The 72,089-nt window shown below is 38.0% G+C and overlaps 1 long non-coding RNA gene across 1 annotated transcript; it reads right to left on the reverse strand.

The window, feature by feature from the left end:
* Positions 1-5,653: 5,653 nt before the first annotated feature.
* Positions 5,654-26,104, reverse strand: LOC123575507 (uncharacterized). The gene is made up of 3 exons (XR_010577666.2): positions 25,997-26,104; positions 7,058-7,112; positions 5,654-5,999 (listed from the first exon to the last, which is right to left on the reverse strand). It is a non-coding gene; the product is annotated as an uncharacterized lncRNA (long non-coding RNA).
* Between the last annotated feature and the right edge of the window lie 45,985 nt (positions 26,105-72,089).

Raw genomic sequence — 72,089 nt, forward strand, 5'->3', positions numbered from 1 at the left:
CACCTTGCCACTGGGGTTCAAACTCAGTTCATTGAGAAAACTATCTGACCCCAAGAGTTGAAAGTTTAGGTCAATACTGAAACAGTCAGTCACGTACTTGTTGGTGCAATGTGCAGAAATGGTAACTCAAGAGAGAAATCAACCCAGCAGCTCTCCATTCATGGTGAGGGGTGGGGTATACGGTGTAGAAAATCAAGGTGTTTGAGATGAGTGAGGCTTTGGGCTGACGGATGCTCACTCAGCTAAGCATCTGGACTGTCTGGGTTGCCCTTCATCTCCACACCCCCTCGCACTGTGCATTTCAGCTGTCTCTGAACTTTCATATGCTGACTTTCCTGCAGCACATTGTCAACCTTTCCTACTTGCTACACTCAGGGTCTATTCTCCTAACGTCCTCCACTTTTCCTTCTGTTTCTACACTGATGTAGCTTAGGAAACAAAATAATCAACTGGACTTGAGAGGCTGATGTTCTCCTGAAATAAGGCGGGAAGCTTGGAGCTGGGTGTTTGTGGTGTAACAGAGGCTGGCTACCACCCAGATGAATGAGCTTCATGGAGAAATTAAAGTACTGCTCTCAGTAGCTTTTATTTACTAATTCCTGTTATGAACTATGTATAAATGTGGACCTAAAATACGAGCTAAAGGGCTCCTCACTAATAGAGTCAATAGGGAAAATGAAAGGGAAAATCCCAGCCAGCTAGTAGAGAAATACGCTGTAGCACCTTGCTTAATGCATGTATATAGGTTTTCAAACAGGTTTAATCGATTTCAGTTTCGAAACTTGAAAAGCGTTAGGGCAGCATCTCATGTAGTATTATTTTACAGGTGATTGGACTGAAAAGATGTATAATTTTTCTATTATTTGTTTATACTATTTATTATAATGTAATTGTTATTGTATTCTATATTACTATTTATTTAATATAATGATAACATTTGTTTACAAAGTCTACAACTTTTAAGAATGAGACACAACCTATCTCTTAATGGCACCAAATAATCATTTCCACATAGTCAATGTTATTTGAACAAATGAATAACTAAACTCTGGAAAAGAATCACAAAAACAGTCTCCACCATCCCATCAGCACCGGGAAGCTCCGTGAAGCTGCCGGGGGCACTAGCAGGCAGACACAATGCCGTCATAAAAGATTCCCTGTTTTTCCAAGGGATAGGTTTTACAACCAATAATTAAAAGATTAGGGCATTCCATCTGTTGTCACCGTGAGGTGGAACTGTGCTGTTCTAGGTTTTCAGTAACACTGAGTCATCAACAAAATTCAAGATTCAGAATCTTCTCTATGAATCTTGATGTATTAAAGCATTTACTTGTAAACTAATGGCAAATACTTATATTAAATTTAAATAAAATATTAGGGCAGTTAATCGGGTCTTTTTTTCCAGTCTACTCACCTGAGACATGGGGCAGCTTGAGAGGTTTCTGGAGATGAGGTTAGGTTAGGGACAGATTCTCAGAAATGATCTATGCAAAAGACTTTGGAATTACAGTGTCATTTTTTTCAATCCTATCAAATTTGCTACTGAATATATTAAAGTATGGAAAGTTGAGAGATATCAAATGTCACTAAATAAAAATGAGATCAGATTTATAATTTGGAAGATTGTGTCATCATTTGGTGGCTGAATTTTTTTGTTGTTGTTGTAATTTCTGCCCTCTCCAATCTAGACTACTTAACCTTCTTTTGCCCATTGTAAGTTATAATAGCCCATAAATCTGACAACTTCATTAAAATCCTAAACGAGGACACTAATATTTGGCCCGTTTCTTCTGGCTCATATTTTTTGTTCTAGAAATCATCTCTCTTTACCTGTGAATACCCAGTGTACTCTCCACTATTCCCTAAGGTTAGCTTTCACTCAAATACACATTTACAATTATAAAGTTACTTTATTTCCATTTAGATTGCCCCTGGTCTCCACAGAGATAGCAAAGACTTCAAATGCAACAGGCTGTTTAGCAGAAACAGCTATTTTCTTTTATATAAATTTAGTTCACTTAGTTCAGTTATTTTGTCTTTAAAAATATACTGCTTTGAAAAAACTCAAACAGAACTATTCTTAATTCAATTATTTCCATTGGCACGTAAAATTTAATGTACAGATATAGCACCAGGTCCTTTTAGTGTCTTTGTTTAAATTGTTAGAAAAAGAGACAACGACTTTTTTAATAAACAATTTCAGAAATACAAAAATCTAGGGCACAATACATAACATTTTATTACCACACAACTATATATATATATATATATACACACACACACACACACACCTATCCTGCTAATGGGCATTCTGTTTATTTCCATTGTTTATTATTATTTAAAAATTACTACATCTCTTTACTGACCATTACAAATTCTTCTTCTGTCAATTGCTTATTCTTATCCTTCATTTTTTTTTCTTTTTTGGTATTTTCTTTTTTATTTATTAGACAATTTTAAATAGTTTGATCACTACTTTTTTCTATGTTATATGCACTGTCAATCTGTTCTTCCCTTCAATGGCTGGTTTGTTGTTGTTACCACAGAACATTTGGTCAAGTGTTTCAGAGGTTAAACTCTATTTATATATTTATTGCCCTTATGACTTGTGCTTTTTCTTTATGGTCTGATTTCGATAACTCTTTTCTCCCTCACAGACCTAAAGAGCTTTTTCTATATTTTCTTCTACAATGATGAAGTTTTATCTTTTACATTTAATTAGGTAAAATTTATTTTTTATTTGTTGTGAGCTATAGATCTACCTTTTCCACATGGATATCCAATTTCCCAGGAATATTGAAAGAGAAGCAAGTCTTTTTTTCTCTCTCTCTCTCTCTCTTTTAATATATAAAAAGATCTAACAAGATGCCTAGGAAAAATCTGATGTTAACTGAATTAAGTGGATTAGTATTAAATCAACTGGCGCAATAATTACAGGAAGGCATTATAAGTCACTAGGGAGCCCAAGGAGGGTGAAACCTCATGCCTCTTTGGGGAGTAGTACAGGGACTGACTATACTCCTTGCTCCCAAGGGACAGAACATTCTCTAGGTTTTTCATTCCTGACTCAGTAGCACTCAAAGCTTTTCTTAAGGTAAATTAAAGTTATGGAGAAAGACATCACTCTGTAGCCACTGTTTTCCAAGAGTAGCATTCCAGGCAGCATCTAGGGAGCCAGCAAAGATTCTGTCCTGTCTACCATTTTCCCATGAATGACATCATAATTGAACCTCCCTGTCTTCTTGCCTTTTTCTGTTGTGGTAACAAAAGATCACAAACTGGGTAATATGTATAAAAAATGTTTCTTTAGTTCATAGTTCTAGAGGCTGGAAGTCAACAGTGCGGGCATCTGTGAGGGCCTTTTTGCTGCCTCACTCATGGCAGAGAGCATCACATGGTGAGAGTGGGAGCAAGGGAGCCAGGCAGAGCTCACATGCATAACAATAATGCTCCTGTGATAATAAACCCACTCCTGTGATAGCAACATTCATCCCATCATGAGAACAGAGCCCTCATTCATCCCTTCATCTCATCATGGGGGCAGAAGGATTAAGTTTTAACACATGAACTTTTGGGGGACTCATTCAGTACATAGCACTCCCAAAATATTCACTAAGAGCGAGAGTAAACTGATTTAATTTCAGACTGTTCTTGGCAGTCCAAAACTAGAGCTTTCCAAGTTTTACAATAGAGAATTAAAATGATAGAAAAATATTCTTAAAAAAAAAAAACTGCAGAAGAAAGCTAGAAAATCTGAAGATGAAGTTTTTTTAAGGCATAAAATACATGCAGTTAATAGACAATGGAGACATGCTAAGACTTGAAAATGTGCTTTGACATTCTCAAATTGTCTAAGGATTTTGCAACAAAATAACTTGCCAGGGTCAGGGCATGATAGAATATGAGTTTGTAATGAATTTAGACCTGGGTTTCTGTGACCCAAGTTATGCTGAAGAAAATGAGAGACACTCCCTTTTAAAAAACTGTGCATAGCCTGAGGCCACTGCAATTACTTAATCCTTTTGGAAAATTGCTTAAGCCTGGCACGTTTTGTAATGAATTTTATCTCTTCACTACCAAAAGTCATAAAACGTAACTTAAGCAAGGAAAGAAACACAATTGATAATTGGATATTTCAAAGGGATCAGCATTTTTAAAAAGTGGATAAGTATTAGTATGCTATATCTGACATATGACATGAAAATGACATATACAACATAATTTTGTTTATACTGTTGTATATATCTTACACATTTTATATTATAACACATTTTGGATATATGTTTATATATACACACAAATATATAGGAAAATAAAACTAAATATTATCAGAATGTTTATTTCTTGATGGGAATTTGAGTAGTGCATTTTTTACTTTATTTCTATTGTTATACATTTGGTATTTTCCACATGTTGTTCAGTGATTTTGTATTACTTTTGCAATGATAGACATAATGTTTGGAGGCAGAAAAAAATAAGAGAACAGGCAAGAAGCGTTCATTTGAAAATTCTAAATGCAGTAGGCACCTGAAGTCAAAGGGTTCCCCGTCACTGAAAAACCAAAGCTACCCATATCAAAGAAGCGTGGGCGCTTCTGCCCCCTACTGTCCATCTTCAGTAACTGTCCAGTGAGTCCCCGCCTTTTGTTAGCAAGTCTTAGAATCTCCTGGGACGCTTGCTGTTTGCAAAATTAGGAAATCTTGAGCTACATCCTCAGATAATCTGAGGCTGGATACCCTCAGACTGTACTCTAAGAAACATCATCAAAATTAAGTTACATGACCTGATCACAGCTACAGTAATAAAATCAGAAAAAATATGGACATCATATTTAGAAACACAAATAGAAAAGCAACGCGATTTCTTTCAGTTTTAAAAAAGTATATTAGTATATAACATAATCTAGTATGTATTAAAATAATATATATTTAAGAATATATAAATATATGCTTAGTACACATTGTCACTATTAATAATATCAATACATTACCTTTTATACATACATATGTATGTGTGTTTGTGTATTTATGCACATGTAGTTTTATATTTGCCTATGTAGTTGTATATATGTATAGTGCATAGTATAGTGTGGATGTGTGCATATGTGGTATGCATATATAGTATATATAGTACACACACACAGAGTCCTGCCTGTACACACACACAGCCATTCATCATTTAACAATGGGGATACATTCTGAGAAATGCATCCGTAGGTGATTTTGTTGTTATGCAAATATCATAGTGTGAACTCTCACAAAACTAGACGGAAGAGCCAACTATACACCTGCTGCTGCTAGACAACAAATTTGTACAGCATGTTATTGTTCTGAATACTGTAGGCAATCGTAACACCATGGTATTTGCATATCTAAACGTAGAAAAGATACAGTAAAAATACGGTATAAAAGATAAACATGGTGCACCTGTGTAGGACATTTACCACGAATGCAGCTTTCAGGACCGGAAGTTGCTCTGGGTGGGTCAGTGAGTGACTGGTGAGTGGATGTGAAAGACTTAGATGTCACTGTAAACACCGCTGTAGACCTTCCAGACACTGTACACTTAGGCTGCACAACACGTACACAAAAAATTTCTCTCCTCAATAATGAATGAACCTTAGCCCACTATAACTTTTTGTTACAGTGTAAACTTTTCACTTTGTTTTAATTTTTTGACTCTTGTCATTACACTCCACTGAAAACACAAATCCACTGTACAGCTGAACAAAAATATTGTCTCTTTTTGGCCGGGCATGGTGGCTAACGCCTGTAATCCCAACACTTTGGGAGGTCAAGGTGGGTGGATCACGAGGTCAGGGGTTCGAGACCAGCCTGACCAACATGGTGAAACCCCATCTCTACTAAAATACAAAAATTAGCTTGGCATGGTGGCGGGCGCCTGTAATCCCAGCTACTCAGGAGGCTGAGGCAGGAGAATTGCTTGAACCCGGGAGGCGGAGGTTGCAGTGAGCCAAGATGGTGCCACTGCACTCCAACCTGTGCAAAAGAGAGAAACTCCGTCTTAACAAAAAAATAACAATAATAATAATAATATTGTCTCTTTTTATATCTGTATCCTATACGTGCTCTTATATTTTTTAATTTTTTAATTTTTAAACTTTTTTGTTAAAAACTAAAACACAAACCACTATAGCCTACACTGACACAGGGTCAGGATCATTATCACTGTCTTCCACCTCCATTTCTTGTCAAATTGGAAGATCTTCAGGGGCAATGACACACATTAAGCTGGCATCTCCTATGATGACAATACCTTTTTCTGGATAGCTCCTGAAGGAAATGCCTGAAGCTGTTTCACAACCAACTTTTTAATAATATATTGGCATAAAGAGTACAATCAAAAATAACAATAAAGAGTACAGTATGATAAATAAACTGGTAACCTAATCATTCATTATCATTGTCAAGTATTATGTGCTATACCTAACTGTATGTGCTATATTCTCGTATGACTGACAGTCATGTGTACGATAAGTCTTGTACACAAGCATCACCACGAACACAGGAGTAATGCATTTTGCTACAGTCTTACAATGGCGACTGCCTGACTAGTTGGCAGGAGTTTGCCAGCTCCATGATAATCTTGAGGGATCACCATGGTATATGCGTTCCTTTGTTAAGCGAAATGTTGTTACGCTATACACAACTGTATGTACTTCCACAAATAATGCTGCATTTGTCTTTTCAGAAATTATTAAGACCCTAACCTGTGATTAACATCCGCATTTTAACTCTATAGCTGATAAAAGCTTTTCCTCATTTTGAAGTTATTTGAAGTCCCAGGTTTTTTAAAAGGTGACATTATCTAAGTTCTTAAAAATGATTATTTACTAAATTCAGCATTTCTTCTGAGCTAGGTTTAATATTGTAAAATCTTCTGCTCTACAGTCTCACAAGCAATTTATTTAAAGTCAGTTAAAGACATTGAAGCCAAATTCCTTTTTAAAATATGCTCTCAGCTGCAACTGGACACAGTTACATGTGCCTCTTTGAAGGAAAACATGGGCACAGTGATAAATACAGTGTTGACTTACCCATAACCAAATAGAAATAGCTGCATCAACAGTCCGAGCCCAGGAACCAATAGGGCTGAAAAGAAAACAAGAAAATAATCATCAGTTTGGCAGCAAATCCACTGTCACTATATTCCCTGGCAGTGGCCTTTGGCCTGCAAAGCGCTTGTCAATAACGGCTTCTTTGCTTTCTGAGACATCATCTGTAAATACTGAAATATTGAAACCTAGACTAGGATTTTGATACCATATTCTTAAATCTGTTTTGAAAACCTGAGATCATTGCTTTAAAAGTGAGTTCACCAATCTGTTATTTGATTTAGAAATACATTGGCTGAGGTCTTGTAAGTCAAGCAGAAACTTGTTTTTTGTTTTTTTGTTTTTTGTTTGTTTGTTTGTTTGTTTGTTTCCTGAGACGGAGTCTCGCTCCATCAACAGGCTGGAGTGCAGCGGGCAATCTTGGCTCACTGCACCCTCCGTCTCCTGGGTTCAAGCAATTCTCCTGCCTCAGCCTCCCAAGTAGCTGGGACTACAGGCATGTACCACCATGCCCAGCTAGTTTTTGTATTTTTAGTAGAGACGAGGTTTCACCATGTTGGCCAGGATGGTCTTGACCTTCTGACTTCGTGATCCACCTACCTCGGCCTCCCAAAGTGCTGGGATTATAGGCGTGAACCATCATGCCAGGCCGAAACTGGCCATTTTTAAACATACACATTTGTCCTTTATGTGATGTTCTCCTGGTGCTGAATCTGTCTGCCATTCCCAGACTATGGAGCTACAGCATGAAGTTCCTGAAGTCATTTCTAGGATGGACTTGGTATCCTATATTCTTCACAATTGGTGCTCTAACCACAGCATGAGATGCTGTGAAGAACAGATGAGATAAATAATGTGACAAGGCTATGAAATGAGTGAAGCCCCATCTAAACAACTGATACCAAAAGCTTCTCACTGCTTCTGAATTGGAAGAATTAAGAAAGAGGTGGATGTCAGCTTTCTTTCCTCCCCTAGTCAATTCACTTTTGCTCAAACCCCTGGTGAAATGTGACTCTCGTATGTGTATTAACTGCAAAATTTCACAAACACTGCCTTCCACTATTCCTCTGCGGAGCAAACTTAACAGTAAAATTTTTATCTAAAAATTGGTCGTGTCTTTTTTGTGCAGCTTTTTGGATTGGCTCACAGTTTCCCTACATTTTGGTCTTGTCAGTTGAGAATAACACATTTCAAGGGACACTGTTGGAAAACACCTTTGATGGAGAGGTTGATTTTTGTAACTTGTATACCATAGTCAGGTACTCTTGGCTCTTGGTATAAATTAGACATATAACAGAAAATTCTATTCTATTACTAGAACTCTCTGGAGCCCCCAAATCAGGGTCCCTGACAGAAACTGCATCACTAGGGGACCTAACCACTGTTAGAACTTGGTGCCACGGGGGTGACGAAGGCGTAAATACCGCGCCCTGTGCTAATATCTCCCTCCTCCCACCTACCACATGGCAGCCCAGGCAGTACAATCTATAGAAATCAGCTTCCCTGACTGAAAAATTACATAGGAAAAGGTGAAGAATTAATGCAGGCAAACAAAAGGCAGTAATAAGAAACCCAGCACACCCATCATGTCTATTATACAGCTGTTTATAGGCTTCCATAAATCATCCAAGACGGTGTGCCTGACACCTTGTAGATTTCCTGAAAGACTTCCGTTCTCTGCACCCCTCTGTCTGCCTCTCTCCCTCTCTCTGAGTCTCATCCTCCTCTTCATTCCTTTCTCTTCTGCCCCTTCCCTCTCCATGCTATCTCTTGCTCTTCTCCCTTCCTTCCCATCTCTGTCTCTCCCCATCTGCTGTCCCTCCTTCCCTCTAGCTCCCTCCAATTGCATCACTGGACTGGACCCATCAATAGACACCAAGGGGGCAGTCGCAGTGGCTCATGCCAATAACCTCAGCACTTTGCGAGGCTGAGGCAGGCAGATGACCTGAGGTCAGGAGTTAGAGACCACCCTGGCCAACATGGTGAAACATTTTCTCTACTAAAAATACAAAAATTAGCCAGGTGTGGTGGTGCACACCTGTAATCCCAGCTACTTGGGAGGCTGAGCAGAGATCACACCTCTGCATTCCAGCCTGGGAGAGAGAGTGAGACTCCGTCTCAAAAAATATATAGACAGCAAGAGTCCACTGTGGGTCAGGCTCTGTGTCTGCTGCCAGGGGGTCTCAGGGTCAAATGTTAGTATTCAGTGGCAGGGAGAATAAGTGACCTGATGAACAAAAGTCATATTATGGCAACTAAACTACTTTACATGCTGGAAAACAGCCAGATTTTGCTTGTATTACTCTTAAGAGATCCAAGTGTTTTTGTGAACAACATAGCCAAGAATACAGTGATGCAACATTTCCTTTTTAGCTAATTTACCAAAGATGTATGCCAGATAGGAATATGTATATAAGGTCACTTTATAATCTATATTTGGCAATGACTATGCAAGTAATTGTAGTTTTGATATGCATTGATCACCCTAGCAGTGACCTCTCCTACTCTGTGGCCATGCGTGGATGTGTGAACTCTGTAAAGAAGGAGTGAACTAAAAGCATCAGGGCTGGCTGCTGGACTGGCTTCCTCCACTCCTTTTGTGCTTCCTTTTCTTTCCTGCAGAAGAGCCATCCTCTGGCAGGTATGTGAAAGAATTGCCCATGAGGAGTCAGAGGCTACCTTGCACACCTCGCAGCTCTGCTCACCGGAGATGGCTTTGCAGGCACACAAGCCCCTCTCCCAAGCCACCTGCCAGGAGTCCCATGAGGAACACGGCACAGCATCTGCATCAGAACCCCATGGGTTTGCCTGTCACATGTTTTTCTCCTGATCTGTGGCTCACAGACTCGGCATGACCCAACCTCCTAGATTTCCCCCTCAGTGCTATTTGCAGTGCCCCCAAGCACTTTCCTCCACTCCAGTCCCCGAGTGCATGCCAACAGCCCTATTTTCAGCCACCCCTCTCCATGCCTCTTGTCTGTCTCTAGCTGACAAGCAGATTATCTCTTGTGTCCACTTTGTTTACCAATGTACTTTGGCACCATTGAATTCCAACGCATGAAGTAAACTGAACTGTGTACAACGCTGAGCACACACGTGGTTTGGAGAACAGCCCTTGTCAGGATCCAAAATGTTCCCAAGTCTTGTTGATATTTGGGTCACTGCAGAGCTCTGAGTCCCCCTTCCTTTTTATCTTCCTCCCTTCAACTCATTCTCAATTTCTCTCTCTGAAATCAAGTGTGAACACATTTATGTATTCAAATAGAGGCATACTGTTCATGCTTATGTTTTTCTGTAACCACCACATCTAATAAATACCATCCAGGAAAAAATGTTGTTGTGCAATAATAATATGCTAAATGATGGCAAGTCTGTTGTCATATTTTTGTAACAATATTTCTTTTACTTGTCACACACACACTTGATGGAAAACTTCAAAAAGTTAGTTTGAAGCAGTCTTTTCAGAAAACAAAACTGAATAAAATCATTCAGCATCGTTCAAAACAGCAGTCCCCCATATTCATAGTAGCAGGAACCTATTTTTTTCCACGGATGTGGTAGGTGGGGGGTGGTTTGTGGGTGAAACCGTTTTATCAGGCATTAGATCCTCATAAAGAGCACCGTTAGATTACTTGCATGCGCGGTTCGCAGTAGGGTTTGCGCTACTGTGGGAATCTAATGCCGCAGCTGATCTGACAGGAGGCAGAGCTCAGGCCGTTGTGTCCACTTGCCCACCACTCACCTCCTGCTGTGAGTCCCTAAAAGGCCACGGACCAGTACTAGTCTGCATCCTGGGGGTTGGGGAATCCTGATTTAAAACATCCTTTTTTAAAGATTGGCACAAGTATGCCTGTTTTTGCTATAATTATATTAACTGCATATCTGTACACTATCCCGACCAGCCGGGCTTTTATTTCTGCTTCTTCACTTTGATGTCTTCTGTCTCTGTTTCCCAGATTTCTATGTTCCCTGTAAACATGAGTCTCATATTGTCCTAGGGAAGCTACACACAAATCACCAAAGATCCTAATGTTCAGGAGAAAGGGCAAATTCTTTGTTCCATTTTGTTGGCTCTCGTTTTTTCTTTTCTAGTCCAAGTCAAAATAACTCAAGAGTAGTCAGGCAAAGTAGCCATAATGAGTAAACATTTAACAGGGCGTTTCACCCAGCAACTGTCTGCAGATAGCAGTTGCATGAATCATGCAGAACACGTGGATGTCTGTTAGTCTCCAGGGATTACCAGGCTCTGACTCAAGGGTGGAGTTTGGTTACAGAGGCACTTCACATGCCTTAGCACCCTGGGTAATGTCAGTGGATCCTATTACAGGCAGAGGAGCGGTATTCAGACCAACACTGTGTTCATTCAGTTCGAGTCCAAAATTCTAGTGGCACAGCCAAGTAAATCTAGGTGGCACAGAAAAAGCTACTTATAATAGAAGCTACTGGAAGTCCTGCTTAGCTATGGCTCCAGGCTTAAACAGATTCCCCTGTCAATATCCTATTTGTCACTCCAGGATGGTGTGTCAGAGCAACGGGATAGGTTTCACCCTGCCCCTGCCTCCAGTTTCCTTGATGTTTAAATGCCTCTGTTCAGGAATCTGTTTGAGAAACAGATCTATTTTTATTCATAATTACTTCTCCATCTGTCTCGGTATTTTCTATAAACAGAGATTAACGTCCTGCGTGTTAACCTATTTTAATCTGTGAACTCTTCAGAGCCAAAATGTCTTTTTAAAGAGTAACAAGATGATATGAACATTCTGTTTCACAAGGCAGAGCTGAGAGTTGCTGCAGGTTCTTCAAACCGTTCAAAGAATGGCTTTAAAAATAAAGTCTAAGGAGCATTTCATTCACTGCCGTGAAACTACATATCGGCTTGATTTTTTTAAGCTAGCAGGAAAAAGCATTCTCATGAAATGTTTAACATGGATATTTTTCTTTGTGTGGGTTCTCCCTTTGTTGTATTTCGGAAGTAATTTAAGAATGAGGGTTTAGGACTGGTAGGGCCTCCATAATGTATTACACAATCTTGAATAAAACCCTGAAGTTCTCATTTCATTAGGTTCTCCATACACAAAATGGGAAAAAAAAATGCCCGAGTCTAACTGAAAATGTTACTGAAAGGATGATATAAAGTAACGTGAAAAATATATAAAGAATTGCCCAAATATGTGAAATCCTGTTATAATTAAAGCTAGAGTCGTTAGGTGGAATTCAACCATTACTACATAAATAAATGGACATTGAAGACTCATCAGCTTCACTAAATCAACATCTGTCAAACAATTGTGTAAGACATGCCCTTGTGAATTTTGTGGCAAAGCTGAGGGTCTTTGAAATATAAGAAGTTAATGTTTGCATTGCTTATTTGAAAAATAATTTCTAGATCTAGATATGTCCATTTCTAGCTATAAATGATAAAAGTTTGTTTCCTAATTCACGGCTATATTTTTGTCATCTACTGTTTTTTGTTTGTTTATTGAGACAGAGAATCGCTCTGTTGCCCAGGCTAGAGTGCAGTGATTCCATCTCGGCTCACTGCAACCTCCGTCTCCCAGGTTCGAGCGATTCTCCTGCCTCAGCTTCCCAAGTAGCTGGGACTACAGGCATGTGCCACCACGCCCGGCTAATTTTTTTTTTTTTTTTTTCATTTTTAGTTGTGATGGGGTTTCCCTATGTTGGCCAGGCTGGTCTGGAATTCCTGACCTCACGTGATCCTCCCACCTTGGCCTCCCAAAGTGCTGAGATTATAGGCCTGAGCCCACCCTGCCTGGTCTGTTTTTTAATATAAATAAAAACATACTATGAAATTAACCATTCTAAAGTGTACACTTCAGTGGTTTTCATGTATTCACAAAGTTGCATATTCATCACTACTATATAATTCCCAAATGTATTCATACAACAAAGAGAAATTCCATATTAGCAGTAACTCCTCGTCTTCCCTCAGCCCTGGCAAACACTAATAGTTTTTGTCTCTATGGATATACTATTTCTGACATTTTGTATTAAGATTTCTAGTTTCTTTATCTTAGATAATGTTTTTAAGATTCAGCTACATGTTACCATGTACCAGAACTTCACTTACTGTGTGGCTGGATAATATTTCATCGTAGGGCTAGACAACACTGTATTTACCCATTCATTCTCTCTTCAATGGACATTTGGTCGTTTGCACATTTCGGCTGTATTTGCTTTTGGTTTCCACATTCTGACTAAAAAACAAATGCTGCTATGAACTTTGATGTCCAAGTTTTGGTTTGGACATATGTTTCTATTTCTCTGGGGTGTGTATCTAGAAGTGGAATTGCGAGGTCATATAGTAGCTAGTTTAACCATCTAACTGTCAGACTGATTTCTGCAGCAACTGCACCATTTTGCATTGTAACTAACAATTAGGAGGGTCCCAATTTCTTCACTCATCTCAAATACTTGTTATTGCTAGTCTTTTTTTTATTATAGCTACCCTAGTGGGTATGAAGTGGTATCTTATTGAGATTTTGACAACAACTAATGACGTTAAACATCTTTTCCTATTTCATGTTTGATAGCCATTCATGTTATCTTCCTTAGATAAATATCTATTAAAATTTTTTGTTTATTTTTATCATTTGTATATTTTTTCTGAGTTTGTAAATGTTCTTTATCGTCTTGAATGCAAGTCCCTTATCGCATATATGATATCCAAATGTTTTCTCTTATTCTGTGAATTGTATTTTCACTCTTAATAGTGTCCTTTGATGCACAGACATTTGAATATTTATGATGTTTAATTTATCTATTTTTCCTTTTCTTGCTTGTGCTTTAGGCATTATGTTATTTTTTTAAATTGCCCATTCCAAGGTCAGGAAGATTTGTATCTCTTTTCTTGTAAGAGTTTTATCATTTTAACACATACATTTTGAGTTAATCATGTGAGGTAGGAATCCACCTTCATTCTTTTTCATATGAATATCCACTTGTGTCATTACCATTAGTTGAAAAGATTGTTCTTTCCCCCACTGAATTGTCTTGGTGCCCTTATAAAAACTGGCTTATCTTATATGTCACAGTTTTAAACTCTCAGTTCTAGGTCGTTGATTTCTATGTCTATCCTATACCAGTACTACACATTCTTGATTACTGTAGCTTTGAGAGTTTTAAAATCAGGAAGATGGAGTCCTACTTTGTTCTTTTCAAGATTGTTTTGGCTCTTGTAGGTCCCTTGTATTTCCATATAAATTTAGGATCAGCTTTTTAATTTCTGCAATAAAAGCTTGCTAAGATACTGACAGAGATTATATTAAATATGTACAAAAATTTGGGTACACAGCATCTTGTCAATATTTTCCTCCAATGCATGAACACCAGATACGTTTATATACTGTTTAGCAGTTTTTTTCAGTGCTGTTTTATTGTTTTGGTGAGTAAGTTTTATACTTCTTTTGTTAAGTGTATTTTAAGTATTTATCATTTTTGATGGAATTAAAAATTGAATTGTTTCCTTAATTTCATTTTAAAATTGTTCTTTGCCACTCTATATATTCAGCGGATTTGTATATATTAATCTTATTTTCTGCAGCCTTGCTAAACTCGTCTATTTGCTGTAGTAGTATTTTTATGTATTCTCTAAGATTTCCTTAAGTCTTAAAATATACAAGATTATGTCATATGCAATAGAGTCAGTTGTCTGGATGCTGTCCATATATTTTCCTTGATGAGTTGTCCTGGCCAGAACCTCCAGTACAATGTTAAATAGATGTATCGTCAGGGAGCATCATTGTCCTTTTCCTCAATCCTAGAGGGAAGGCTTTCAATCTTTTATTATTAACTATGATGCTAATTGAATGTTTCTTTAGAAATACTCTTTATCAAGTTGAAGAAGTTTCTTTATATCCTTAGTTTCTTGAGTGTTTAATTATGAAAATTTTATATTTTCTGTGTCTACTGAGGTGATAAATGTATTTTGTTGCTTATTATGTTAACATGATATATTACACTGATTGATACTCATGTGGTACACCAACCTTGCATTCCTGGAATAGATCTGACTTAATCATGGTCTGTACATCTATTTGATATGTTGCTAGATTCAGTTTGCTGGTGTTTTATTGAGGATTTTTAATCAATATTCATAAGGAATATTTATCTGTAGATCTTTTCTTACAATCTTTTTTTCTAATTTTGGTATCAGGGAAATATTTGTCTCATAGAAGGAGTTGGAAAGTGCTTTGTTCTCTTCTACTTTTTTGGAAGAGTTTGTGAGTATATAATGTTAGTTCTTCACTAAATGTCTGGTATAATTCACCAGTAAAGCCAGGCAGGTATGGCATATTTTGGGGAGAGGTTTAAAATAATAAGTTCAATCTTTTTTCTTGTGACAGTTCTATTCTGAGGATTTTTTGTGTAAGTAATGAAGTTGTATATCTTTCAAATAATTTGTCTATTTTTTCTAGATTATGCATTTTTTTCTTGGCATATACTTGTTAGTAGATTTTTCTTATAATTCTTTTTATTTTGACAAGGTCTGTAGTGATGTCTTCTATCTCTCTCTGTATAATATTAATTCAAGTATTTTCTCTTTTCTTCTTAGTTAATTTCTTAGTCAGTGTGGGCGGCTCATAAATGGCAAAGATTTATCTCTCACGGTTTTAGAGGCTAGAATTCAAAGACTAGGATGCCAGCTGGGTTGGGTTCTGGCGAGGGTCCTCTTCTGGTTTGCAGATTACTGTCTTCTTATTGTTTCTTCACATGGTGGAAAGAGGGCAAGAGTTTTTTAGAGTCCCTTTTTATAAGGGCTCTAATGCCACTCATGAAGGCTCCACCCTTATGATATAATTACCTGTCAAATACTTCATCTCCTAGTACTACCACTTTGAGGGGTAGAATTCCAGCATATGATTTGGGGAGTGTGGGGCACAATTATTCATTCCATTGCAGTCAATTTAGCTATAGGTTGTCAGTTTTATTGATCTTATCACAAAGAAACAACTTTCAGTTTTGTTGATTTTCTCTTTTGATTTTACAGTCTTTATTTCATTTAGTTCTACTCTAATTTTAATACTTTCTTTCCTTTCCTAGCTTTTGTTTAGCTTAATATTTTTTCTAGTTTCTTAGGGCAGAAGGTTAAGTTATTGATATTTTTAATCTTATTTTTTGATATAGGCATTTACAGCTATAAATTTCCGTATAAGCACTGCTTTACTTGTATTCCATAAAAGTTGATGTAGTTTTGAATTCATATACCTCAGAGTACTGATTGACCTTGTAATTTTTTCTTTAATCTCTTGTTTATTTAGGAGTATGTTGTTTAATTTCTATATATTTGTGACCTTCTCATTCTTTTATTACTGATTTCAAATTACATTCCCTTGTGGTGAAAGAACAAACTTATATGACTTTAATACTTTTAACTTAAAAATAGTTTTGTTTCATCATTGTTTTATAATTTATAATCTTATAGTCAATTCTGGAAAATGTTTCATGTGTACTTTAGGTGAATGTGTATTCTTCTGTCATCAAATGGACACTACTATACATACATTTCAGGTCTGATTAGTTTATATTATCTTTAAGTCTTCTATTTCTTGGCAGATTTGCTGTTTAAATGTTCTATATATTACTGAAAGATGGATATTGAAATTGGTAATTTATTATCAGGTTGTTTCTTCTTGCTTTCAATTCTATCAGTTTTTTCTATATGTATTTTAGGGCTCTGTTGTTAGGTGCACATATGTTTTTAATCTTTATATCTTCCTGATGAATTGACCATTTTCTATTACAAAATACTCTTCTGCAGTAACAATTTTTGCTTTAAAGTATTTTGTTGGATATTGGCATGACCACTTCAGCTCTCCTTTTTTGACTGCTTACATATTGTATCATTTTCTATCATTTCTTTATAACATCTGTCTTTCCATCTAATATCTGTATCTTACAGACAGCATAGATCACTTTTTAAAATCTATTCTGCAAATCTTTGACTTTTTATTGGACTATTAATGCATTTACACTTAATGTAATTACTCTTAATATATCACTCACATCTACTGTTTTGTTATATGTTTTCTAAAAATCTTATGGCTTGTATATTCTGCTATTTCTCTATTATTTGCCTTCTTTTTAAATTAAATAATTTTTCAAATATATTATGTTAATTCTCTTGTCATTTTTTAATACTTAAAAAAAGTTTGCTTAGTTATTTACCTGAAGATTACAATTAATATCTTAAATTATGACAAGCTAGTCAGGATTAACACTAATTTAGTTTCAATAATAAAATAAGTTTTGCTACTGTAAGTTTCTTCCCTGACTTCTCTTTTGAACTATTGTCAAATTACATCTTTATGCATGCATGTCAAACAGATTTATAATTATTGTTTTATGTAGTTGTCTTATAAATCATACAGAAGAAAAATAGTTACACTAGTTATAAGCAAGAATGAATTTATACTGTTCTTTATATTTACCTATGTAATTATATTTACCTGTGCTCTTTATTCACTGCATTTAGTTTTGTGGGTTAGAATTACTGACTAGTGTCTTGTCATTCCAACCTAGAGAACTACCTTCAGTTTTCTGTTTGTTTGTTTGTTTGTTTGTTTGTTTGTTTGTTTTGAGACAGGGTCTCACTCTATTGCCCAGGCTGGAATGCAGTGATGCAATCTTGGCTCACTGCAGCCTCAACCTCCTGGGCTTAAATGATCCTCTCACCTCAGCCTCCTGAGTAGCTGGGACTAAAGCAGTGTGCCACAACACTTGACTAATTTTTTTAAAAAGTTTTTGTGGAGACAAGGGTTTTCCATGTTGCCAAGGCTGGTATCAAACTACTAGGCTCAAGCGATCCTCCCTCCTTAGCCTCCCAAAGTGCTGGGATTACAGGCATGAGCCAGCCACTGCACTCAGCCTTTATTATTTCTTATAAGGCAGATCTGCTAGTGACAAATTATTTTAGTTGTTTTTCTGAGAAATCTTAACTTCTCTTTTAATTTTGAAGAATAGCTTTTGATGGATGCAGAATTCTTGGTTGAAAGTATCTTCTTTCTGCTCTTCGATTATGTCTCCATCTTGTTTTCTGGCCTCTTTGCATCTGAAAATAAGTCATTTCTAAATTTTATTTAGATTTTTTTCATTCATAATGGATATTTTTCTCTTGCTGTTTTCAAGATTCTCTTAGTTTTGGCTTTCAACAGTTTGATTATAATGTTTCTATGCATAAATGTATGCATTTATTTATAATATTTTTAGTTTTTTGGATGTGTAAATTTTTTAACTATATTTGTTACTTTTGGGACCACTATATTTTTAAATATTCGTTCTTTCCCTTTCTCTTCTGAATTCCGTTTTGTGTATAATGCTGTGCAGGTCAGCATTCCATAGGTTTCTGAGGATATTCCCAGTTTTCTTTCCCTTCTGCTCCTTACACTGGATAATCTCAGTTGATTTATATCTAGCTTGCTAATTTCTTTTATATGCCTACTCAAACCTCCCGTTGATGTTCTCTAGTGAATTTTTTTATTTTAGCTAATGCAATTTTAAACTATAGAATTTGAATTTGTTTTTTAAATATAACTTCTATTTCTTTATTGATTGTCTTTATTTGGTTAAATAGTCTCACATTTTAATTATTTAGACGTGATTATATTTAGATCTTTGTGCATTGTATTAGCTTCCTAGGGTTGCTTAATAAACTACCACACTCTAAGTAGCTCAAAACAATAGAAACTTATCATCTCACAGTTCTGGGAGCTAAAATTCCAAAATCCAGGTGTCATCAGGGTGATGCTCCCTGTGAAGGCTCTAGAGGAATTTATATTCCATGTCTGTCTTCCAACTTCTTGTGGTTGTTGACAATCTTTGTGATTCCTTGGCTTGTAATTGTATTCCTCCGCCTTTACTCTTGTGTTCATTTGGTGTTCTCTCTATATGTATCTGAGACTAAATTTCCCTCTTCTTATAAGGAAACCAGTCATATTGGATTAGGATCCATCTTAGCCCAGAATGATCTCATTTTAACTAATTATATAGTTAAAGGCCCTATTTTAACATAAGCTCACATTCTGAGTTTTTGAGTGGACATGGATTTGGGGGTGACACTCTTCAACCTAGTTCAAGCATATATATAACAGTCAGCTTAAAGTGTTTTCTGAAAACGGAAATTTTAAATAATATAATGTGTAAACACTGGACATCAGATGCTCTCCCTTCCTGGTGTTTGTTGCTGCCACTGCTTGTTTCTCTTGCTGTTTCTCATTAATTAATTTTCCAAATCAGTTCTATCAAGTCTCTGTTCTTTGTTACCTGTATCACTGAAGTCTCTGCTTGCTTAGCTTTGTGGTCACCCAAAGATTCAAAAGACATTTCCTTAAATGCCTGGAATCAATCAGTCCTCCAGCCTTTGCTGATGGGTTCCGCATATGTGTTCAGGCATGCCTTCAAGACTCCACCAGGCACTTGGTAATTCTGCCTTACCCTTCACTTTTTGCTTGAGTAAGGCTGAAAGGTGAGCCAGAGGTGAGAGCTTACGGCCATTTCAGATGATTTCAGAGCACGTCCACAGCTGTATGCATATATGTGACTTTCTGTTTTCCTAACTGCTTTCCATACATGCCCTGCAGAAAGACCGTTGCTCTGAGTAAGCTCTGAGTCAGGTCAAATAAAAGCAAGCCTTGTGAATAGGGTCTTCCAGGAACCAGCAGACAATTAAAATAATGATGATTCTATTGGAATTGGGTTTTGACCAAGCACCAAACTTGTTTTGGCCCCCAGTGGTTGGCAGGCTGCTGGTTGTCCCACTACTGTGTGCTATTTTTAGGACTGCCAGCCCTGGTGGGGGTGGGAAATGAGGAGAAAAAAAAAAAGTAATGTTAAAACTCAATAAAGTGTGCTGCTCTTACCAAGACTAAATTAGTTTTTTTGAATAAACCTGCTGAATTGTTGCAAGCCTTTGGTTAATTTCCCAAGTACTGAAAAGATTGATTCCACTCATTTTTGAAAGCACTCTCGTTGTTTTTATAGATTGGAAAAATTTCAGAGATCCTTACTCTGTCATTTCCCCTGACATTCCATTACCATATCTTTTCAGACTAATAAATATTTTCTTTATTTTGTGTTTATAATAATCAGAGAAAACAACAAGTCTTAAAATGTGGAGTCTTTAATTACTTGGCTAAGCAACATGCATATCATTCTGGAAATATGGTAAAGAAGCAGGCTCCATTCTTGATCCTGGGAAAGCTGCATTCTTGGCAGTCACTGACATTATACTATTGAGGACAGGCAGAGCAAGCCACCACTAGTTTCATTGTAAAGGCACAATTTATCCCCAGGAATACCAGGCGAATAAGAGTGGCCTATTCTCTTCCATTTCCAGAAATCAGTTAAGCCAACGTGACTTGGATTTATTATTTCCTACAAGAGATTTCTCTTTATATCTTTGAATTCATTGCTAGTGTGTTTCATTATGAAATTTCAAGTTTATATTTTGTTGGTCTTTTATTTTGATGGATTAGAATAGACTATATTGTTCAAACAACCTTGTGACTAAAATCCATTTGAAGTGAAAACAAATGTATAATAAAATGTCATGGTTTACTCTGAAAAATATATTTAAAATTGCAATACAAATTGTGAATGTAGGGAAGAAAGCTTATAAATAATTTTTTCTTGAACAATTTACTATCATGGCCCAAATACTGTGTCCACATTTTATACATACATTATATGTTCCTCACAACAATTTTTTGAAGACATTAATAGAATTTCTAGTTTACTAATTAGGAAATGGAGACCTTAAATAACATTCCCAAAGTTATAGACTCACTGTGGACAGAGTGAAACCTCAAAAGTCAAGTTGTTAATTTCATTTTTTATTAATAAGGCTTTGGTTTTGAAAATAATCTTAATAATAAATGCATCTCCTGCCTGTCTGAATTTTCACAAAGTTTAAAATATTTTAAAGGATTTCTCTAATTAAGAGTATGTAGATAATATTTTTTGAGCTTCCTTGCTTAGATAACAGCCAGAGGCAAAATCTTTGTTCTCAGTGTCATGTAACTATAATTCAATAAAGAATTCATTATTAGGAAAACATAAATCACAAATCAGATCTGGTATTGACTAGAGTTTGAAAGAAATAATAGGCTGATAAGCATTTCCATAAATACAGCAGGTTCATAATAAATGCCTAAAGTGCTTATTGTCTTAATGTATTCATTTTTTAGCCATTTAAATTACATTTTACAGTATAAGAAGTGGCTAATTGAGTAATAAAGACAATGTTCAAAACTACAAAGATTTTCTTGGCATATTCTCACACAAGGGAGTATTGGCATATTTTCACAGATAGCACATAACACTTTTTCGTGAGTCACTGTCTTGAAATAATTTTCTTCCCAGTATTATAATACTTCCTTATAGGAGTTTTGATTCTGCAAATAAACTTTACATCAAATGATATTTACAACATTATTTTAATATTAAATAAATAATATTTTAGGGTTTTTTTTTTAATAAAACAACATCAAGATTTGCAACAAGTACTATTACTACTTTCTCAGAAACTAATTATAATACACATTTGGTTGCCATGTGGTTTAGGCACTCATTTCAGAGAGTCAGTTGTGCATAGGGTGGTGATTCTGCCATGGTACCTGTCTCCATTATTTTCAGCAAGATCCGTAAACTCTTTGTGATTGAGTCTCACCTGTTGAACTAACCAGTAACTGTCACTCTGGTCCACTGAAACGTCATTTGTATCACGTTCTAATCACCTTCATCACAAGGGCTATCTTTACCGCTTTAAAACTTAAATGTTAATCATCAAGCAGTTTCTTGTGTGAGGCAGCTACCTTGCTAACTATGTTAAACATTTTCCTATTTTTTTCAGTCCTTTAAAGATTCTGCATATTTACTGGGTGTAAGGTAATTTTCTTAGCATGAAAAGAAGAAGAATGTGCAATGGTTGGGGTTTTAATACCCATAACAGAAGAGGAGATAAGAGACTAGTTACTGTCTTAAGCTTATACTGGAATTTCAAAGACATACTTGCAAAATTTGGGGACTATTGAAAAGCGACTATTAATAATAAGAGCACCAGAAAAATGCCCCCGAATAGGGACAAAAATACTCCAAGCGAAGTAGCCTTCTGAATGGGACTCAGTTGGGGGAGAAAATACTTTTTACAACAAATTATATTCCACTTCGATCTTCGCACAAATATGTAGTTCAAATTAATAATACAAAAGAACTGTGAAAGTCCCAAGTTAATACATGAAGAGAAGACATATTTGGGGAAGATGAAATATTAGTGGCTTCAGCCAAAGACAATGCAAAAGCATGGTGTATGTGTTCCACTTTCGGCATAGCCAAAGATGTTCCCGCCAGGCCAATTTCACCACAAATAACAACCCAAATCCTGGATAAATATTTTGAATAGCGGCCTGGAGGCAGTGCAGATTGACCAGAGGCTGGAAGATTATAGAAGGGAATCAATTTGGAAGAAAGAATGGCATGGGGTAATTTTCCTGTGTTCTTAATGAGTTTAGCCCCAATGCAGATTGCAGTCAGCACTAATAAGTAAATCCTTGATAGAAAATCTGTACTTTTTCTGTTCTATAGAACCAGAGAACAGAGTTTGGAATAATCATTGCCACTAGAAAGTGAGGGAGATGTTCCAAAAAGGAGATGACCAGAGAGGGGGAGCCAGATCCTATGCACAAATTTCAGTCAATTAACTAACCAACCTCAAACCGTACATACATAAGGCACTTTGGAATGAATTTTGAAATAAAATGTTCTTGAGTCCAAGATAGTTGCCTGCTAAAGTTTAGAAAATCAATACTCTATTTAGGATTGTAACAAGATTCAGAGTCTCTACATCTTCAGAATATTCAAGAAGCAATTCAAATCCAGTCAACAGGTGAAGAAAGACGGATATTTCACTCATTCTCGAGAAAAGACAACCTATGGAAGACAATATCCAAATGAATATATGTTGAAATAAGCACATAGGATATTATTTTAACTATTTTAACTACACTCAGTAGTGTAAAGAGAAATATGCTCTTAATAATCAAAATACAAATAGTTTCATCAGAAAATAGAAACTAGGAAAAAGTCTCAAATAGAAATGCAAGAATCGGCCAGGTGTGGTTGTTCATGCCTGTAATCCTAGCAGTTTGGGAGGCTGAGGTGGGTGGATCACCAGAGTTCAGGGGTTCGAGACCAACCTGGCCAACATGGTGAAACCCTATCTCTACTAAAAACACAAAAATTAGCTGGGTGTAGTGGCATGCACCTGTAATCCCAGCTACTTGGGAGGCTGAGACAGGAGAATCACTTGAACCTGGGAAGTGAGCCAAGACTGCACCACTGCAATCCAGTCTGGGCGACAGAGTGAGACTCTGTCTTAAACAAAAACAAACAAACAAAACAAAAAAGAAACGCAAGAATGGAAAAATACAAAATATGCAGTAAGCACACAATAATTTGGGCTTCACAGAAGAATAGAATTGACAAAGAAAGGGGTTGGAGAGACCAACAGAACTTTTTAAAATCTGAACAATACCAAGGTTGATAAGCAAAGTGAACAAAGCTTCACGGACCTGTGAAATAATCTCTGAAGTTCCAATATCCATGTAACTGCAGTTCCACAGCAGAAGAGAAAGAAAACAGAAAGAAACAGACACACAATTATTGAAAAAAAAAACTGAATATTTTTCAATTAGGTAAAAGATAAATATAGATTATAGAAACTCAGCAAATTCCAAGTGTGAGCAAACATCATTAAAATGAGCAAGTATGTAATAGTCAAAGTATTTAAAGCCAAAGAAAGAATGTTTTCACAAGCCAGAGAAAAATGGCATATTACATACCTCCAAAAAATGTTTCAAATATCTTTTTCTTGTCAGAAATTTTAGAGATGAGAAGACAGTTGAAAAATATGATAAGGTAATGCAAGGAAAGAACCTGCCAACCCACAGTTCTACATCCAACAGATGTATTCTTCAGAATATGAGGGCAAGATAGAGACAACCTCAGATTTTCCACCATCGTGTTTTGGGAGAAGATAACTTGTTTTCTAGCTTCACAGTTCTGTGGATGAAGGGATTTTGCCCCATTGTGGATGAAAACGAAGAGTCTCACCCATACCTAATTTAGATCATTTCCATGATGAGATTTGTAACTCTTTGAGTTGATATTAACGTGACATGTTTGATTTCGAGTTAATGCTTAATGGGTTAAGAATGTGGGGGACATTAGGATGGGTAAATGTATTTTGCACATGAGAGAACATGAAGTTTGGGGCGCCCGCTGGTGGAGTTTACTGGGTTAATTAGTGCCACCCTCCTCCGTGGAAAAATGCCTGTTCAACTGGAACCTGTGAATGTGACCTTATTTGGAAATGAGATTTTTGCAGATTTAATGATGAGGTAATCATAGATTAGAGGGATCTATAATCGAATGCACAGTATCCGTGGTTTCCTCCTAGGAGGGAAATGTGGACACAGACACATAGTGAAGACAGCCACGTGGAGACGGAGGCAGAGGTGGAGACGGAGGCAGAGGTGAAGACGGAGGCAGAGGTGGAGACGGAGGCAGAGGTGGAGATGCCGCCCCAAAACCACAGGGCGCCAAGAACTGCGGGCCCCTGAGAAAACTAAAGGAGGTGAGGAAGGATTCTTCCCTGGAGTTTTGGTTGGGCGGGGGGGCCCTACTTTCACTTGGATTTCAGGCTTCTGACCTCCAGAACCAAGAAAGAATAAGCTCCCTTTGTTCAAAACCACCCAGTCATGGCACTTTGTTATAACAGCCTAGGAAACTAATACAGGAATTAGTATTAGTAAAATCGTTATTGCTGACTCATATGACCATCCTCATGGAACTTTTAAGATAATATATAAATAAGCAACTAAAACAAAAAGAAAAATTTCGCAAGTTTTACGGTGCCAGATCAATATACAAATAAATATCACTATATTGCAATGAAAACAATTACATAATGTAATAATAATAAAGTAATAATACAAGGAAACTTTCCACAATAGCTACCAAAAACTCTAAAGTAGCTATAACTAGTGTTTAAAAATAGTATGTTCAGAATTTTTATATAAACAAATATAAATTTTAAGTTAAAAAGAAAAAGAAATGGATAAATACATCATTAATGAAGTTTCAATCAAAATTCATACATGGATATTTCACAGAATTTGACAAGTATATCTAAAAATTATTTTAAAGGAGTCAAACAAGCTTGGAATTATTTGAAGAAGAAGGTATTTATCGTTTTGTATATTAAGAGTCACCCCAAGTCTGCCGGGACTCAATGGTATCACCTCTCTAACAAAAAAGGTCACAGAGATATGAAAATACATCATAAAAAAAGATCTATTGTTTTATCACACAATGGATTTGATCACCTGTGCGCATGGAAATAACCTTATTTTAAATCCTTGTTTAGAGTCAGTTTTAAGGGATAATGTTGCATGTGAAGCTCCGTAATCACTCTTTTGTGTTAAGTGGTTGAGGAAAATATCAGCCTGGTAAGTTGTTAATTATAGGTCCAGGGAATAACTTGAGTTAGTAAATCAGAGATGAGTCCAGAGTTCTGTAAACAAGTTTCAACACTTCTGGGCACCTGAGATTAAGCACAGCTCTGAGAAGTGCTCCACACGTTCCTAAGTATATGATGCAAGTTTTACTTTGGCAAGAAAATGTAACTAAAGCTAGTACCCGCCTTAGGAACATGAATGATGAAATGGAGACTTCACATTTGCCAGATGAATAGGACTAATGTAGAAAAACAAATCGAACTGTCCTTGACTCTCAGTCAGCCCCCTTCTCAATAACAAAAGCATCCACATATCCACATTCTCCATTTATTTTAAGGTCATTATAGTATTGATATTATACCAACTTGCAAAAATAAATTAAACCACTTACCACAGGGTGTCTCCAACATCATTGGCACCATTAAATAACATTCATTCAGAACTACTTTTAGGGAACGTAGATACTTAATGTTTACAGACGAGGAAATCTGAATAGTACAAAACAAACAGAGACTTGTTCAAGGTCTCACACTGACTCAGCAGCAAAGGCCACGTAGGAAGAGAATGTTCCTGAAGTAGCACATTTTGTTTGGACTACAAGACCAACTGAGTTATTATCTTTATTTGAAAATGATTCATGCAAGTCCGCCACAGATGAAGGCAAGCTGTAGACTTCTTACTTGGACTCTTTGTTGTTATTAAGGGAAAGTCTCAAGTCTGGGGTTTTTTGTTTGTTTAATTTTTCATATCTTTTATCTGAAAAAAAACCAAACAAGATTCATTCACCTGTCAAGCAACAAACGACTCTCCACAAGAAGGCAGGTTTTGATCAATAGCAGTTTTATTACTTGGCTTAAGTAAGGGGAGCACTGGGTGTATTCTCCAAAGCAGTGTGTCCCTGAGGGAAAGTGACAGGAGGGTTTTATGGGGTGATGGAGAGGGGAGAGGGTGCATCATTGCATGTAGAGGAGGCGTCCCGGGGGCACAGACACAGTGTCATCATGGCAGCACACGGGTTGCATGTTATGATAATGGAATTACAGTTCCTCCAGGATGGAGGTGTTACACAAACATGAGGAAGATTCACCAGGATTCATCTCTAAGTTGCCAGGGTCTGTCAGGAACTGGTTCCAACCAGCTAGGTTACTATATTCCACCCAGGGTTTAGGGAAGACCAGCCTGCAGGGCAGGAGGCTGTAAACCAGGCGGATGGCTCACATGGATGAAACTCCTATGGTTCCTAGAGACCATCCTTGTCTGCTTACATGTCCTAGAACCGAAAAATGAATTGAAGAATGAAGTGGTTATGGTGGTCACACTTCTGAATTCTGGTATGCCCCTCCTACCTCCCCCTACTAAGTAAAGAAAGAATAGTCTTAATAGTATTTTAAAAAACCCCTCCCAAAAACTCAAAACGTGAAACCTTCTTTCTAGTTGATCTTTGTACCATATGATTTGTCCCATAAAGGAAGAAAATGGTCAAGCTCAAATAACCATGAAAATGTAATATCTGATTTTCCTAAATGCACTTTCCTAATGTGACAACCATTCACAAAAGCAAATATCCACTCCAGATTCTATTGGGTATGACACATCTCAGAGACTGATACTTCATCTTATCACCTGAAAATTAAATAATTTTATTACAAAAAGAATTAGTAGATTATTTTGCTAAATCAAGTTTAGCCTAGAGCTGCCTCCTTACTTATTTTAAGTTCAGCTTAAACGTTTCTCTGTATGTAATGAACTGTAACCTAACTGGACGTGTAAACAGACTGTTACCTACTCTTGCGCCAATCATGGAGTTTCAGCCAGTCACAGGGGGTCAGCTGTTCAGACCATGTTTAAATAAGGCAAACGCAGAGTTGTAAGCAATCCGGCTGTTTCTGCACCTCTCGACCATTTTCTGTACATCTCTGTCCTTTTTCTGTTCATAAATCTTCTTCCATCGCGTGGCTGTGCTGGAGTCTTTGAACCTACCCTGTCTCGAGAGGCTGCCCCAATCAGCAACTTGTTCTTTGCTCAATTAAACTCTATTAATTTAATCTGACTAAAAAAATTTTAACAATGTTTACTAGTAAATTTCATTTTTTCTTGTAAAAAAAAAATCCTGAAAACAGGAGTAGGGAAAGACTGATGGCTAAAATTAAATATAGTTGACTTTAATATTTTAACATCACAAGAAAATTGCATTGGTTTGGACTATAAAAGTGATGCATAAATCTTTCACTTCAACAGCACCATCACCATCATTAAATATTTGAAAAACTCACATATGAAAAGAAATATGGTGGGGAGGGAAGTAGACAGAAACAGTTAAGAAACTAGGACATAATGGGACAGCAAAATTCCTGTTGGTTTATTTTTTGCTTGTTTCCTTGTTTAGTATTCTCTGATAGCCAACGAATAGACAAAATATTCTGATAGCCAACGAATAGACAAAATTGGGCAGCTGCATCTGGAATACAAAGGTACAAATTCTTAGAAAGTTCCTCTGAGCAGATAATCTTCCCAGAGCCTTGACACAAATGTGATCATTAGAATTTTATTTCTCTGGGTTAAAAGTAACCTCAGGGGAGACAGCACTGTTGAGAGGCACTTACTTCATTGAAAATTATTTTGGCATAACATTTAAAATATAAAAACCAGCTGGGAAAATGAGAGATGCTGGAAAAAGCAAAACCCTATGTACATGGGGCCTATGCTTTAGGTTAGAGAGTCAGGACCCTGGGCAAGAGAGAACAAACTAAATGACCTGAGTTAAGTAACTTGGTCACTGCTGCAAACTTTGCTTCCTCATCCATTAATTGAAGATTAAAAAAAAGTAAGAACCTATCTCACAGGATGGCAGGGAGGACTAAATAGGCACAACAATGACCATCAGAAAATTTGTGCTCGTTAAACATTAGCCATTTATCTTCCTCTCCTTCCTCTCCTTCTTTATTTCTTCTACCAGCATCACCTCCATTGCCACTTCACAACCTCACTACCTCATTGCTAATTTTGTCTTAAGGCATGCTAGAGGTTTAAATAATAAATATATTGCTTTTCACTTATCATTGGCAAAAGCCTTTACCTATAAACAAGAAGAAGCTACATTGGTTCCCCCAAATGTTTTTCTGAAGAGATGGAGGTTATCTCAAAACAGTATGTGACTTTTCCGTTTATGTGCTCCCCCGAAAGCATCTGAACTAAAAAACCTGAGTGTTTCTTCTTTTCAGGTCTGAGTTTTCAGAGTCAGGTAAATATATCTTGTTAAATATTTCTAAATTATTTTCTCTTGTATGATTTTCCTTTAGAAATTGAATTCTCTCTCTTCTTTGGGTTTTGCCGAAAGGTTCATAGATCATTTAAATAAATTTCACAAAAATACCAGGAGGAGGTACAATGACTATAATGCATAGTTAACAGAGAGAGCATTATGTCTGCGTCTGAGGACCTGGATTTGGCCTCTGATTTCCCTGGACAGGGTTTTGGGCTTCCAGTGAAAAAGTCTCTCAAAGAAGGACACTCTGCAAGTCAGGCTCCCAGGGCCGGCCATCACTTAACCTCTTCATATAAGTTGCTTGTTTATGGATTCAAAAGCAAGACAGTTAACGAATGTCATAATTAAGCTTCAGTTTGAAAATTTTATTTTTTATTTATTCAGAGCCTAGCACGTAGTACTTACTCAGAATAATATGTTTTTTATAAATTTTGTTTAGATATTTACTATTTACTGATTATGTGCTGTGCTATTTGTGATAGAAGGATCCCAAATGAATGCAATGTTGGCTTTTATCCACAAAACACTATAATGATATACATGTAAAATATACATGTGAAAATAACAATATTGTAAAATCATAAATGGTATTTAAGAAGTGGAATATTACAAACTTCGGCAGAAGTATAGAAGTGCGTATAATATGTTCTTTCTACATTTCATTCCCAGAATATTTTTTAAAATACATTCTATTTTAAAAGTAAGGGAACTAAATATTTAAGTGCAAAAAGAAATAGAAAACCATTGTAAATATATAGCTAACCCAGGCCAAAAATGCCTGTTTTACTAATTCTTTTAAATGATAGGTTAGTCACAAGAAATAAGCATCAGATAAACTGAATCAGTTTCTCATTACTTTCTATTCGACAAGTTAATTTCAGGTTTATACATAAGATGAGCAAGTTTCCAAGTGCTTCTAATTCTACTTCATACAATGATACTCCCTAAACCACCTTGCCTGGGTGTGAAAGAGGGTGAATCAGGTCTTAAATACAATATATCTTCCTGATGAGATAACTGTAGACCTATTTGTGAGAGAAAATTGCTGCACATAAGCATTTGTGTTTGTTTTATATTCACTTAAACCATGAAGAGGGAAATGAAGGTTGAGCGGAAGCCATGAGACTCTATTATAACAGCTCATGAAAAATTACAGCTCAACATCCAAACATACATCTGTCTGTGTCCCTATGTGAATTAATATAGTATTTTAAGGCCAACAACAAACACAAATAACCAATTATAAAGTTATGGAAACTACTTTTTGCTGATAACTGCAAAAACACAGAAATAATAACATAAGTCATGGAAAACTGTGTAAGACCCAAAAAGATAATGGCTAGATTATTTCAACTGAGGCTTGCTTTGGTAGTCGTAGAAATAAATCTAAAGCATCCACTCTAATGTATCATTAAACTTTTATCAGATCATAGTCAGAATGCGTGAGGATTAAAACTCCTTTTAGCTGAATAATGCATGCTAAGATATACATCGTTCGTGCTAAGGTAGTAATCATCTCTTGGCTAATGAGCTTCAATGGACTGATGGGCGTTAAGCCTGTTTTGAATGCAAGCACTCCTATCTTGACAACAAAAGGGGAATGTTTTTATCATTTTGGAAATACAGTACAAGCATGTAAATGTGGGCCATGTTAGCTTTCGTTTGAGTAAGGAATTAAATTACTTCTGCTTACCATTTAATATGATCTTTGAGTTGTTGTTCCAATGAGCTGGGTGACTCTTCAGCAACTTCCCTGTGTGTTTTGTCTTGAATACCACTTATTATTATACTCATAGCTCCTTTTTTACCAGGGACTATCCTCCTGTCAAATGACCAGCACTTCCCGACGTACTCTTTCCTTTTGTTAAACTTTTAATCAGCTTTTTAAATTCACACTGAAATATGAAGGACTACTTCTATCAAGGTGTCATGCCTTCCTGGTGTACGTGGATTTTTTACCAGAAGTGAATGAGAGAAAAGAAGAAATTTTAGATCTCAATTAGAGAAGGTGGCAAAGGTGAAGATAATGGGGCTTTCTATTTCTACCCCATCCCCTGGCCCTTGCCTGGTTGTTACACTTCTCCCAAGTCCAGCTGGACACACACCTATAGAGAAAGGTACCTACTCACTTCCCTTTTTGAAAACAGGAAGCCATGAATTTGTCTTTTGTGAAAGCCTGAGTCTCCTTGTTGGATATAAATTTTGCCTAGCAGAGATGCCACTTTTATATTTTTCTTTATGACTATTGGCCTTCAGAGCAGTCTCAGTAATCTTTTTGCCTCCTGGAAACTGAAGAAATACTTTAAAGAGAGGAGAAAACATTATGGATTAGATGGGTGATGATATTGAAAGACAGTACCTTTAAGAATAACTATTAGGATCAACGTAGCGTTCATTTAACCTCAATTTTCTTTTTCTTTCTTTTATTTTGCTTTTGTTTTTAAGACAGAATCTCACTCTGTTCACCAGGCTGGAGTGTAGTGACACGATCATGGCTCAACTGCTTGGGCTCAAGTGTTCCTTCCTCCTCAGTCCCCGAGTAGCTGGGACTGCAAGAACATGCCACCATGCCTGGCTAATGTTTGTATTTCTTGTAGAGACAGGATTCACCATGTTACCCTGGTTGGTCTTGAACTCCTGCACACAAGCGATCAGCCCACCTCAACCTCCCAGAGTGCTGGGATTATAGACAAAAGCCAATGCTTCCAGCCTTGGCCTCAAATTTCAATGAGACATTACTTGATTCCTAAAGGCAGATTACCACCGTGGTACTGAAGGATGAATCATGTTTAGAATGAGGCTCCCCTCATCTAAAATTATTTTATTGACTGTCTTCCAGGAGCCCCCAAGTTTGCATCACTAAAAGTGCGTGGTTGAGGTAGAGCACAGCACTTTGGGAGTCCTTAATAATGGTTAAATTTGTGACATGTAACGCAAACATCTTTGACAGTCACTACATGAAGGAATGATTGAATTGCTTTGTAACCTTAACAGATGGCTGAAAGGAGGGTCTGGGTGACTTTGAAGGAGTATGGGCCAATACTGAACAAGGGCAAAAAAGGGACACAAATCAGATATCACAGAGTGGCTACACTGGAGTACTACCTGCTTAGTTGAGAGGCTTTCAAGAAGAGGAGAGAGGGCTGACTTAATGACTCCTCTGGCTCCAGGACTCTTCTGCCTGGGTCTTCGCCAAAAAGAAGAAATTAGGCTACCATAGTCCCACCTGCATTCAGACAATGGTTTGTTTTACAACAGAGATTGCATCTTAATCCATCTTTAAGCATGAGCACTTACCATAGCACTTGACTCATGCCAGAGACACAATCAGTGTTTGTTGAGTGAAGGAATGAATGAATACATGAATACAATAATATAATTTTACTTGAAGGAGTCTCTGGCATTCCATATAGACATTCTAATTTCTTTTCATGTAAACAATAGCATCTGTAGATATGCTAGGTATTCTTTATAGTTCTATTTAAAAAGAATGGAAAAATAGCCGCAGGGATTGGGAGACAAAGCCAGCTGTGACTCTTTGTAGTAAGAGGAAAGCATTTTATAGGTATCCTATCAAGTGATCTTTGGTTGGAAGAATAACCTCTGATGGTCAAGGTAACTGGAAGGAAGGGCCAAAAATGCAAAGCATGCAAGGAGATGTAGTAATTCTCAGGGACACCAGAGCAGCCCTGAAGAGCAGGGGCAGTAATAGCAAACAGACCCTGTTTTCGTATAAATAATAGATCAATCCAATTTCCAAGTCATCTTCATGTAGTTAACAACCACGATAAAAACAACCTGTGTCTATATGACCCCGTGTTCCTTCTTGGGTGTGCCAGTATTCAGTGCAGCATCACTGAGAACAACATACAAGACACAATAAATCAATCGAAGTATCCAAAGGGTGGGATTTGGTGAACTTTTCACAGATTAAGTGTTTCGCCATGAAAGAGACACTTGCAAGTGACAACAGCAGCCTTCGCGCAGTTTTCTGGTTTCTGATCTGGAGTGTTTCAGTGTTTTGGAAATATCACACACCCCAAAATGGACTGCTTTTTGATTCCTGCTGCCTTGTAGTTCATTCTTTTAACAGGTACTTTCAAGACCCCGGTAGGTGCCAGTCAATATTTCAGGTTTTAGGGAAAGAGCAATGGAAAACAGAATACCTAACTTCCATGGCTTCATGGTATGTGTGTGGGGGCAGGTGGTGGTGACAGAGAGGAGCAGATACAGAAACATCAGATTTAAAAAGTAGAAGGTCATGATTCAATACATGCAACGAAGAAAAATAAAGTGAGGCCAGTGATTGATAAGGAAAGCAGCTGTGCCCTTGGCTATTTTTAAGATGGACGTAAAACAAGTCTTAACTGCAGAGGTGACGTTTTAGCCAAAGTGAAGGAAATGAGGAAATGAGAACAGAGGATATCTTGGGGAAAGGTGTTCTAGGTGGAGAAAACTGCAAGCACAAAGGCTCTGAGGCTGGACTACTTTGGAAGTGTTGGAAGGAGGGTCTGAGTGTGGGGTCTTGCGAGCCTCGGCAAGGCTGCTATGTAGTTCCTACAATAACTCACCTTAAGTAGTTTGATGAATTTTGCTGGACACATCTCTCTCTAGTAAACATTGCAATTCACTTTCCTGTCCCTGCAAAGTTTCATGAACTAGGACCCTGTGGCCTCTCTTTGCTCACTCAGCCTTCTTTCCTTAAGTGAATAATCAAGTTGTGTAGTTGTGTAGGGTCATAGGAAGAGCACAAAGGGTCATCACATGAAAACCGATCTGTTGCATACAACTGAAAACCAACCATGATTATTCCAATTCACTTTCCTGAAACAAGCCGTTCTGGAAACAACCCAAAAGGGAGCTCCAGAAACATAAATTCCTATGGGGATTGATGTTGCAGAGTCAGCAGTGACATGAGAGGACACTTCAGGGGCATTTACCTTTAAATCAGCCCCGCACATTCCACAGAGCCTAATTTATGTCTGACCTTCTACATGCATTAATTTAAACATTACTCACAACTCTGAGATCATACAACATTAATTGCTTATTTTATTTTGTGTTTATAAATTACATATAGCTTTACACTAGCTTGTAATTATCCTGTACAAGCTACGTGTAGGATAGCTTGTGTGCACTGACTGTAGAAGCACGTGGAAGGACATTTACAGATGTCAACATGGGACTGGGGCTGTCCCTGTATCTTCTTATCTAGTTCACAAATTCCATGACAACAAGGCTTCTTGCTACGCTTCTCTGTATCTGCTAGGTGGATGAGCACAGGGCCTTTCACAGAGTAGATTAAAATAGCTGTTGATTGGTTGATAGATAAAAGTAGTGTTGGAACCGAACTGTCGATTCCCTCCTGGGCAGGGGTCGCCGCGAAGGATCACCGACACGAGATTCACAGCAGAGAGTTATTTATTACTAGCGCGCTAGGGTCCCAAGCTCTAAGTTGGCCTTGGGACCCTGACTGCTTGTTACAGGCTGTTTATATAGGCAAACACAAGTTCAAACACAGCTTAGGGCGCGAAATTCAAACAAAGCTTTAGGCGCGTGGTAATTGGGTCTGTCTATGGCCTGAGCAAGGTGTCTTATGCTAATTGGTTAGAGCAGGACCTTATGAGGTTTTTTTCTCCTGGAGTTGTTGATTCCGGGAACTTCGAGGCAGGGTGGGACCCCCGGAATTGGCAGGGTGGGACCCCATGAGGTTGTTTCCCGGAATTGGCAGGGTGGGACCCTATCAGGGTGGGACCCTATCGAGGCAGGGTGAGACCCTATCCAGAGCCACCTGGTGTTAATTTTTTCTATATGAGGCCTAGTTTCTAAGTTTTATGAGGCCTAGTTTCAGTAGAAAAAAATTATAAATACGTGTATGAATGCAATGATATGTAACTTACTTCTTTTGCTGATAACTTTTAGAGCAGGAATTTGAGCTCTGATCTCCCACTCGGTATTTGGTTACCAATAACATAGGTTTTCCTCATTAGGTTTAGTTAGGTGAATTTCCCAGACTATGGAAAGACTGAATCACATATTAAGGTTGAGAAGGAACAAAGACCACAGTGTGTGGTTGCTTTGCATTCTCCTACCTGAATGACACGCTTGTCGCAGTGGAATTTCATTGCAACTTCTCTCAGTCTGGGGAGCATTGTGTCTGGTATTGAAACTCAGATACATGATAAATCGCTGCAAGTTATTTTTAGTTTTATTCTTGGGTAATGATTGGTAGGGAATTATCAAAGTTTTTACTCTGAAAGTTGTGAGAGATTTAGATAGGGTAAGCCAAGATCTTGGGTACATGTCTCTACACATGAAGTTGAAATATGCTAAAATAAAGAAAATACTTTTACAGTTTATTTGGAGCTTATGCAGAGAGGGAAAACTTAGGGAGAAATATTTATATATGTTGGGTTTTACCCTGCAAGGGGATTAGAAAAATTCAGTAAATCACATTAATTTGACATAAACGTGCAGTGCCAACATTTATGATACAGTTGGTTCAGAGAGTGCATAGTATATGTAGTGCACAATTTATATAGTATGTAACTGCTAGTTATTCAGAAACAGTGTCATATTTTCTGCTGAAAGAAAATTATTACAGAAAAAAAAGATTGCTGGGCCTCCCAGTAGGTAGCGTACAAGATAGATGTCATTCAGAGTGGTGTACTTTCCAACAGCATGGGAGTTGTCATTAAACTTATTTAGACAATTTTGAAATTAGATTTCTTCCCCAAAACATCCAAATCGCGTGTTAAACAGGAAACAGACCAAGATGTGAAAAACCTCCCATGCTTTTGATTAGGACAAGTTGCTGTCAGGCTGGCTGCTGGTTCTCTCCGCTTGGCTCTGTAATGTTGTAGGTAATCCTCCCCACCTGGCCATGGCAGCAGGCATGCAGTGCCTGTCAACTGCCGAACTGGCTCGTTTCCTGTGGAATCGCAGGACCTGCTGAATCTTGAAGGCGTCACACCTTTGCTCTCTACTGCTGAGTTCTCCAAAGAGTATGAGTGGCTTTGGATATATCACATATTTACACCTTTTGCCATATATACATATACAAAGTTATTTATATATGTGTACATGTGTTTATGCTCACACACATTTGTACTGTTGAGTATAAATACTCCAAAAGTTTTCAAAGTTGTGACAATAAGATCAGGTGATGCTTGGGGTTGTTATACATTTTATTGGACATCTGGAAGATACGTTTTGCAATAGAAGTTTCTGCAATAAGGTGCTGACATTTACCTCAAAATGCTGTGTATTTACTTCTTCATTTGGGACCTGGTATTGAAAGGGTCAGGGATGGCTCAGAGAAAATGTCTAGTTATTCGAAATTCTTCTGGTTTATTTCATCGGTGTTTGTTCAGTGTTTCAGTTTAATGAACTTGTCCTTCCAACTCATTCCTTGAGCTCAGTGACTCCAGGCTTTTTTAGAAAGATTTCAAGGCCAAATGTGTATTGTATTCTATGTCTCTGTCAATCTACAAGGCCTGTGGATCAGAAATGGGGAAGATAGAAGGCATATGGAAAATTGGATGTTTCCTCCCATTGTATATGTGGATCTTCAATACACATCAGTGGGTCTATGTGGATGATACATATTTGTGTCTTACCATAAGCAGCTGGATGGGATTAGAGTTTGTGGTAACGATCTGTTTGAACTCATTCTTCTATTCTGAGAGATGTTTCTACAGGTGTGGAAATACTGCTGGAAAGTAATTTAGAGAGAAAAGTCATCTATTCAATGGCAAGGGCCGTTAATTTTAAGTTCTAGATGCAAATGTTATAATTGCTTTATCTTTCATGGCATTAAATAAATGAATCACCATGTGGATTGATCTATCTTTCTCATTTACATACATACATACACACACACACATGCAGGAAGTTCTCCCTCCTTTCTCACTTATAGGTCTCAAGAATAACCATAGAATGTGCTGGAAATACAACATCCTGGGCTGGCAGCAACAGCCTGGGCTCTGTTCTAATTCCCCCTTAAAACAGGAAATCTTTCAACACTGTAGCTGAGAGAATCACATGACCCTAGAGTATAAAACCTGCTTTCAGCAGCAGTGAGAATGGGGTAGGTTCAGATGAGACTCTTATCTACCTCAGCAGATTTCTTGAGCCTTGGGAGACTGGCTCACAGTGAATCCTAGGCCTCTGTTGTCCCTTGCTGCCTGTCTGTGAGTTAAACCTACTTCAAGCAGCATGCTGTGTGTCAGTGCGTTCTGTCTTATGGGACTCAGGTAAGTGGGTAAGCAGGCACCATGAACCTGCTACACAGTATGTCATACGTATAATGCATACACTCCTGTAGACGTAAGCTTGGGCTGAGGTGAGTACAGGAAATACAAGGAAGCATCCCATAGAAAAACCTAAGTATAAATCAAATAGATAAATAAAGCAAATAACTTTCTCCTTAACATGCCCCATATATACTATCTTCAAAAATTTTTGCAAGGTTTCAGAAGGAGCAACCAGAAGGAAGTACTCTCTTCTTGCGGGTGTCACTGCTTACAACACAACTGTGGAAAGTCAAGCAGTCTACCAGGTACCTCGGTTTTCTCATCTGTAACATGAGATACTTAAAATAGAGTATTTGTAAAAATCATTTTGCCTCTAAAATTTCATAATCTGTTTTATCCTGCACAGCATTCCTCCTCTTTATTCTTTTGGGGGGGATATTAGCCTTCCTTGCCTTCCTGCTGAGAACTCTTCTTCCCTGGTCTAGGGCATCCCAATGTCACTGAACACAGAGTGGACAAGGAGCAGACTGGCAATGAGTGTTTCTTTCCCTGGTCTGGATGCAAAAGCATGATTTTAGAAAACAATATACCTGAGGTTTAATATGGGCACTGCAAAAGGGAGCATTAGCCTCCTCTGAGAACGTGAGTGCCAAGGCAAGGGGAGTGTGGAGCTGCGGGGATGTCTGCTGTAATGTGGGGAAGGGTCTGCAGGATAAAGCATCAAAAGCACAGGACCCGACATCGTCTTACAGGCTCTGCCTGGGCCACCAGACCGACTAGGCTGGGAGCACCCAGCCCAGGACCCTCACTGACTTGAGCCAATAAATTTCTATTTTTGTTCCATCTTGTTTGAATGACTCTGTGACTTGAATTTGAAACACTGTGAGAAAGAATTTAATGTTCTCTTTTTGTTCCTATTACTACAAGAAATCTTGTGAATTTTATAATGTCTTTAGGTTAAAAGAAAAATACAAGTTGATTGATTTCAATATTTACCTTGTGGAAGTTTATTTGAAAACTACCACATTTTATGGTATATATAGTGCCAAGAAATCACGGCGAAGAAAGTACCAAAAGAAATAAATAAAAGAAAGGTGGAGGAATGAATACTTATTTGATTTGTTAAATAAAACTGTGAATATTCATTATCTCTTAATATTCTACAACTTCCAAGAAAATGTAGGTTTTTACATTTAAGTTGTCCAAATAGATCAAGCAGTATGTTATCCTTTGTATTCTCTAATTACCAATCTAAAGTTTAGAGAATAGTTTCGTGCTTTAGGAAAAAGTTGATATTTTCATCATACCATTATTTTTAGAGTGGAAAATATGAAATATAGAAGAAAACGTTTATGATATTTAGAGTTCAACTGAACATAGTCACATGCCCGACAGTTGGCCTATTTTCCCACCACTAGGAATTTTTTGGAATGGGAATGGAATGCACACCTCTCCTAGAACCCAGATTTGAGATTCAAAGGGAAGAAAAATGAGGCAGAAAGACATTTCACTATTTCAGGCATTTAAAATGAATTTTACCTTTTTTCATGATGTCAGAAGCAAGTTGATACTTTACACATATTTTCTCCTTTCTCACTGATTATTCCTATGTAAGGATAAATCTGAGAGCTGTAATGAAATGTATATTACAGGGATATGAATGAGAGTGATTAGATTATATGTAGAATGAATATCAAAAATCAATTCTTTTCTGAAGCACTCCATTGCCTGAGTGTTTTTATCTCAGCTTAGTTGGCCATAGTGGGTTTATCCTATAGCAGGAAAGAGTTCATTCTCCTTTTTTTTATCTTGGACTTAATGTATTTTCTACAAGGCAGCCTATATCAGGTAAGATGGCCCTGAAACAAATTATTCCTACAGGTAAAATTAATAGACACTAGATGAAAAAGAATAATTTTACTACAATTTTGGGGAAATGGCCACTATAGTTACTGTTGAAGAAAAGCTGATGCATGATTGAGATACAAACACATACTCACACACCCATGCATGTGTGTACATACATGATCACAGGTACATATGCACACAATCATGTACACAGATATGCACATGCACATATTCACATATACGCACATATGCTCACACACTCAGACTGACTCAGGCATACACACACATACACACATAAATATTTCTTTAACTCCCTGAGTCCCTTAAGTATTAATATCATAACTACAAGAATCTTTTAATATTTACCTGGCATTTTGCTTTGTAAATTCCCATTATAAAATAAAAATTTACAAATAAAATGTGAAACAAATTCTGTGATTTTACATTTGTATAAAAATATGATCTACAAAAAGATCAGAGATTATAGAGGACCATGCTTTTAGAACATAAAGAAAGATGGAAATCAAAATATTTTGAAGCTATCAAAGATGTGGAGGGAGTGAAATTACCTAGACACATTTTTTAATATGTATTCTGAATCACCAAGATATTTACCAGCTGAATGTCACCACATCAGCCCAGCCCACACCGAAGGCAGCGGAAACACGGGGTGAGCAGAACCCAAGCCAAGCTACTAAATTCTGAGTTGTTTCTTACACAGCAACAGATAAATGGAACATACGAAAAAGCAAATTTTAACAATCAAGCAGGTGTGAACTTCATCATTCAGAGTAGATGGGGTGACATCTGTCAGCCTAAGGGGAATCTCCAACACCTGCCCACTGCGGCTCCTGGACCTTTTGGAGTTCCAAAAGGGCCAGTGCTACTATCTTTCCTCCTTAATGCTTTCAGACTTTCCTCTAGGAGCACCAGGTAACGTGCACAGAAAACAACAACAACAACAACAAAAAAAACACCTATTATCTTAGCTATATCACTGTTAATCTTTCTGAAGGGAGTAAAACTAAACAACAAACTTTTCAATAAAACAAATAACATGCTCCGTCCTACGTCTGTGTTAAAGGAGGGCTAGAAAGAGAAGCCAGGGAGTTGTTCAGCATTCCTAATAGATGAGTAGGTTCTGGGCAAATGGACTTGCCACTGCATAGCTCTCTTTATCCACAATTTAGTGGAAAGAAGGAAGGAAGGAAGGAAGGAAGGAAGGAAGGAAGGAAGGAAGGAAGGAAGGAAGGAAGGAAGGAAGGAAGGAAGGAAGGAAGGAGGGAAAGAAGGAAGGAAGGAAAGAAGAGAAGGAGAGAGGGAGGGAGGGAAGGAAAAAGAGGGAAGGAGGGAGGGAAGGAAAAGGAGGGAAGGAGGGAGGGAGGTGAAGGAAGGAAGGCAGGCAGGCTGGCTTAATGGCTGTATAAAGTTTATGTGTATGACTATGTTCGGATGACAGAAACACCAATGTGAGTAAGGACTTAGACATTGTCAGAGTAGAGTTTCATAAATTATTGCAATGATGACCCTGATAGACATATAATATATATGTATATACAGGCAATTTTCTGTAAATAGCCAGATAGGAGACATTTTAGGCTTTACAGAGCATATGATCTCTGTCACAACCACTCAATCAGGCCATTCTAGAGCATGAGTTGCCATAGACAGCAGACACACGAGTAGGTATGGCTATGTTTCAATACAACTTTATTTACAAACACAGAGAGTGGGCAGAATCTATCCCTCAGGCCATAATTGGCAGATTCCTTTTCTAGTTAACTAAGTTGGTACAGTGTAAAATGACCATGATGCACGCTTTGTTAACTGGCATTCATGCATGATACTCCTCCGCAGACAACTTCCAAATAAACACAACAGCAAAATCATGCATTTTGTTTAATATCATGCTATTATTTTACATACAACCATGTACCTCTTAACGCTCTTCAAAAAATGGGCCACAAAGTCCTTTTAGGTGAAAGTTCATTCCTCTAGCTGAGTCCTCTCAGTCCTCCATTGATATCCTGTAACTTAAATACAAAGGTGTAAAGTTAATTATTATTAATATATTTTATCTTAAATTGTATAAAAATGAAATAAAGGAATAAAAGGAAAGAGTTGGTTAATATATACACAAATCAACATAAGGAAATATAGATATAGATAGATAGATATAATTTTTTTTTTTTTTTTGAGATGGAGTCTCATTCTGTTGCCAGCTGGAGTGCAGTGGTGAGATCTCAGCTCACTGCAACCTCCAACTCCCTGGTTCAAGCAATTCTCCTGCCTCAGCCTCCTGAGTAACTGGGATTACAGGCACGTGCCACCACACCCAGCTAATTTTTGTATTTTTAGTAGAGACCGGGTTTCACCATGTTGGCCAGGATGGTCTCAACCTCCTGACCTCGTGATTTGCCCTCCCCAGCCTCCCAAAGTGCTGGGATTACAGGCGGGAGCCACTGCATCTGGCCGGTAAAAATATATTCAACACTGTTCAAGTCCTTCTTTCTGCCACTGCTCACATGATCATAGTTGATAATGGTAACTTGCTTCTTCCACAGCCCCTTTCGTATTCTCTTTTCCCCTGGCAAGCACCATAGCTAACTGTGGCTCCTTGCCTTGTAGAATGGCTCATTTCTTCATTTTAGAAGGTTCTACACCATTAGGAGGCCTGCCTGTATTGAGTTGTAGCATTGTATTGAAAAATTAAACAACAGCCGGTTTTATAGAACATGGAAGTAATGACAAGCATCCCAAGTGATTTCATAATTTCAAAAACACATCTACTTATCCTTAATGGATATAAATCCAGCATTTCCTTGACCATAGGAAAGAATTATTAATTAATTGACTAGCATTGACCAGCATTGACCAGCATTTCCTTGACCACCTCTACCTACTCCCGTTGAGGAACACTCTTCTTGGCCTGTTGCTTCACAGGCATGAGATGCCAAAGGGGCCTGGTGTCCATCTGCTATGGGCTAAGTTGCATCCACTCCAAATTAATATGTTGAAGCTCTTACCCCTAGCATGGTGGTATTTGGAATAAGGATGTAATTAAGGTTAAATAAGGTTATAAGGGTGGAGCTCTGATCTGATAAGATTAGTGTTTTTATAAGAAGAAACACCAAATCTCTCTCTCGCAATCTCTCTGTCTCTCTATCTCACTGTCCCCCTGTGCTTTGTGATGACACAGTGAGAAGCTGGCCATCCACCAGCCAGGAGAGAGCTGTCACCAGAGATTAAACCAGCAGGCACTCTGATCTTGGACTTCCAGCCTCTAGAACTGTGAGAAATACTTTGTTTTTTAAGGCACCTTGTCTGTGGTTTGTTATGGAAGCCCAAGATAAGACCCTGTCTTAAATCCCCGGTTAATGACAGTATCACAATCCTGTACCTCTTTTGGGGACCAGAAGACCCCAATATCACAGGAATAAGAAGCAAAATGTCTTGCCAGTGAATCACTAGGAGCAATAATGAGATAAATCACCCCCATTTTCACCCCTTCAGTCTTGGACCCATGGATTCTAGCTTTGGAAAAAAACTAATATATTGGTCGTTGATCTAGAGCACACATCACATCCTGAAAAATGTTATTCCAGTTCTAGGAGGCATTGCCACCAAGACAGAAGCATCACTGAATCTTCGCAAAGAAACATCCGCTATAGTTTGGGTATTTGACCTCTCCAAGCCTTGAGTTGAAATTTGATGGAACAAATGTTGGAGGTGGGGTCTAACTAGAAGTGTGGGGGAGCAAGATCCCTCATGAATGTCTTGGTGCTGTCCTCATGGTAATGAGTGAATTTTCACTCTGTTCATTCCTGCAAGAGTTCTCCCTGAGAGCTGGTTGTTGAAAAGAGTCTAGTGCCTTCCTCCCGTCTCTGTCCTCCTCTCTTACCATTGAAACTTGACCTCCTCTGCCTTCCATCAGGACTGGGAGCAGCCTGAGGCCCCCACCAGATACAGGTGCTGGCACCATGCTTCTTGCCAGCCTGCAGGACCATGAGCCAAATACACTTTTAAAAAATAATAATTTACCCAGTCTCAGCTATTCCTTGATAGCAACACAAATGAACAACAACAGCATCCCATCAGATCTCTCAGGCCAGCTGCTTCTGGGTGGTGGGTAACACGCACATGCCAATGAATTTCATGAGAATGAGCACAATAGTACAATATACTTTCCCAAAGAAAAATAAAGCACGTATTTGAAAATGCCATATACCTCATTTTACATTTCTACATTATCATATTAGTACGAGCTTCCTATGAGACATCAGGAAATTGTGGAAAAGTACCATGAAATAATTTGAAATTTAGTTACGAAAATTGGGGCTTTATTCCATTCAGTTGGGGGTTAAATAGATATCTAGTATATAAACAACTTCTCCTTTGACATATAGCTTAGGTTTATCAGTTCATCCTTAGGCCCTTACGGGATTCCCAACTACTCCACAATTCATAATGCCATCATATTCTTATGGCTGCAAAGACATATTCTGTTGTCACTTTCCACACACACTAGCTTCTGCTGTTCATTGTGCATTCTGTGGCTTACCAAAGAGACCAGTTTAATAAAAGAAGTGTGTTGAGTGAATGAAAACGAAGTGGACTGAGTCTGAGTTTCACATCCAGAAAAAAATACCTAGAATACAAATTTTAAAATATCCCATGGCCAGAATGACCCTATATTGAATTCAGTAGTGACCCCGAGAAGGTCTGTGAAGGCCAAGAACTCTTCACTCAGGGCTACGGCGGGATGCAGAGTCATTTTATGAGAGATGTGCTGGCCTGGGAGTCTGAAGGCCTCTGTTTAAGATCCGCAAATTACTTTTGCCAAATCCTGACTCTCCATCTACAAAATAGAAATAAGTAATAGCAGGCCGGGCACGGTGGCTCAAGCCTGTAATCCCAGCACTTTGAGAGGCCAAGGCAGGCAGATCACGAGATCAGGAGATCGAGACCATCCTGGCAAACAAGGTGAAACCTCATCTCTATTAAAAATACAAAAAATTTATCCAGGTGTGGTGGCAGGTGCCTGTAGTCCCAGCTACTCGGGAGGCTGAGGCAGGAGAATGGTGTGAACCCGGGAGGCGGAGTTTGCAGTGAGCCAAGATCGCACCACTGCACTCCAGCCTGGGCGACAGAGAGAGACTCCATCTCAAAAACAAAAGCAATAGCAGTCATTCTTCCAGTTTCAGAAATGTTCAAATAGACATGAGATGTCTGAATGTTGTTTTCAGAGTATGTGAGGGTCTTGCATCTGGCTTGGGCTGGAGGTCTGGGGACAAAGAGCAAGGATTGAGTAGGACACAGCCAACCTACAGCTGCAGGCAGAGCCAGGAGGGACACCTGTGAAGCCATAGAATGTGAACACATAAACATGAGACTGAATCAAATTCCAAGTGAAGGGGCTGTCACCCAGACCACAGTCAGGGAGGACTGGAAGGGACACTGATTGATCTGCAGGGAGAATGGGCATTTGATAAGGCCGTGATTGGTTTCTCTGAGTGATGAGTAGCTGTTAAGGTACCAGCCTGGTGCAGGCATTGGATGTGAGCAGCTGATAAAGCACTCATTTTTCTCCCAATAAGATGCCCCGTCCTCTTGTTTTCCATGCTTACCATGGGTCCATTTAATGAGCTACAAATTCCGTCATTTACATAGTCCTGTAAAACTCATGTTCATATTGTATATATTGTAGGAAAATCTATCCTGAATTAGCCTGTTAATTGACTCAATTTTCTAGTTCATTTTGCTGGCATCGAGCTGACCCCTTTGCAACTATGATGCTGGATTTGGTTCTGGAGAAGCTTCCCTAAAGCACACAGGAACCTTGAAATCAGAGGCCATCATGATGTGTGAAATTACAACAGCTGAAGCTGTAGGATGTTCTCAGTTAATGTCATTTCATAGTTTAATAAATAGTATAAAAATATCCATATCCTTTACAAGATAACTGCCAGAACATTTCATTCTAAATTATAATTTTGACTTAAAATGTTACGATGCTCTCTCATTTTGTATCCTGAGGTTGAAGGTGAAAAATATACCTATATGGAGAATTCTTAATAGTAACGTAGCCAAGAATAAGATGCTGAATGAATATATTTACAGTATATAAGTATAAATGTGTGTATATTATATACATACATAGATACATACATACATGTAAGAATATGTGTATGTTTACATAATAACACATGGGTACACATTATATACATATGTAGAGATAGATATAATAGCCATAGATAGATACAGATAGAGCTATAATAGCTGTAGATATAGAACAAAACCAAAATAAAACAGGCACACAACTGCTCATGGGTTAATGTCAAAGACACACATCAGTAATTCCTACTCACTTAACATAAATGTTTCTCAAATAGACTTGCTGTTTTCCATTCTAAATAATAGTGAGATAGTAGCTACTAGGGCTTGGATGAGGGGAGAAAGGAGCAGAAGTGGGCTCCCAACTTTGAAATTCAGATATTTTGCCAATAGAAATGGAAAATGCAGAAGGGAGAGCTGTCTGAGGAGGATGGGCAAGGGCCAGGAGAGCACGAGAATGACACAAGGGTGACTGCTGTGTGAAATGCAGTTTCACATTGAATAAATCTAACGTGATTTATCTCAAGCAGAATGGCTATTAAAAAAATGCTAAAAGAACTGAAGTGCAATTATGCCAGAAGGAATCTTCAAAATCCCGGTGTGAAGGAACAGCAACGAAAATAGCAAATATCGTCCAGGCGTGGTGGCTCATGCCTGTAATCCCAACACTTTGGAAGACTGAGGTGGGAGGATCCCATGAGCCTAGGAGTTCGAGACGAGCTTGGCCACCATGGCAAAATCCCTTGTCTACAAAAAATATAAAATAAAAAAGTAGCTGGATGTGGTGACGTGTGCCTATAGTCCCAGCTACTTGGGAGGCTGAGGCAGGAGGATTGCTTGAGCCCAGGAGGTTGAGTCTGCATTAAGCCAAGATCAGCCCCCTGCATTCCAACTTGGGGGACACAGCCAGACCCTGTCTCAAACCAAACCAAACAAAACAAAACAAATAGTAAATATCTGGGTCAAAGTAATAGAATATGTTTCTACTGCTATAAAGCTGCGAAATATATATGACTTTAGAAAACAAAAGTTCTAATCTTGTCTGGGGCAGTTTAATATAGATAGATAAATGATAGATAGATAGAGAGATAGGTAGGTAGGCAGATAGATAGATAGATAGATAGATAGATAGATAGATAGATAGATAGATAGATGTAATACACATGGCAACTATAATAAAAAGGGGAGGCCAAATGATTCTATTTGGTTGCAAGTCTACTATGTTGGGAAGCAAAATAATAACTGAAAGAAAATTATGACATTAGGCAGGTATATTTTTATTTCTTGATCAACCACTTAAAATAGTAAAAAGAGATATAGCTAAAACACAACACATATGTTGAATTAAATATTTAAAAGTAGGTTAAAAAGCAAAAAAATGAAGGCAAGTATATTACTTGGTGTTGACTCTCACAGCAGAATATCACAAACTGGGTGGATTAAACAACAAAAGACATTTATTTTCTCACTGTTCTGAGGGCCAGAAGTCCATAATCCAGATGCTAAGCAGGTGCGGTTTCTGGCCAGCCCTCTCTTCCTTGCCTGCAGACAGGTACCTTCTTGCTGTGTCCTCACATGGCTTCTTTTCTGTGTGTGCACAGAGAGACAGTGCTGGATTTTTTTTCCTCTTCTTGCATGGATACCAGTCCTATTGGACTAGAGCCTCACCTTTATAATCTAATGTAACTTTAATTATTTCCATAAAGTCCCTAACCTTCAATACAGTTTCATTGGAAATTACAGCCTGAATATATGAATTTGAGGAAGAGTCAAACCTTCAGTCCATGAGAACAAGGAAGAACCAGAGAAATAAAAAAGCAAAAACGACAATCAGAAAATAATAAAAAATGTTAGAATTAAATCTAACCAAATCAGTGATTACATTAAATTTAAATAATCTATGCACACCAAATCAAAAATGAAGATTGATAAATCGAATTAAAACAAACAAAAAGACTTGACTGTATGGTCGTAAGGTATCTGCAAGAAACCCAGTGGAAATACAGTGATATAGATAGGTATCAGAAATAAATTGGCACATTTATGTCAATTCATTTTTGACAAAGGTGCCAAAAACACACAATGGGAAAAGGAAGGTATCTTCAATGAACGCTGTTTGAAAAACTGAATATCCACAGGCAGAAAAATAAAACTAGATCCTTATCTCACACCGTATACAAAAATCAACTCAAAATGGATTAAAGATTTGAATATCAAACCTGAAACTAAAACTACTAGAAAAAAACATATTGGAAAAGCTCCATGATATTGGTCTGGATAGAGATTTTTGAGTATGACTTGAAAAGCACAGGCAACAAAAGCAAAAACAAACAAATAAAATTACATCAAACTAAAAACTTTTGCACAGTGAAGAAAACAACAAACAGAATGAAGAGACAACTTATAGAATGAGAGAAAATATTTACAAACTCTATATCTGACAAGGGGTTAATATCAAAACTATATAAGAAATTCACACAACTCAAGAGGGGCCCAATTAAAATTGGTCAAGGAACCTGAATATACATTTCTCCAAGGAGGAAATACAAATGGCCAACAGCTATATATAAATAAAAAATCTCAACATCACTAATCACTAAAGAAATGCAAATTAAAACCACAAGACATAAAACCGCATGCCTGTTTGAATGGTTATTGTCACAAAGACAAAAGATAACAAGTGTCAGCATAGATGTAGAGAAAATGGAACCCTTGTACACTGTTGCTAAGACTGTAAATTAGTACAGCCATTATGGAAAACAGTATGGAGGTTCCTGAAAAAAATAAAAATAGAACTACTATATGATCTAGCAATCCCACTACTGGGCACATATCCAAAGGAGATGAAATCAATATCTGGAAAATATAGCTGCATTACCATTACCATGTTCATTGAGGCAATATTCAGAGTAGCTAAGATACAGAATCAACCTAAGGGTTCATAAACAATAGATACATAAAGAAAATGTGTGATATATACACAATGAATATTATTCAGCAGTAAAACAAAAGGGACTCTCACATTTTTAACAACATGGATGAAACTGGAGGACATTATGTTGGATGAAATACTGGGTACTTAAAAGTCACTGGAAGAGTAGATTTTAAATGTTTTCACCAGAAAAATATGTTAATTAGCTCAATTTAGCCATTCTACAATGAATTCAGAGCTCAAAACATCACGTCATAAAACATAAATATATACAACTTTCATTTGTCAATAAAAAAGTAATAAATTTTAAAAATAAGTAAAATGAAACTAACAAAAATAAAATATTTAAGTGTTAAAAATATGTGTGGGATTGGTAGATTCAGAACTACAAAACACTCATGACAGGATAAATGAAGACCTACCTAAATGGAGAGATATACTATAGGTATGAATCTGATGACCTAATTTTAGAATGTTAATTGTCCCTAAATGGATCTAGATTTAATGTGACTACATTTAATATGATACAAAAACAATTAAAATTCCAGCAGTATGCTTTTTAGATATTAACGAGCTGATCCTCAAATGTATATAAAAAGGGAAATGAAGTAGAATAGTTGAACTTCTTTTAAAAAAGAAGAACAAATTTGGAGGAATCACTTTACCTGATTTCAAACTTAGATTAATCAACATTATCAAAGAGAGTACTTAAAAAGTAGTGGACCTCCGAAAATCCTCTCCTCCAAAACAACAATAAGATCACTGGCGAAGAAAAAGCAAATCATTGCAATCAGCCTTTTCAGAACTCTAGAAATAGGCCGGGCGCGGTGGCTCACGCCTGTAATCCCAGCACTTTGGGAGGCCGAGGCGGGCGGATCACAAGGTCAGGAGATCGAGACCACGGTGAAACCCCGTCTCTACTAAAAATTACAAAAAAATTAGCCGGGCGCGGTTGTGGGCGCCTGTAGTCCCAGCTACTCGGGAGGCTGAGGCAGGAGAATGGCGTGAACCCGGGAGGCAGAGCTTGCAGTGAGCCGAGATCGCGCCACTGCACTCCAGCCTGGGCTGGGTGACAGAGCGAGACTCCGTCTCAAAAAAAAAAAAAAAAAAAAAAAAGAACTCTAGAAATAAAAGACTTGCAGCATTTTCAAGAGTCTTTATTCCGGAAAAAGGTCGACTCTCCATAAAAGCTTTGTGACATTTAAACTTGCCCGATTCGCATCCTCCTCTCCCTAGTTTCTTGATACTCTTGACAACCAGATGCATAAGCAGTATGGCAGTTTTAAAAATCAGAAGCCTGGCAGTCTCTGGAAGAGGAAGACCATCTTCGAATTACCCTGAAATTCCCTATTCCAGGAGAATTGAAACCGTTCATCCTGTCGAACAGCAACCAAGAAAAGCATCTTTGCCAGGTCTACCTTTATTTGACCTCAGAGCTCAGTTAGTGAGAAATGCCCTATGTTATTTGCAAAAAAAAAAAAAGCAAAAGCAAAAATAAGAATGGCGCCTGAGGTAGCAATAACAGTTGAGGCAAATAAGAATCTGTCCAAAAACCTAAAACATATATATAGGGAATTAGTTGTACCTTAAGGACTTCGAAAAGCTCTACCACACCCTTGGAAATCTAGATCATGCACCTGTAGAGGGCTGAGTGTGTGCCAGGAAAGACCTCAGAGCACCTCAATCTCTTACTTCTGGCCGTCCTTGAGACTCCATTCAAACAGGAAGTGAAGAGTGAGGCAGATTTGTGAACTGCTGGAAAGTGAAGGCATAACCCAACACATGTACCGAGCTTCTCAGCAGAGAGTGAGAGACTTATTGTTGGTTCAAGGAATTTCAGGAAATTTGTGACCTATCATTAGCTCATCAATAAACGGAGTGGAGACTTTAGTGATTGCACATGGCAAAGAATACAGACTTTAGGGAATTCGTTCTGGGAAGTCACTAAACAAACAAACAGTGACAACAGCAATAACAAAAGAGACAATAATAAACCACGGGGAGAAAGGGAAAATCCTGTTGATAGATTTGTTGCACAATATTTAAAATTCTAGTTTTCAACAAAAAATTGTAAGACATTTAACAAAAGAAGGTACAGCTGATCTGTAATACCCTCTATCCAAATCAGCAGAATGCATTCTTCTTAAGTGCATGTAAACATTATCCAGGATAGACAATATGATAAGCATAAAATATACATTGGTAAATTTAAAAGGATAGAAACCATTCAAAGTTTATTCTACAATCACAATGAAATACAATTAAAAATCAGTAACAGAAATAAATCAGAAAAATTTATAAATTTGCAGTGTGCAGAAATTAACACATTCCTAAATAATTAATACATCAAAGAAGAAATCCCAAGGGAAGCTATGAAATATATTGAGATTCATGAAAACAAAAACACAACATACCACAGCATATGGAATGTAGTGAAAACAGTACTCAGTGGAATGTATATTGCTGTTATGCCAATATTCAAAAAAGAAAAACAAAACATCAATAACAATGTTGGACCTTAAGAAACTAGAAAAAGAAGACTAAACTGAACCCAACCCAACCGTTAAAGTGGAAATAAATAAAACAGGTAATAGCAAACAAATAGAGATAACCAACAAAGCCAAAAACTTATTTTTTAAAGTCAACAAATTGTATAAACCTTTATCTAAATTGGCCAAAACTATCTTTACAAAGAATAAATTTGGAATACTGACACTTCTCAATTTCTTATTAAGAGGCCACAGTAATGAAGACAGGCTGGGCATACAGAGAAGTGTATTAGAATTAAAAGTCTAGAAATAGCACTTTGCATTTATTGTCAAGTAACTATTTTTACAAGGGTAACAGGACAAGTCATGGATAAAGAACAATATCTTCAACAAATGATGTCAAGAAAATCCTTCAATTGTGAATGGGTAAACAAACTGGTTAATCTATACAATAGAATAGGTACAATTCAGCAATAAAAGGGAATAGACTGCTAAGATATTCATCAACTTGGGTAGATTTCAAATGCATTATGTCAGTGCAAAGAAGCCAGACCCAAGAGCTACATACTATATGACTCTATTCATATATCATTCTGGAAAAGACAAAATTATAGGGACAAATGGGCATATGGTTTGACTACAAATGTCAGTACTAGAAGATTGTATAGGGGGTAAGGAACTCTTTGTTATCTACGGTGGTGATTACATGACTATGCATCATGATTTATCAAATTAGACACAAAAGAAAAGTGAATTGTACTGTCCATAAATTTAAAATTGCATTAAAAATAATATAAAATACTAAAAAATTGATCCTTTATCTATGGTCATTCAGGAAAAAAATCTGACTTTCAGTGTGATAGAATTCTTAATTGTTTTACATATCATTTGCCACAATTATCTTTTATATGATTTCTCAAAGAGAAAAGATGTATTCATGTTGAAAGATTCATTAAAGATAAATGATCGTCTTAGAAAACAACGACTTTAAATCAGTATATGTCTGGAATAATGTGACCACTTTATGTCTTCTATATATTCTATAATATTTTTATCTATGTACATATTCTGGTTTCCATTTTGGGGAATCTGAATCAATAGATGTTCAGAACAATATCCCATCCTAATTGATAGTCTGAATAAGTAACTAAGTCATGGATTTTGAAGCTACTTCAAGGGAAGTAACTTGTTTAATGGACCACTTTTAGTGATATCAAGAATCAGCTCCATCTTCTGTTAATGGATTTCATATTAATATTTCATTTCTATAACAGCTTAAAATTATTGCCCTTGTTGCCCAAATGCCAATTAAGTGTTTCCTGCATTTAAATCAAGACCAAGCCCACCAAGAAGCTGACAACTGGGATTTCATGGGGCGGGAGAGGGATAGAAGCAGAATAGATTTTTTTTTTTCTTTCCTTTTTTTTTTTTTTTTTTTGAGGCAGAGTGTCACTCTTGTTGCCCAGGCTGGAGTAGAATGGTGCGATCTCAGCTCACTGCAACCTCTGCCACCTGGGTTCGAGTGATTTTCCTACCTCAGCCTCCCAAGTAGCTGGGATTACAGGCACCCACCACCATGCCCATTTAATTTTGTATTTTTAGTAGAGACGGGGTTTCTCCATGTTGGTCAGGCTATTCTCGAACTCCTGACCTCAGGTGATCCACCTGTCTTGTCCTCCCAAAGTGCTGGGATTACAGGTGTGAGCCACTGCTCTCAGCCAAATAGATTTTACTCATGGTATCATGAACACAGCCCACTTCTCACACGGCCAAGTCTCCTGGCTTATGTAATTGACTAAGTTTTAGAAGCAACAGAAGGATACTTTATGAGAAAATCCCAAGTCGAGTTAAGGCTAATAGTATTTATCTGCTTCTTAAATTTCTCTATATTGATCATAAATTGCTTCAGTAACTTTCCTAAATTTATATTTGTCAGTTGTCTTGTTTGCCTGAATTTCAGAAGTATTTACCCAACTGTTACAGACCCCAAAGGCCATGGTTTATGAAGCATGACTTATAACAAATTTACTTCCAGTTCAGCCTCAATTTCAAATTTTGATATACTATTTACAATTGGTATTAGATGTATCTTTAGTAAAATAAGAACGATTTCAGATTTTAAAATTTTGAGATTAACAATTTAAAAAGGACAAAGGAGAAAAGTCATTGCTGAGTGTTTTTACAAATGCTCATCTAAACAGTTCCTGTTATTTCCCTTGTCCATTTTGAATCATATCCTGTGATTCAAGTTCAGGCATAATAGTTTTGCCCAGCTCTTATGCCGTCGAGAATGGCCATGTAATGATTTTTTAAAGCACTGCAAGCAGTCTGAAGTAACACAGACATCTGCATCTACAGCAAGTTGAGGAATACCTATGAATGCTGCCAAGCCTCCTGTAGAATAGATTAAGGGTGGATACTTTCAAGAGGCAGTTAGAGCACAATTGGCAAGCATGAGGCGGTGCATTGAGAGGAAGCTGAGTTTATGCACAGTTGCACACAGTGATTCTTAAACAGTATATCAGGCTCAGTTGGCATGGTCTTCTGGCTATAGCAAGCCATGCTCTTCAAAGCCTATCTGTGGTCAATCTCTGATCTAGACTGACCAAACTGTTTCCTGCAAATTTTGCTATGAACCACAGGGTGAAGATGAATAAGCAATAAAGAACTTGGAAAGCTTACTCATGTATCCCCATAGAAATATCCTAAAAGGATCTAGAAACAAAAGGAATATTGTTTTATCACTACCAATGATAAAACTGAGTATGTAAAAAGGTTTAAAAACCATTGAAACCATTAGGGAAATTTGATCACCAACTAAACATTTGGTGATTTGGTCATTATTATTCAGTTTTTAGATGTGAGAATGGTGTTGTGGTTCTATTTTGTAAAATTTCTAATTGTATAAATGAGTAATGATTGTAGTTACTCTGATTTCTGGAATTTTCTTCAAAATAATCCATTAGATGGGGAAGAGGAGGAGGGGACGACAAATGGGCCTGAGTTGACATTATCCAAGTTATGTCATAGATGCATGATGATCCGTGATCCTTGATATTCTACTTTGTATAGCTTTAAAATTTCCCACAGTAATAAGTTAAATATGTTTTTAGAAAAAAAACTTACTACTTGCCTAATGAATCTTTTGATTTTTTAAATTTGTATGGGGCTTGACATGAGATTGGAAGAGCCAAGCTCACATTATTTATTGTTTTTGTTTTGTTTTGTTTCATGTTTTGTTTGCTTGTCTGTTTTGGGGTTTTTTGTTTGTTTGTTTGTTTTTCTTTTTTTTTTTGAGACAGAGTCTCACTCTGTTGCCCAGGCTAGAGTGCAGTGGCGCGATCTCGGCTCACTGCAACCTCTACCTCCCGAGTTCAAGCGATTCTTCTGCTTCAGGCTCCAAAACAGCTGGGACTAAAGGGGTGCACCGTCATGTTCGGCTAATTTTTTTGTATATTTAGTAGAGGCAGGGTTTCACCACATTGGCCAGGCTGGCCTTGAACTCCTGACCTCAGGTGATCCTTCCACCTTGGCCTCCCAAAATGCTGGGATTACAGGCATGAGCCACCGTGCACGGTCACATTATTTATTGTTAAAGGGATTTTTAGTTTTCTGTTTTATCATTGTTTTGTTTGTTTGTTGTTTTGATGATAAGGCCAATTTAATTTGATGAGGACACATGAACACATAGATAGGAACGGCACACACTGGGGCCTATCAGAGGGTGGAGGGTGGGAGGAAGGAGAGGATCAGGAAAAATAACAAAAGAATACTAAGCTTAATACTTAGGTGATGAAATAATCTGTACAACAAACTCCCATGACACAAGTTTACTTATGTAACAAACCTGCCCATGTACCCCTGAACTTAAATGTTAAAACAGTTTTTTTAAATTTGTTTTTCTCAAAATTTTTCCCAATTCTCTTTCCTGTCCATGTATTTCTCCCTTGTCATCTTCTCCCTTTCCATCCTTCTCCTTACCCTTCTCTAATCTCATGTTCTATCTAACATGTTCAGTTGTTTTCAAGGGGACGGTCAGTCCAAGATCCAGCCTGTGGCACCACTGGACACAGAAGTCTTCCTCAACTGCTCTGCATTGAACGATCACTGTGGGATAATGCCATCAAAATAGACATAGGGTTAGTGAGCATGTAGAAGAAACATTAAAAAGTAGAAAGCTATAAAATTTCAGGAAGGGAAATGTTAACATTCTCCTTAGCCCTACTTAGAATCTCATTAAATAAGTTCAAATCACAGATTAAGGACACTGCTTTTGATAACCCATTTCCAAAGAGCTCAGAGATTTAAAATAAATTAGAACACTCATCTCTTCAATCTCCTTTATTGAAGGGCACATTCAAAGTTTCTTCATTGCTTTTTACGGTGCCATACAGAACAGAACTTTCAGATGGGTTAGGAATAAAGGAGGAGGAAAACGTTAGCATTGGCCAGGGCCGGCCCCATCTGTAGTGCCTTTGAAAAGCTCTCCAGTAAACAAGGTTTGAGTTCAAACCCTATGTTAGCTATTCACTGATGTGTCAACTTGGATCAATAGTTCAACATCTCTGAATACTGTTTTCTCAAAAGGAAATTAGAAAAAAAGGAATATCTCATCTATCAATTGTCTTAAGAATTAAATTCAATGAGAAAATGTAAATAAAGTATCTACCATTCTACCTGAAATGTTAAATATTAATTCACCATTAGATATTCTTTAACCACTATCATTATAGGATTCCTAATTACATCCACATAGAACAGGATATAAAAATTGGGAGGGGATTAAATACTATACTTCTGGGATTCTGAAAGACAAGCTGGATATCGATTTACCCTCATTTCCTTTTATTCCCCTAAAGTTGGTCTGGAGAATCTCACTCCCTACTTCTCAGGAACCTAAATGGGAATTCCAGCATTCTGAGGCGAGGGTTTCCTCGAAGAGCCCACCGTGGAAAAGGTGATGCAGGACTGAGTGGAAGAAAGGGCACTGACTCCGAATACTGGGAGACTTGGCAAGTCATCTAGCGTGTCTGACTGTCAACCCATACATAAAATAGGTAGAGTAATGTCATTTCTGAGTACCTGGAATTGCCGATGTGATAGTCAACTTGGTTATTAAAGGAACTCAATTTGAAAAAAACATAAAGCACTGTACAGCCATGCAGCATGCAATTTTAACTTATATTATGGGCTGTTGCCTTCTGATATACTTAGTTCTCCGAAGAAAATAATACAAATACATACCTCATGCATAAGCAAACAAAAGCAAACTACTGACACTGTCCTAGCTGACCCCATGACCCCAGAGGTAGGGGAGAAACCCTTCTGCTGGTGGTTGGAGTGGGAAGTAGGATTCACCTATTACTTTGTCCAAGGAAAGTGTTTATTGTCTTCTGAACAATTACAGTAGTTAGTGATAAAATTCGCCTTCTTCCTTGAGTTACAGCCTTTGCCCCTCCGATTCAGGAAAAAGCCCTGAAAGCAATTCCCAAATAGGCCTTGTACGACACATGAGGCAACTGGTAAGAAACACACGTTCTGACCTAAAGCTGACGTATTACAATTTAAATAATGACATAATGCCTTCAACTTGAAAGAGTCGTGTCTTTGGAACTTAGAATCTATTTCTTAGTGATCAAATGGGTGAGTATTCATGACAGTAAGAGCTAATAAGCGGTAGATTTTTCCTCAACAAAATATTGCTACATGGTTAAAAAATGTCATCCTTTTTCTTATTAATTGACAGAAATTAAAGAATGGGATTTCCTCTTGCTTTAGAAACACAGGAGCAATTAAAACGGCCACATGCAAAAAAGTTTAGCAATGAAAATGGCCTCGATTTGTATTATGTTGATTTTACTGCCTTCTGACAATTTAGCAAGCACGTTAATAATGTTTACCAAATGCAACTTTTAAAGAGCCTCTCTGATCAGCACCCCTGAGTCCCTGCCTCTGTGGGCTCAGCTCTCTCATTTTCCCTTATTCTTGATCGGGACTGGGAGGACTTTCAGATTTTACTCCTGTGTCAGGTCTGGTCTTGATTGTCCCACTGTTAGTCTCAAACCCGAATAGACTTGGAGACAAATGCCCAAGGTCACAGACAGGTTTCTCCAGTCACAATGCCAAGAAATGGGCCTCTGACACACCTGGTTCCCTGCTGTGCCTTCACTTCACAGTGGGGTAGAATCCCACCCTGACCACCAACCTTCTTAGAAATGGCTTTGGCACTACGCCTCAAGTTTTACCTGTGTCAGAAGCCCTACTTGGAATTGTAAGGGAATTATATAGTATTTCCTGCTCTGTGCCCATTGCCAAGGCAGGTAAAACAAAAGCAGGGTCACTGTGCTCCAGAGATTGATGGAAGAATCAAGTAACATTTCCCAAAACACAGACCAAGTTGGCAGACACATCGGAACAGGGAATCTGGAAGGAAGGCATCTAGAGAAGGGTGTGCTCCCAGGAGCCAGCAGCAGCCACCCACACTGCAGGCTGTTACTGGGACACTAGGGGGCGACTGGGACGGTGACAGGCATTCATGTCAAAGATGAGTGGTGGGAATTGGAAGAGCACTGGGATCAGGACAAGGGGTCAGTTTGAGTCTTGTAGACACAACTACAGAAACACTGCAAATGATTAGTCAGCAAGCAATGGGTTAAAGGTGATACTGGAAGAATGGATGAACCAAAAACTGGAAGGGAGATTAAGAACAGGACCACATAATTTCAACAGAAGTTTCTGATTTTTCATTAAAAGTATTGGTTGTCCTGATACGTGCTGAAATGATAAAGGGTACATTTAAGAAATACGATTGAGAACAGACCTTCATGAAGTGGCCAGATTTGATGAGGTATAAACAGGGAAGGTTAACCGGCAATACCCCCAAGTCGCTATGGCTACAGTTTCATGGTAATGGAGGGTCCACTGATTACAGTGAGGAGAGGCAGGATTTAAGGAAAGGACAACACCTTCATTTCTGAGTATAACGCACTTTCTCTGCAGGACATGGCAGGCCAAGTGCAGTGTGCTATAGGACCTCGGATCCTGGAAACAGCAGAATATAGAGGGTCCATCTGTAACTCCAGGCAGAGGCTTGACTTCTTGCTATAGCTGAGTTTGTCCACTGTCAAATTCCATATTGAAATGTGATTCCCAATGTGAATGTGGTGGCGTTGGAGGTGGGGACTCGCGGGAGGTGTTTAGGTCATGGGTTTGGATCCCTCATGAATGGCTTGGTGTCCTTCCTGCAGTAGTGAGTTCTTGCTCTTTTGAGATTGGATTCCTGGGACGGTGGGTTGTTATAAAGTGAGCCTCCTTCTCCTGTTCAGTCCTCTCTTTGAACGTGTCTGCTTCCCCTTGGCCTTCTCCAGGTTATGACACAGTGTGAAAGTCCTTGTCAGAAGCCAGGGCCATGCTCTGGATCTTCCCAGGCTACAAAACTGTGAGCTAAATGAACTTCTTTTTTTATGTAAATGGCTCACTCTCAGGTATTCCACTATAGCAGCACTAAGTGGACTATGACAGCCCCTAGCCTCCTGGTGGAGGGAAAGGCAGTCAGTGCCCCTACCATCCCTGGGACCCTCATTCCTGGCACAGGCACCAGCTGCATGGATCACCGAACTTCCCTCACGCTGCCTTGAGAAACTGAGGAAACAAAGGGAAGTGCTACCATTCAATCAGTCTCTTATAATCTTATCACACATAGAAATCACTCTGCATGTATTTATTGTGGTAATAAAAAAAAAAAAAAACCTAGTCCCCAAATGTTGAATGCAAATATGAATTTAGGTCTACTCTTGCTCACTGGAACTTAAAAGATTGAAATATCCAAATTGAAATATCCGAAGAGAATAGATTATAAAAATAGAGTGAGAAATCAGATCTAGCAGTTCACAATTTATCGACATAGACATGAACACTGAAACGATGACTGCTGGGGAGCAGACAAAGGAAATGATTTGATCAAAGTTACATTTTAACTTAACAGCAAAAGATGTGGCACACTGCATTCAAGGTGAGGCCAAAACTCAAATTTTAGCATTATCCTCAAACTTTCTTGTACAATTTTCCTAGATTGTTTGTGTTGCTTAGCCACTGCTCTTGAATACTACATTGTGTCTGAGTACAGTCTTTATTTGGGTAATAGAGGATAGGACCAATTTTCAGTGAAGACTCAAAAAATATAAAATTCACTTTAATGTAGTAAACCAAATTACCTCCAAGGAGATAGATAAGGAATACAATGATGATTTAAATATGGTTTACTGAAATGAAAAATCATGTCATTTTATAAGCCTGTCAGCATACTGTCTAACGATAGGATAAAGCAAATATTATTTTCCATGGCATAGTTGAATAATTTGGAAAAAAGAGACGTGAGTTAAATATGACCAGAACATTTAACTCTGCTAGCTTGATTTGAGAGATGGAAATACCGAACTGTCAAATGGAAAGCCCATCCTTCTGCTTTATCACTAACACAATCCTCAGAACCTTAGAAAAATGTGCTTGGAATTACCGTTTGGGAGCACTCAGTTATAACACTTTCAAATCAAACATCTTTTATCAATATTGCTTAGCAGTAGTTATCATCTCTAATTTCACCAACAAAGTAACTGAGGCATAAAATGACTTTCTAGAGGTCATAGAAGAAGTTGATGTCATAACTCATGAGACCATGTGAAAGCTACATGGGGAGAGAAGAACTTTAAAATAAATAGTTTAAAAGGTAGTTTTGCTTCTGTTAGACTCTGATCAGTCTTTTTCTGTGAAAAGCATTTCTAAACAATCAGATACTCATTTTTTAAAAACATGCTTATCAGTTTTGTTTTGAATCTCTTAGAAAAATATGAGAACATAACTAAATATAAGTTGAAATGTCCTCAGGTCAGTATTTCAATGGAACTGCTCTACACCAAGCTCTAAACTGGAGATGGGGCTTTAAAAGAGTAAATGAGGTACAGATATGATTTCCGTGTTTGCACTGCTGTTAGTCTAGCAAGAGAAGATGGATGAGTAAATAGATTGTCCCAAAACAGTATGGTCATTGAACTTATGGCCCTGGTATCCACAACAGGTCATCAAGGACATGCACGCAAGAGACTTTAATGGCAACAGGAACCCTCCCTAGAGGAAGTCAGCTCTGAGCTACATTTTAGGACATGGATAAAAATCAGCCAGGCAAGGAAGACAGAGTGAACAGCATGAAAAAAATAGGAAAGCAAGGAACAGGTGCGCAGGCGTGGGTATAGAGGACCAGGCTGGGTTATTAGAACATCACCTCTGAGTTTGGACAGCTTGACCCTGGCCAGGAGCAGAATGAACTCTTGTCATTACCCTCTGAATACATCTATGCTGCTATTGATTCTGCACCTCATTCATTATTGAGAGACAGTAAAAGGGAACTTGCTTTACGGATGTTTAATTGAAGATTTCCTTTCCTTTGAAGTTTAAAGTTTGGAAGCACATGCACCTCTGTATGAGGGGAAGAAAGAGAGAGTGCTGCTCAATCTGCCTATGAGTATTGCATGTGTCTATAGAACAGCTCACTGAGGCTTTAAAGAAACTGACGCTCATGGGGATAAGAGGAACAGCGACATTACTTAGCCCCTTCCTCTATGCAGCCTGGAAGCATTTAACACATGGTCAGCCTCAGCAAGAACCAAGCATATTCTTACTGGGATTGCAGGGATCCGGTTGATAACATAAGCTCAGCCCTTGATCTGACTGAGCAATTGAAGAAAAAAATAAGAGCAAGGCTGATGAGAGACAAAATATGACCCTTAATAAGGCTGATAGTGGAGTATGTGACTTACCCTAGGTGAGTGGACTCCGTGGTACTGAAGTGTCTTCACACCCAGTTGGAGTCAGACTGGTCTGGAGAGGGCCTCCCCATGAGGTGGTGCTCCTGTAAAACTGGAAACTCTTATGTCCTGGACCTGCTTAGATAAATAGGTGCTTTTTGCAGGCCGGTAGTTCCAAATAAAAAACCAGGAAGAGAGCTGGCTGCGTGTGGTCACTTTTTTCCTCTGCATTTATCCACAACAGCAGTTTCTGTACCTCAGCAGGCCTTGGCCAGAAGAACTGGCCTCATGGACACTGGCCAGTGTGGTCACCCAGGCCCTGTGCTCAGGAAGTCCCCACACTTGGGGCATCAGGGTCTGCAGGTATTGTGTTGAATTTTGTGATAATTTCATGTTGGAACTTGTGTTTCGTAAGGGCAGTTCAATGGACGCTGGAGCATGTCCTGGGCTCAGAGCTTCAGGTCACAGGTGGTAACCGCTCCTGCTGCTTTCCTGCCTCCTGGAATGAGCTGTCAGGTACCTATATCCAAGCACCCTGGCCCCCAAGGCCCGCTCACAAAGTGTCCCATCCCCCCATGACTGATGCCACCTCCTGGCCCTGGCATCTTGGGTGGGGCATGGCAATGTCAGTTCCTTCCCTGGATGGGGTTTGCTAGGGTGTGTTTTGGGATCAAGCATATAGGAATGATCCTCTAATCCTCCCGAGCCCCAGCTCTCTTGTGAATCTTTGAGGGTTGCTTGTAACTGTGACTTGGGGTGATGCCCATGGGAATGGGGGGACATGTGGCTCTACTCCCCTGGGCCCTTTGGCGATGTTGCCCATGAGCCCTTGCCCTCCACTGTGCCCTCACAAACCCCAGCCAAGAACACCTTAGGAAGACGAATTTAAGGCTCTCTTCCCATTTCCTCACTCACCACTCTGCAATCATTAAACTCCTTCTTTGCTGCAGTCCCTGCTGTCTCAGTGTTGGACTCTTACTGCACACACACCTATTGGTCCTATAATAGAGCCAGAGATGATCATGAGATTCTGACTTCTCCGGAAATATGAAGAAATTCAGGAAATGACATTGAAGATCTGAACTTAAGGGTTAAGCCAATTTTTCTAGGCTACTGTTGATATCTGGATTGCAGATAAAGTGAAATTCATCCAGTAGATGCATATTGCTATTCAAGTGGGGAATGAAGAAGAGCTGATCAATCTTTAAGTTGGTGATGTGAATGGGTCCACTAGTGGGGAGCCGCACGGGCTTTGGACTAGCCTCTGCTATGCCTGTGTGAGCCCTTTGGGAGGTATCTGCAGAGGTCCCCAGTGAGACTTGCATCTTCTGGGCCCAGCACCCTTGATTTCCACAGTCCCCTGTGCTGAGCCTTGGTGTCCTGTGCTCAGGGTTCTGCTCTTGCAGCCTGGCACATCTCAATTAGGTGCCTCATCCTATGGAAAAAGGCTCCATCAACTTAAGTGACCTCTCAAATTGGAAATTTCATTTGGCCAATACTGATGGGTGGCAGCCCAGGTCACAAGACTTACAACCTAATGCAGCAAGACCCAGTCCAATCCACTAACTGACAAGAAAACCCATAGCTCTTGTCCCCAAAGCTTGCAGCCACATGTCCTGGCCAAGCCAAGACACCTCCCTCTTTCTTTTGTATCTAGAATCTGATGTCTTCTTTATTTCTAAGAGCTCTTTGCCAGCGCACTCAGATTTTGTAGCATGGAATTGAAATTGCATAAATCAGGGAGACCTGAAACAGCACCAGTTCTTCTGAAGAACAGCCTAGCACAGAGAGCAGAACATGGCCCTGGTGAGCACCCAATTTCTGGGAGAAAGGAAGGACTCTCACTTCTCTCCTTTTCTTCCCTGAAGGTGGAAGGGGCAGGGTTGGGGAGATGAGGTCTGCAGTCATGAAATGTTTTGCATCAACTTGCCCCAGCCATGGTGCCCAGATACATGGTTAAACAACATTGTGCATTTGCCAGTGAGGTATTTTCAGACGAGAATCATATTAAAGTTGGTGGATTTTGAGCAAAGCACATTGCCCTCCCTAATGCATGCGGGCTTCATCCAACAGAAAGAAATACACACACATATATAGCATATCCTACGGGTTCTGTTTCTTTGACTAATATGAGAGGGCGGGGCTGTTAAGCTAATGCATCTCCCTGCACATTGAGAGAGAGTTTCCATCTCCTTGCACTCCTGCTCCTCTAGGAGAAAGTGTCCACATCCAGGATTGTCAACTTCCTCAAAAACAAGCAAATCAGAAGAAAAAGCAACAAAACACAAGTCAAAACCCAAAAACTGATGAAAACGTTCACCGTCTTACTTATCATCAAACAGTAGTAACACATGGGAAAGAAACACATAGATTTCCCATAGATTTTCTAATAAAATGAATAAGACGGTCATCCTGTAGTTTTTAACATGCATAAAAATGAGGTCTGTAATATTTTGGATGAAGGGAACTACTAATACCTTTCCATGGACCTCAGGTAGGGTGACTATGGCTCATTTGGTCTCATCACTTAAAAATATATACAGTTACTGAGCCAATAATATGTTATAAAATATTATATTAAAACAATATATTCTAAAAATATGATTGGCGGTCTGCGAAGGGTCTACCCTACTTCCTTCAGTTCATTCCAGACCCCCCTCATTCCCGTCCAGTCTCCATTACCTCTGGCCTCACCCATGCATCAGGCATCTAGCTGGCATCAGTGAGTGCAGCCTTGACCCCCTAATTCAGCCATCACATTAGCTTTGTGGTCTTTCCAAACCATGAATCTTGCCACACAGCTTCATGCAGCTCTGACCCCATGCTAGGAGTCTCCAGTGCCTTCAGGATAGAAACCCTAAATCCTTAGCAGATGTCCAAGTCCTGCCTTCTAGTCACTATCAGTTCCTGGTAGGACCCTCCACTCTCTTTTCTCACCATTTGCCACCTTGAATTTTATGCCCCAGTCACTTGGAACTGTGAACTGCTGCCTTAAATAAGTGTGTTTTTGATGAGTTCACACGTTCTCTGATGCTGAATTTCCTCCTTGATGTTCCCGTCAACCTCCTACACATTTTTAAAGCTACCTTCACATATCACTGCCTTCAGGAAATTATCTTTCCAGTCTGGATTAGTTGCACACTTTTGAATCTCTACATCCCCAACACCCAGCACAGCACAGCATCTACAAAACTATAAAAGGCACACAAAGATGTTTACTACATTAATTGATGAATATAATTAGAATAATTTTATTCTGCATGGTTCAATACAAAGAAAAAATTAATTATTTGATTTAGAATTACCTATTAACCAACAAGACATTTTTAGCTTCTTTAAATATGATTTATTTTGTTCCACGTATCTGAGTATTTCTCTGTGTAATGGAAAGAATTATTATTGAACAGGAAAAAAAAAAAAAACTACCTTGGTGCTTACATTTGTCCTGTAAAAAAAGCATTTCAAGAACCATTATTCATATTGTACCATAAAATTACTATAAATGCAAGTCTTGTTCAGAAAAAAAAGCAATTGCATTAAAAAAAAAATAAAAATAGCTCTTGTTTTGGAACTGTCTCACCTGCCCAGGAAAATAGAACTTCTCTCTAGGCACCATCCTTCATAACTGTTATCAGATCAGTCTTTAAAGGTTAGATTTTTAAAAAGCAGACACCTTTTTTCGTTTGTTTTTCTTTTTAAAATAACATTTATTTATTTTATGATTCACATAGCTTTAGGGGTACAAGAGCCATTTGGTTACATGGATGAATTGTATAGTGGTGAAGTCTGAAATTGTAGTGCACCGGTCACCCTCATGGTATATATTGTGCTCAGTATGTAGTTTTTCTCCGTAACCCCCACCCTCCCCACTTCTGGGTCTCCAATGTTCATTAACCACCCTGTATGCCCTTGCGTGCCCACGGCTTAGTTCCCATACAGTGCTTGGTTTTTCTTTCCCAAGTTACTTCATTTAGAAAACTAGTCTCCAGTTCCCTCCAAGTTATTGCAAAAGACACCATTTCATTCTTTTTTGTATAACTGAGTAATATTCCATAGTGTGCATGTACCATATTTTCATTACCGCTCGTCAGTGGATGGGCGATTAGGTTGGTTCCCTATCTTTGCAGTTGTGAATTGTGCAAAAGCAGGCATCTTAAAGGGAATACATGCAGTGAGCATCCACCCCAGGTCACTACTGCTAAACAAAAAACTCTAGTGTGTTAGTTAAGAGACTCAATTTCCATGTCCGATCGGCTTTATGACACTGGAGAAGTCTCCTTCTTCCTATGTGAGGCGAGGAAACTGAGATGGTGTAGAATATGAGGTCTTCTCTGGAAATAGGTGTGAGATTTCCTGACTTTGGAAAACCTGTTTTGTTTGTTTTCTGCAGAATGAGATGTGGTAATCCATAGCAATGAACAGCAAAATAACAAGTGGGAAGGGGCCTAATGTTAGAAAGGCTTCTGCGTTTCTTGATTCAAAGCTTGGGAAATCTGCAATACTGCTGCACCCTAGTAACAAAACTCAGCTGATTCATACACACCTATTTATCCCGAAATCTAAAAGACACGAAACCATTAGAAACTCTTTATTCACCATCCAGCTCACAAGAAAGCTCAACAGATGTCTTTCAATGGAATGTCTTACTTTTTCTGTTCTCTTATTGAGACTCATGTTTACCATTAGCAGATTATCCAATTATGTTGTTTTAAGCAATATTTATTGCCAGCTATGCATAAGTACTATGAGGCAATCTGATAACAAAGCTAATAATAAGAAGGAGAATTTACCTTCCAGGACGCCATAGTCTAGGGCTGGGGGTAGATAATACCTGAGCCGAACTTGAGAGGGATAACATCCCTGTATTTTATAATCTATTGTCTGCCCACTTATTACATTAAGACTGCTGCAAAGAAACCAGAGGCATTTGACAATTTCTGTGAAATATTGCTATCAGATAGTGTTAGGTGAATACTCACAGGCCATAGTGAGCAAGAGTCCACACAGTCAACTCCCTGCCACCCACAGAAGGCAGCTGCCATCACCTGTTCACCCTAAATTTAAGGGTAGTGCATTCCACACCTGTAACTTTTGCTTCCTTGACATTTAGAGTTTTCTAACTATAAGAGTAAACCAAATATTTTTTGTTTACAAGACTAATAGTTTTTAAACATGTTTTGTGAAAATTGAGGAGAGATTTGGGAAGACAGATATGTATATTCTCAGTATGTTGTAGCCTCCTGAGCCCCTTAAGTGTGAATATATGAGACCTCAAAGAGAAGAAAAATCAGAACATGTCTTTTATCTTTGCTAATATTCAATCAAATAGATCAAGTGAGTCTTGAATCTTTAAGTACATATGATGCTAATATTTTCATGTCTTTCCACATATTTATTCTTGATCTTGGATTCCTATGAGGACTTAAAGAAAACCAGTGACACTCACTCACTCAGACTTGGAACCACCTAAGAGATAAATGCAGAAGTTTGGTAGAGGGAGATAAAAATATCAGCCTTATTACTGCTATGGGGAAGATATGGCTGAGGATTGCAGTACTAGGGTCTTCTGAACAATGAGCCCTAGAACTAGGAGATCCATCCTCCCAGCCATAGGTGTCTGTGCTACCACCAGGCTCCCTTCCTGGAGCCTGGGGTCTTATTGTCAATGCACAAAAGCCAAGAGTCAAGAAGAAGCAGCTTGCAGAGAGGTGAGTCCCAGAGAGAGGAATGAAGGGATGAACCATGCCTGCCAGCTTCTTCTCTCTGAACTTCCCACTCAGATAATCCTCTCCCTCTTCCACAAGGGAAGTAACAGAGTGTGGAGGGAGGCCGGGATGCTGGAAACATGAACGCTGGGGAGAGAAGGCTGTTTCTCCTGCAGCAGTTACTGGCAGCCAAGTCCTGGGCTCTCATTCCAGAGAGGATTTCTCACATTTTCTTCCTGGAGCTGTGGTGTGCTCTGAAGACAAATAGTTACTGCAAATAGGTTCAACACGATGCATTTCTATGCAATTTAACAAAGGCCAGTGGAATTGTAGTTCACATAAATATAACACTGAGCAGAAAGCTAATTCGGAAAACGTTGACCAGAAAAAAGGTACCCACACATTTTATTAAGTAAATAACTATCATCCTTAGCTATTACCTGAGATGTGACATGGGATAATGAGATTTTTTTTTCAAGTTCTAGGACTTGAATGTGTAGGTGGATAAACGTCAATATTTTCAGGTGAATGGTGGTGGAGGGAACCACGACTAATTCCATATGATAGATTTTAGAGTTTCACCTGGGAAGACAAAAATAAACAGCCTTTTCATAGCTATTGTTAGAACAAAAATACTTAAATGCAAACTTATATACCAAAATAAACTCCAAGTGGATGAAGGGGTAAAACATTAAAAAGATAAAAATAGTCTTGATTGGAAGTAACAATGCCTCCAACTTTGAGGTTAACAGAAAAGCAGACCAGAACATTTAAAAATGAAATGAATTTTAAAGTTCAAAATGAAAATGTAAAGCTAAAATACATTTACAAATTTAATGTATACATTTAAAACTAAAATGAATAACAAAGTTACCACAAAAACATGAACTAGAAAATATATGTATACATGTTACGACAGGTAAATTTTAACGTTTATCTTACTTTCATAACAAAAAATACAATCAAGTCTCCACATGACATATTTTCAAAATATACAAAAACAATTCTCACAAGTGAAAATATGACTAGGTAACAAACATATACAACTTCTTTGGCTCTGTAAAAACTACAAATTGAACTACTGTAATACATGATTTTATACTAACAAATAAGTAAAGGTTATTTTAGTGAATCAATGTCAGTTTATTCCTGTAAACTGTCACGGCTCATACAGTTTTGCCTCTAAAAATGATACATGAAACTATTGTTCTGCCCAAAAAGCTTGTCATACCTGTTTGGTTTAATGATTTTGTGTTAAGAAACATAGCCTAGAAATGAAGTGCATGATGACAGTTTGGAGCAGGAGTTCTGGAGCCAGACCACCTGGATTCAAATTTTATTTTTATTATTCAAAAACTATAAATAGCTAAGAAGTAAATGTTTGCTGAACAATAATACTTACAGTTGCATACTTATATGACTGCACAATAATAAAATGATATAGTACTCAACCATGATACAGCCAGTCAAAATAACCATTAAAAAGACTTCGTCAAAAAACTATTATATAACAGTAAATAAAAATAAAATAAAAATAACACATAAAGAAAAAGAACTTGTATGCATATGATGAGCAGCATGATAGAAAATCCGTGCACATTTATAAGGTATTATTTTAACTGGTATCAATTTTTAGCAATTTGTAATTAGGATCTCTGGAAGAGTTTGTTAACAAAATATGAGTTATAAAGAATTACATGTCGCAGACAAATCAGCCATTTATTTAACCACCGTTGGATGCTTGCTGGTTCACACACTGCTTGTTACTAAGAATGCAAAATTGATTGTTGCCTTTAAAAGAAGATAGATGAGCAAACAAAACACAATACCATCACATTTTTAAGTAGGCGCCTTTTGTGGGGACAAGGTGGATCAGAAAATTGAGAGATGAATTCAAGGGTGAGGATTCGTGAGTGACAGAACCTAAATGTAGATGACACCATTGAGATGAATGTGAATGCAAATGGAATGCCCGGTCCTTTTCAGGGCAAATAAAGACATTAAAGAAAAATGGAAAGGAATTCCAGAAAATTGTGAAAGAGGGAGAGAGAGAATAAAAGGTTTTATTTTTAAAGTTTCTAATTATACCGGGATGATTTATTCCCTCTAAAATTAACACAAGTTTTGTATCATACTTAATACAGTAACTAATGCTCCTAGTAAAATGTTGTGATGCACCTCATACTGGGAATGAAGGTGAAATAATAACATTCTGGAGCTTCTTCAAGCAGATGTATTGTTGTTAAGCAAGAAGTTTCCTGGGACTGTATTTCTATTCACTAGGATAGTTAGCTTCATCTTGGATTCATGGCGGAGAAACAGAAAAGACTACAGACCTAGAACGTTCAAAAGGCAAAATGTTACAGGGCTACAAAAGGAGAGACATACCTTGTGTTAATTAATTACACCATTTCCTACTGCATTTAACAGGAAACACTAGAAAAGTAATACTTTCCAAATACAGTTAATGAAGAATCAGCGTTTAAAATCTGAACTTTGCACACTTTGCAAATGTAGTCACAGAATTTACCATTTTTTGTATATTATGACAAAGTTCTTTTTACAGAGAAATACACACCAACATAAGACAAAAAGAGCTAGAGTCTGGTGAGATAGGGAAGAACTAGAGAGTATGCACAGAAGATAAATAGGACGTGAGTGGTACAAAAAGAGAAGTCAAGATCCAGCTGGACAGAGGCTCCCTGAGTCAGCATTTCTAGTGGTTTGTTTCATGTTTATCCACTCTGTGGTGTTTTAAAGAGGTTTTGTTGAGAAGAGCTATGTGGGCAAGTTAAGTTGAGAAATTCTGGATTAAGCAAATGTGATCAGGTTCCTTTATTCTTCTTCTCGGTGCTCTGTACTAATACATATGGAACCCAATGGGAGGAGAGGAGAGAGTTGGGAAGATGTCTCAACTTATTTCAACACAAACCCCACTTTTTATAGAGCAGCCTGTGAGATTAGTACTTCATAAAACACACTTGAGAACATCTTGTCAAGATAAATGGAAAGTTTATATGAATTCTTACAGAGGTGGAATTGAATGTTATCACTAGAATTTTGTAATTTTTAATTTGTTGTATGATTCAGTAAACAAAAAAATGATAATAAAATTTCAGAGTATCTCTTTGAACAGGGGTGTCCCTATTGAAACACTCCAGCCAATGCCCCCGCTGGCAGAATAGGCAAAGCAGTAAATCTGCAGCACACATTTTGTTACTGACACACCAGGGTTCAGTCGAGGTCCTGCTGCTGGTCACACAGAAAGCCAATCACTGAGACAACATGTACTGCCAGGGAAGAAGGCTTTAATCAGTCTCTCCAGCCGAGGAGATGGGAGCTCAGTCTCAGATCTATCTGCCTGACTGACTACAATTAGGGGGTTATATGACAGGGAAGAAACGTAACCATGTGTGGGAAGACAGTAACTAAGGAGGGGTAAGGAAGCAATTCTAATGAATGAGGAGCCTAGTGTCTCATTATCTGGATGCCATGATCTTGTAAGTGTCAGTTCTTTCATACTTTTTGAGAGGCCTGTGGGTACTTTTCTGAGGAAAGAACTCAGGTAAAACAAATGTTAAGTTTCAAGCTTTAAGGCCAGAAGGGACAATTTCTATCTTTATCCAAAAAAAGCTGTCTATGGGACTATTGGGTCCGTTTCAATTTGAGAACAGCACCTCAAGAAAGGGCCACATCTTACACTGTGTTCACTTGTGCACGGTCTCATTGTGAGTTGTAGTTTTGCATATAGATATTTCAATAAAATGGAAACATGCAATTGTGGGTACCCTACATGTGGAGCATGAGGTCACAGGGGCCATTTCACTCAAGTTGCAAATATAGTGTCTAGAAAAGCTATTAGTGTTGAGAATAAACCAGTTATTTAAAGTGATCACAATTTACAGAAAAGATTACCTTCTGAAAGAGGTAAGAGACCCCAATCAATATAATCTGAGTATCAAAAGTAAAATTAGAAAAATATCTCAGAAAGTATTGTTGGGAAACTTGATATGGTTGCTATACGAGCAATCCAGGAAAAAAACAACCAAACACAGACTAACAAATAAACCCTCCCTATTCACTGTCAGGCCCGGTGTAAGCCATCAGCTAGGATATGTTGTTTTGCTGATGGTGAGGTCACGGGGCAAAAAGAACATGATATCATTCAGTAAACAAGACCAACTGGAAAGCTAGTTTTGCATCCCCATGCCCTACCACCCGTGAGTCACATGCTTACATTTAGGTATGTTAGCTAACTGCATCTCCATACAAAAACCATGCATATTTCACAATCCCAGATGGGTCACAAAGTCATTCACGGGTCTTATTTTTATCCAGTCTCCCAGGAGCAAACATCTGGTGCTTATTACTGGGTGTAAGCACATTCCATTTTGTAGCACAGAGATGTGTCTTAAACACAATTCATAAAACGTTTTCATCATTTATATTTTAGATAGATTCTGAAGATTTCTATCTTATAATCTTTCCACAAATCGTGTGTGTCTGTGTGTGTGTGTGTCTGTGTAAAACAGGTTTTTAAAGAAAATCACCCCCATGGCCTCCTATTTAGTAAAGCAGGGTATAGGTGTGTGTCAACAGTTGATCTATTCTGTGGTTACCCATCAAAAGTTACGTCAACATAGGGCATAAAAATATTATGAAAGAAGAACACAATACAAGTGTGAGACTAATATGTCCTACTCTGCTAGATTGTAAAGTTATAAGGAGTATTTATTAAGTTTTATTTATTTTTGTGTACTCTTTGTTTTTCCTGAAACATGCATCGAATGAATGAATGAATGAATCAATCAATCAATCAATGAGTAACAAAGGGAAAAGTTCATTTCCCAGAGGGCATGCTGAGTCTAGTGATTAGAAACATTCTTCTCTTTATGGAGGGCAAATATCTTATTTTACCACCATTTTGTCTACAAGGCACCTACACTTCCTGTTTGCAAACCAAAATGGATTGGCAATGAAATTGTCAGAATGCGGTCCAGAGCTGCTGCTCTTGATTTACAGCTAATGAAGCCCTGCTAAGTTCAGTCAAAGTTGTCTTCCTGTCCCAGGAAATTCGAGGAGGAACTGGTACTGGAGTAAGTGGGCCTCAATTGGGCTTACCTCCTTTAATCTGGGGCCAAAGAGTTAACAAGTTATTATCATAAAAGAAGTAGTGAAATAGTCCTACTGAGTAGAAGGTGCATGTCAATTCGTGAAGAGTGATTGATGCTGTGAAAGTTAAATAATTTTTTACTGAAACAAGTATCTCCCTATTTTTAGCTGTTTGAAAGATAATTTATGAAGTCTTCATCTTTACCTCCCTCTCTTTTCATTAGAAAGCATGAGTTTCTGGCCTATGGCATTTAGCTAATGCTTTCATTTGTCATTCAAGAGTAGAAATTTTGTTGAGTACTTTTTTTGAAATTCTAGGTTCAATTTTCCTAAACACTTAGCATTATAATCTGCACATGTCTTTTCAAGTTGATATAAGGTGTGTGTTAATAATGAATGTTAAAAAGGAAAAGCTCTACCTCCTTAGAGAAGACTTTTTCTAACTGAGGGAAAGAATGTCTGTGCTTCAGCATGAGAGTGCCCTGTGCCCTGTGGCCAGATCTTACATTACAAGCTCTTAATGGTTTTCAGAAGAGTTATGATTTTTCATGATTATTAAGGAAATAGATGAAAATAATAGAAATATAGAAATGGAAAAAATAGAGAAAGCCTACATTTTAAAAAATGCTATACAACCCCATACCTCAGAGAAAAATAATCTCAATATTTTATTGTACTTCCTGCCTATCATTTCGATATTACATTTTGAGATTAAACTATGCAATGTACACAGTTCTCTCCTGATTGTTTCACACAAGATTATACTGAAAGTCTTTGGGTCATTCATTTGAACCTAATTGGAAACATACTTTAGAAATAAGTACACTATTTAGGTATTAAATAACCACCCATTAAACTTATCTTTGGTGTTTTTCATATTTATGTTGAAGGTAAGTTCTAAATACTTTCGATCATGATTTCATATTTCAGAATGCATTTCTAAAAATAGAACTACTGAATCAAA

The sequence above is a fragment of the Macaca fascicularis genome, chromosome 9 (genome assembly GCF_037993035.2).
Source record: "Macaca fascicularis isolate 582-1 chromosome 9, T2T-MFA8v1.1".
Lineage (NCBI taxonomy): Eukaryota > Metazoa > Chordata > Mammalia > Primates > Cercopithecidae > Macaca > Macaca fascicularis.